This window comes from Schistocerca piceifrons, chromosome 7 (assembly GCF_021461385.2).
Source record: "Schistocerca piceifrons isolate TAMUIC-IGC-003096 chromosome 7, iqSchPice1.1, whole genome shotgun sequence".
Lineage (NCBI taxonomy): Eukaryota > Metazoa > Arthropoda > Insecta > Orthoptera > Acrididae > Schistocerca > Schistocerca piceifrons.
The window spans coordinates 115,993,329-116,065,417 of record NC_060144.1 but is presented as its reverse complement, the minus strand read 5'-3'; the positions used below and the strand labels follow the sequence as shown (position 1 = coordinate 116,065,417).

Sequence of the window (72,089 nt, the reverse complement as noted above, 5' to 3'; positions counted from 1 at the left end):
GAGATGTTGTGCCCTGCTGATTCAAGTGACGCCTATAATGTAGCCGTGAATATACAACTGCTTGCTGTAACATCCTCATATAACACCTTCTTCTGTTGTATGGCGTTCTGTGGACATGTCTGCTAAATGCATCTCTCCCATCTGCTCATTATGTTCTTTCACAATCAGTGAGCGGTTTACCCGAATACACTGATTATTCTTTTTAATACATATCTTGCACATATCCTGTGGATTTATACCCGAATATGTGGAAATTTACTGCACAGCTTTATTGTCGTACTACCTTACTGATGTGATGTTGATGGAGTCACCAATGGCCAAATCCAGCATTCCTCTTCCTGTTTTTTGCAGCTCCTTTTCTTCTGCTGGAGGGCAGTGTGACATTCTGCCTGAACGAATAGTCCCAGCACATAAAATCCTTTTCTGTTTCAGGACGTAGTCTGCAAGTTCTGAAGAGCTGAACCAATTATCAGAAAATATCTTGTATTTCTTGCCTTCTGATAAATATTCACACAGCATCAGAACAATATCTCCTGATAACCATTCTCTTCACAAGTGCCTTTAGACATGTAATTTTCAAAGTCATATATTAGGAATGATATACCAGATCGAATAAATATCTTACATCTCCATTCATAAGGTTTGTTCTTGCGACATTGAATTAAAGAACATCTTCCCTTCTAAAGGATCATATGTTCATCAGTACTCCGTTTCTCCTCTGGAAAGAGTTGCAACATATGGTTATGCAAAGAATCTATCAAGGGCCTCACTATGAGTAGCTGGCCATGCTCAGGATCACCTTTCGGTTTCTGGAAATACTTCATTACAGTTTTAAATCTATTCCTGTTCATAGCATCTGCAGTTGGAGGAAAACGACACTATTGTGGCCAGTACATTTTATATTGTGGCATTGGAATTGCATCCATAAAAATTAAAATACCAATATACTGTTTTATTTCGTTAGAACAAACTTCAATGACAACCCAATCTTTGACGTCTGTGTAATTATATGTTTCAATGCGAATGGATTCGCATATTTCGTTAACAATGGACGTCTGATAATATTTCATTTCAGTTAGGTCTTCCTCAGATGGTAGTGGAGATATGTCACCTCCCCATGTTGTATGTGGTGGAATGAAATCATTTTTCTTCCATGTGCAGTTTTTCTTCCTCTTTCTGCAGGCTGAGTTGCTTTCTGTAACATTATGAATGCATAAACAATTTGGTAAGTGCATTTTTGAGTTAACAATATGGAATGATTTTTCAAACTGAAAAGTTTTAAAACTTACGTTACTGGAGAAAAGTTGAACACTATTAATTTCTATGTTTGATGTTTGTGGTTTAAAGACATCTTTATATTCAGTACTATAACCCTCCCCTTGGATGTGTATTTTAATACGATTATTTTGTGGGCATCCTAAGATGGTGTTGGAGTCTTATTGAATAATGTCACTCATTATTTTCTGCAACAGATGAAAAGCTAAACTCTTAAATACCGCCATTTGGAATCTGCAGCAGATATGGCATTTCCTCATCAGTAAGACTCTTTTTGGCGAAATTGAAGTCCCAGGAAACTGTAAAACAGGAAGCAGTTTCCGAGGATACCTCAGTATAAGACATGAATCCCCGTAGTTGTCAAATAACAGTCATGTTTCAGTAAATGTTCTGAAGGTAAATTATTACATATGCGTTATTTTTTTAATAAATAAAGCACTGTCGTTTTATCAATATTATGCAAAAGTTACCTTATAAATATTCGTGGTGATAGCAGTACAAAAATACACCAACAACTGGGCCGCAACGGCTGATCAAAAACTCAAAATGGCTACTCATACGAATGATTGTTTTCAAGACTCCCTGGTGTGCATACTTCTGCCACCTGTTGTTTATTTGTTAAAACGTGTATGTGTAGGCGTAAGGCAACTGCAGGAAAAAGATTTGAGGTGAAAGCTTCCAAGAATGGCCAATAAAAAAGTAGCGTTGCCATACGGCTACAGGGACGAAAGGATTAACAGACGGACGAACGGACAGACAGTCGGACAGCAAAAGACAAAAGAAATATTTTTTTGTGTGTTATAATTATGAATTAACACCTTTCGGTTTCCTCATTTACTTTTAGTGTTAAACCGTGCAGCTCGCAAAATTTTATGATTCTAAGTCAACGGAAAGTACCCTACACGTTTTGACGAGGGAGTTTGCGAATATCAAAATTTGTGACATAAATAGCCGCATCTTTTGCCTATATTGACTTACAAGCTTGCATTTATTATGTTATGAAGGGGTTTTTGACCTTAGTATGTGATATAAATTTCAACTTGATACCTCAACCCGCTCCTGAGAAAAGTGAGCTTTAACAGTCGGACAGACAAACAGACGGTCAGACAAAGAGATGGACAACAAAGTGATCCGATCCGGGTTACATTTTTACAGATTGACGTACGCTACTCTAAAAACCAATTAATAATAAAGACAACCATGTAAGTGGCACATTGGAACCATTTGATGTTAAATAGAAATACAAGCCGCCTTATGGCTATGTATTTTTAATACCAAATAAGGTATATCAACAAATTGTACTTATACTACTGAATGAAAAGGAAAACAGTACAAAGTCGCAATTGAAACAATATAATAATTTTTGATGCAGAAAAATTATAAACAGTTCTAATGATAAAAGAACAGTGTATCTACACACATCAAAAAAGGTTGTGCATCACCCCGGTCCCCAGAACTCCTGAAGATAGGCGTTGACTGTGGATATTTTATCATAGACCCACTCCCTTTGACTGTTCAGAGATGTCACTATACCCGCCCAAAGATGTAAAGAGCCATGCACGAGCAGCGTCTATTAGACGGAGGGGGTCAGACAGCTGATTAGTTCCAGTCATTCCACCAGGAAGGAGTTACTCGGCTGGTGTTGTCTGCAGTTGAACCATGCCCATGCGGTGAATACCGAGGTTCAATCGGTTACTTTGTGGCAGGAAGAGCTCTCAGCAAGGGAAGTGTCCAGGCGTCTCGGAGTGAACAAAAGTGATGTTGTTCGGACATGGAGGAGATACAGAAAGACAGGAACTGTCGATGATATACCTCGCTCAGGCCGCCCAAGGCCTACTACTGCAGTGGATGACCGCTACCTGCGGATTATGGCTCGAAGGTATCCTAACAGCAACGCCACCATGTTGAATAATGCTCTTCGTGCAGCCACAGGACGTCGTGAAAGTCTCTTCGAGTTTGCTGCCGGATCCTAAAATCAACTTGACTCGATATTCGGCGATCTTCAGGAAAATGCTGCTTCTGCTGATGAGTCCCGCTCAGAACTAACGCCAGGCTGCAAATCGGCGTCCTACATAGGTCACCGTTCAGTACACGGCGCATGCTCCGCCCATCACGGTTTCTGCCCTCCAAGACAGGGAGGTGGCGCCGCCCTTAGTGGGACACTGCTGGCAACGATATATCGCACTCAGGGCCGCACCGAAGAACGTTCAATTTTGATGCGAGATAATACAGGATTCCACGTCTTGCTAGAGGAAACCCATTGTCTCCGTTGATTAAATTATCAGCCAACCTAATTTCAATCGCCTCTTTATAGACAGCCTGGCGTCAGTTCTCAGCGAGACTCATCAGCGGAAGCAGCATTTTCCTGAAGATGGCGACCAGTTGGATCGCCGAAATATGATGTTGATTTTTCGATCCTGCAGCAAACCCGAAGAGCCATCAAGACTTATTACGTCGGGAAAGCACACGTAATCACATCAAGTACCTCTACGGGGAGGAAATGTTGAAAGTTGGACAGAAGTTAAATAAACTTCGGAGGAAAAAAGGAAAGCTGTCGAGTACACTCGCCTTCTTGCTGAGATGCCATGACGAAGGTGTTATTCCTAATTTCGCCAGATTTGTTCATTTTATTAATAGTAAGAGAGGTAATAGGATTAAGGAACGTGCAAGACAAGCACTTATAAGAGAACGCATTCGTTTTACACGCAGACAGCTGGATATTGTTTCCAAAGTTTTATTTTACTTCCATTTGTACTTGTCATCGCAGTTTTCAAGGGATGTTTGGCAGTGGGTTGATGATTCCACATGGGCGCTATCAGATTGGGCACACAGGAGCGCCGTTACCAGACAGTCCTTGAAATTTGAACGGCTTCTTTCTCGTTCTACAGCATCAGAAGCGGACAAACGTCGGCGCACTGTGATTAATCTTTCTAACAAGGCGTTGGATGGGCCCACAGTGTCGATATTGGAGAAAGGTTTAAATTTTTCAACCCGCTCCCAAGAGACTTTCTGTCACAGAGTTCATATGCCCTGCAGAACAAGCAGTACACAGCCTACCCGAGGATCAAGCAGAGGAAATAAGGCAAGATGTGTCGCACACATTACGTCGGGCTCGACCACCGCGGGATAACATCTCTTCGGCAGAGTGAGCAGCCATTCGTTCCCTTAGGAATGATGATGAAGTAGTAGTTTTACCAGCAGACAAGGTGAATGCCACGGTTGTAATGACGCGGAATGATTATGTCCTAAAAATGGAGTTACTACTCAACGACCCGGCGTACAGAAGACTATCTAGTGACCCCACAGAAAGCATCAAGCGTAAGACACTTTCACTGTTGAAAAAGAGTTCGTTGTCGGAAGATTTACGTAAGAAACTTCATCCTGGTGCTGCCGTTCCGCCTAGGTTGTATGGTCTGCCTAAGTTGCATAAGGAAGGGGTTCCCCTACGCCCTATTGTTAGTAATTTGGGTGCACCCACTTATAACCTGGCAAAGTGTTTATCATCTGTTCTCTGTCCATTTGTTGGCAAGTGTGAACACCATATCTCCAGTTCGATGGATTTTATTCGACGATTGGGATCTTTGAAGTTGAGTCCTTCAGGTCTTAGTGAGTTTCGATGTGGTATCCCTTTTTACACGAGTTCTTCTGGAAGAGGCCCTTAGTTTGATCAGTGAAAAAGTGGGTGAAGAGCTGGTGAAGCTTTGTCGTCATGTGCTGACATCCACGTATTTTTTATTTAACGGTAACATTTTTGAACAGAATGACGGAGTGGCTATGGGTAGTCCTTTATCACCCATAGTTGCCAATTTATTTATGGAGGACTTCGAGGATATGGCACTGAGGACTTCAGCTTTGCAACCAGCGTGCTTCTGGAGATACGTGGATGATACCTTTTTCGTCTGGCCGCATGGACGTGATGCTCTTAATAGATTTTTGGACCACTTCAACTGTCTTCATCCCCGTATCAAATTTACAATGGAAGTTGAAAACGATGGATGCCTCCATTTTTAGACGTTATGGTTTATAAAAAACCAGATGGTACTTTGGGACACAGTGTTCACCGAAAGCCGACGCACCCAGATTGGTATCTGTATACTAAGAGCTGTCATCCACCACACCAACGCAGTGGCATTCTTAGGACTTTGGTACGGAGAACATATGCCATTTCCGACGCGGTTGGATTAACCCAAGAACTTGAGCATTTGATGGCTGTTTTTAAGGAAAATGGATACTCCGAGAAGCAGATTCGTCGAGCTATGAAGTTTGAACCATCTCCGGTGGTGTATGAAGAGGAACATAGACCAGTGGCCTTTCTTCCTTATGCTGGAGGCTTATCGTTTAAGACTGGACGAATTTTAAGGAATTTTAACACTAAGAGTGTGTTCCGTCCACCTTCTAGGATTAGGGCACTGCTGTGAGAATGCATCGCTACCTGGATTAGAATCTTTCGCCGACGGAAATGTCATCGCCTACAAGACATGGCACTGTGGAATCGACCCGAAGACTCAAAGTAGACCTAGTTTTGTTTATAGTAATATGCCTTTTACTCTGTATACTCGTTCTTGTAGGAAAGTTTCTAATGATGAGAAAATACATGTATGGATGAAAGGACTTGGTGTGCTTGCTGAAAATGGAACTGTTACTGGTGATATTACATTGTATTACAGTTATTAATAAAGTGTGATCTGTAGCGTCAGCCATTAACCGGGGAGCGTACATCGCGAACCGGGGGCTCAAGGATGCAACAGTTTGAAAAAATTAACAAAGCATGGTGCCGCACTGCCCGCTGGGCGCCTAGCCAGCTAAGATCAGGGCACTGCTCGGCTCTGTGAAAGATGATTTGGGGCTTAGGAAGCCCGGTGTGTACAAAATTCCGTGTCAATGTGGGAAAGCTTACGTTGGCCGTTCTATTCGCACAGTGCAAGACAGGTGTGTGGAACATCGCCGACATACGAGGCTACAACAGCCGGAAAAATCGGCGGTAGCAAAACACTGCCTAAATGAGGGCAACAAAATGAAATTTGAGGAAACTGTTGTGGTTGCCAACATTTCCGGTTTTTGGAACAGTGTGTATAGAGAGGCGATTGAAATTAGGTTGACTGATAATTTAATCAACAGAGACAATGGGTTTCCTCTTAGCAAAACGTGGAATCCTGTATTATCTCGCATCAAAACTGAACGTTCTTCGATGCGGTCTTGATTGCGATATATCGTTGCCAGCAGTGTTTCACTAAGGGCGGCGCCACCTCCCTGTTTTGGAGGTCAGAAACCGTGATGGGCGGCGCATGCGCCGTGTACTGAACAGTGGCCTATATAGGACGTCGATTTGCAACCTGGCGTCAGTTCTCAGCGGGACTCATCAGCATAAGCAGCGTTTTCCTGAAGATGGCGAACAGTTGGATTGCCGAAATATCGAGTCAAGTTGATTTTAGGATCCGGCAGCAAACCCGAAGAAACTTTCAAGACTTATTACGCCGGGAAAGCCTACGTAATTACACAAGACGACGTGTTTCGACTCAAACTGTGCGCAATAGTGCATATGCGCAACTTCACTCCCGACGTCCACGGCTAGGTCCATGTTTGCAACCATGACACCATGCAGCATGGTACAGATGGGCCCATCAACATGTCGAGTGGACTGCTCAGGATTGACATCATGTTCTCTTCACCGATGAGTGTCGCATATGCCTTCAACCAGACAATCGTCGGAGACGTGTTTGGAGGCATCCTGGTCAGGCTGAACGCCTTAGACACACTGTCCAGCGAGTACAGCAATGTGGAGATTCCCTGCTGTTTTGGAGTGGCATCATGTGGGCACGACGTACGTCGCTGGTGGGCATGGAAGGCGCCGTAACGGCTGCAAGATACGTGAATGCCATCCTCCGACCGATAGCGCAACCATATCGGCAGCATATTGGCGAGGCATTCGTCTTGACGACAATTTGCGCCCCCACAAGATGTGAACGACTTCCTTCAGAATAACGACATCGCTCGACTTGAGTGTCCAGCATTTTCTCCAGACATGAACCCTATAGAACATGCCTGGGGTGGACTGAAAAGGGCTGTTTATTGACGACGTGACCCACCAATCACTCTGAGGCATCTACGCCGTATCACCGTTGAGGAGTTGGACAATCTGGACCAACAGAGCCTTGATGAACTTGTGGATAGTATACAATGACGACTGCATCAATGCATCAATGCAAAAGGACGTGCTACTGGGTATTAGAGGTACCAGAAATCTGGAGCACCACCTCTGAAGATCTCGCTGTGTAGTGGTAAAACATGCAATGTGTGGTTTTCATGAGCAATAAAAAGGGCAGAAATGATATTTATGTTGATCTCTAGTCCAATTTTCTGTACAGGTACCGAGACTCTTGGAACCGAGGTGATGCAAAACTTTTTTTGATGTGTGTATTATACTGAATATTATGGAGAAGTAATATTGTAACCCGAGTTCTGGATTCCAAATACAGCCAGTGCTGTATGTGGCTATCACTAAAAATCAGTATATAAACTGATAAAATCTGAAATATGTACAACCGAGCCATCATATGTTACATTAAAACAGGTTATATAAATAGAAATTCATGAACATGATCATAGTACCTTATGCCTAAGTATTTTGAAGTCACTCATATTCAAAGACGAAGATCCAGAAGACGCAGAAATGAATTAGGTTGATACAAAGTTGGAAGCGTTTCTCCGTAAGTTTAATAAAAATAACCTATACAGACGTTTAAGTCTTCAGTAACACATTCTGCTTCACTATTTACAAATATCTGCCAACGCTGGCATAACTTTTGCATTCTGCGGCCCTAGAAATCGCGTGGTTTTGAGGCGAAGAACTCGTCGAGACATGTGGGAGCGCATTTTTATCCGGAAACGAAGTTCCTTGAAAGTTGATCCATATGGAGAGGCAGAACTGAAAATCTGAGGGAGTAAAATCAATCAGACAAATAAGGTGGGCGCGAAATGAATTCCCAACCCAACTTCCGTATAGTGTTTTTTGGCAGTTTAGCAGAATGCTGGAGGACGTTATCGTGGAGTGACATCACTTCATGCAGTTTTCCTGCTCATTGTTCTTGGAATCTGTCTGCAAGACGTCTCAGGTGTTGACAATAAGTGTCAGTAGTGAAGGAAGGGCACATCCCTGCGGAAAGAATTCATAGTGCACCAGAGGCATAATATTATATTTTTGTGGATGTATGCAGATCTTTGTGCGGGGAACTGCTGCTTCATTTTGGCTCAACTACGTCTTTATTTTCATTATTTAGCATAAAGACACCACTCCTCGTCACCAGAAACGATACAAGGTAGGAATGCTCGGTGTTGTTCACGAGATAATTGACGACAAGAAGCAGAAATGCGCATATGGTTACCTGCTGATTTTGGCTTAGATCATGCGGCACCCATACATCCGATTTTTGATCCTCCTCCATTGCATGCAAATGTCACACGGTGATGGAATGATCAGAATGGTCGAAGTTCATAACACCTGCCAGTTCTCGAGTAGTATGACGTGGATAATTGTGGATTTATGCATTTAAACGATCTTAACAAACCCCGACGGTCCTCGCGAACGTGGAGAGTCACTACGTCAAAACGACCCTCCTTAAAACGAGAAAACCACTTTCTTGCCGTGTTCTGTACAATGGCATTACCCCCTATACTGCGCAAATGTTTCTGGCTGCTTCCGCTGCTGTTACGCCTCCATTGAACTCATACGGAAGAGTATGTTGGAAATGTTCCGATTTCTCTACTTGGCACTCCATTTCCAGCATCCGCAGCTCCAGTCACTATCTACTAACGACAAGGTGAAAATATGTAAACTTAAATAGCAACAATGAACCGCAAATAAAAAATGACAATCGAGAAATAAAGCCATAGCAACCAGAATAGCAACATGCAAAACAAAAACGCTACGAAGCTATGTACATTCTCATACATAATCAAAAAGTAGTTTAAGGTCTACATGTTACATACATATGACATATCAATAAAGGTAACTCAAAGTTTCAATGCTTCATGTAACAAGCGAGTTGCTGAAGTCTAAGTGTCAAGTACAAACAGCAACTGTATTTGAAAGATGTTAAAAAAACCAATAAATAATACATCTAAATTCGCAAGTGGCACACTGGAACGATTAGATATTACTTACAATTACAAATAGCTTTGTATCTAGTGAATACAGAATAAAGTACAAACTGATCGTACGTGTACAGATACATACTAACACACGCTCCTGAAGTCAAGCGTATTCAACGACCAATATGCGGGAGACGCAAGAAACAGAGAACAAATGCAATCCCACTGTAGTTCAAGGTAAATGTGATACATATGTAACGAAGCATCGAGTAAAACAGTTTACAGTTTAAGTGTGTCACATAAGAGAATCTTTTCTTAAAATTAAATATGATGGACAATATGTGTGTAAAACGTAATACGATAGACGAACATACAACATATCTATACATTATAAAACATATTTAGTAATTATTTGCTGGAGATCTTAATACTAAAACTAGCAATCAAGTGTACAGTAATAATCTTTACAGAATATCAGGAACAAACAAACAATAATGATTGAGGATATTCCCTTTGTCTACGAGCATTATTGTTTTTTAGTTCCTGGTCTTCAGTAAAGGTTTTTACTATTCAATAAATTGCTGTTTGTAGCACACAGATCTCAAGCAACAGGTTCGTGAGTGTGTATAATGACGTATAGATATCTTGTACTTGTAATACCACTTATCGAATATACTTTTATATGTCTTTATTTTTGTCACGATCTAATATAGTTTCCAATATGTACATGTAATTCATCTCAACAGATCATGATGATGTGTAATGCTTGGATACATACCGATCAAAAAAATAATTTTATGTGTATCGTATAACAGAAGTTCATTTATTAAACGTATTTTGTTAGTGCTCACCTCTTATAAATAATTTTCTGTATTTAAAATCTGTAGATGGCGCGTCAGTGAACTGAAAGTAGATATCAGTAAAGATATTTTTTTCGCGATCTTGACCTAGGTCTTTTGATGCATATATTTTAATATAAAATTATTTATTCTATGAGCTAAAACGGTAAAAAGTTAACAATAGGTTGGTGCGTTCCCAAAGGAGTTTTGTAGAACTATTACTGTTCACAATGTGCAAGGTGTCACTTTAACCTGAGACGACTAGATACCTCGAAAACGACGCATCGTTCGAAAAAAAATGTTCTAAGTGAAAAGATAACATTAGTAAAGGGGACATCTGCCTGTACTACAACTGGCCATAACCTTACCATCCTCCCTGGATGGGCATGGTCAACTTCGTACTTTCAATTGAGAAAACTCAATTTTTATGGAATATTCTGGTTCCACGCCAAACAATACATACGGTTTAGTCATACCAGCGTTTCCCAGTCGTGACAGATGTCACTGTAATCGAAAAATATCTCGTGTGTCTTTTTATGCAATTAGAACCGAACGTACTTGATTCTTCATTTCATTTACGATGGAAACATAAATTTTTATTTTCAGAATGAAATTTTCGCTCTGCAACGCAGTGTTCTCTGATATGAAACTTCCTGACAGATTAAAACTGTGCGCCGGACCGAGACTCGAAGTCGGGACCTTTGCCTTTGGCGGGAAAGTGTTCTACCATTTGAGCTACCCAAGCACGCGTACGCAGGAGAGCTTCTGTGAAGTCTGAAAGGTAGGAGGCGAGGAACTGCCGGAATTAAGGCTGTGAGGGCGGGTCGGGATGGCGGGTCGAGTCTCGGTCCGGCACACAGTTTTAACCCGTCAGGAAGGGTCATAAATTTTTGTGTTCTAACGGGAGATATTTAAGTTCTAAATTTACTTTAGTGTTGCCAATTTTGTTTTACAGTACCATACGGTTAGCCATTTTAGTCTATGGTTAGAAACTACGTTTAGCCGGGGCGTAGTAGTTTTATATTCCCAGCGGGATGCTTGATATCGGTGAGTCTTCTTGCCTCTCACCATTCGAATGGTTGTTTTCGGTGCGTTCCCATGCCTCTCACGATTAGGATCCTTGATTTTGGTGAGAACCCACGTGAGATGGTGTTGTCTCTATCACTTCATTACCATTTTACGTTATTAACAATGGTTGTGATTCATATTCCAATGACAGCCGCGTAGCGGCCACTGCGCGAGTTACGGCTGATGTATGGAAACACACGCCAAAATCAGACACTTTCATGGAGGGATTCGAGAGTGGCGACCAGAATCAAGTATTCTGATGATTTGGGGACTCGCCACAATCAACCTCGTAGGGAACGGAAAACTGTGTTATCTGTTCTTTTGGACATGTCCAGAAGAACAGACATCAGTTTGTTGATCCTGCAGCCACTAAAAATCAAGACACAAAGGAATTAAAGACATCGCCGGCCGCGGTGGTGTCGCGGTTCTAGGCGCGCAGTCCGGAACCGCGCGACTGCTACGGTCACAGGTTCGAATCCTGCCTCGGGCATGGATGTGTGTGATGTCCACAGCTGTTAAGTCCCATAGTGCTCAGAGCCATTTTTTTGAATTAAAGACATTAACTGCCACTGGGCATTGATTTATGTCAATGGGGACAGTTTAAAATTTGTGCTCGTCTGAATGACGTAGTGGTCAACGCGTATCCTAAAAAGCAGGAGACCCGTGTTTGAACCCTGGTCAGCCACAGATTTTCAACTTGCCACACAGGTACAAACCAATGCCTACTACCAGAGAATGTCTTTAATTCCTTAGTGCCTTGAAACTACGTTACCACACAAGTAGCTTATTCACCTGCAATGTCGACGTCCAGAAATATTATTTGTAGTGTATTTGCAGCACTCAGATAACGTTTGAACACCATCAACCTGTTAGTGCAAAAAGACTTAAGTTACATCGTAAGTGAAATTTAGAATCGAACGCTTCGATTCTTAAGGGCAAACACAGGCGCACTTGATGTCTGTCGATTACTACTAGAGTGTGAAACAATTGTCTGCGTAAACCGGATGTATTTTTTGGCGTAGCGTCTGGGCACCCCATTTTAAAATAAAAGTTGTCCCCGCCCATGCAAGAGGGGTTGTCAGGAGGTGGCCAGCTGTAGGGCAGAAAAATATGTCCGTCGCTAATGTGAACTTTTCGTCTGCAACATTTTTTTCTTGCGTCGTTTTCGAGCTATTTAGTTGTATCAGGTTAAAACAAACACCTTGTACAGAAATAGCCTAGTGAGTACAGCTGCGTGAGGCCGTTCGTGGATGCCACTGTTGCATACACAGAAATCACAGTACTAGAGAACTGAAGCGGAATATAGAAAGGCATGCGCCAACGGCCTTGCCGCAGTGGTAACACCTGTTTGCGTCAGATCACAGAAGTTAAGCACTGTCGGGCTGGGCTAGTACTTGGATTGGTGACCGTCCGGTCTGCCGAGCGATGTCGGCAAGCGGGGTCCACTCAGGCCGTGAGGAGCTACTTGACTAACGAGTAGCGGCTGTGGTCACGAAAACTGACAACGGCCGGGAGAGATGTGTGCTGACCACATACCCCTCCGTATCCGCATCCAGTGACTCCCTTGGGCTGAGAGGATGCCACGGCCACCGGTCGGTACCGTTGGGCCTTCCAAGGCCTGTTCGGACGGAGAGAGAATAGAAAGGCATGCAGAGGATCGACGGCTGTTGCGGGACTTGCAATATAAAGTGCTGCACAAAAACAGACCGAAGCATCCAGTTACTGCTCGATTAGGAGATTGGCGAACAGTCACTGGGAATCGTCACATCCATTAAATGTCTGGAGTATGCATAGGCGCGCCTAATAGTGCGATAACCACATTAAACCAATCGCAAGGAAGGCAGGTGTCTGAGTGAAAGTCCATGGAAGAATCTTCAGGAAGTGTAGTCCACGCACCCATGAGTTAGCTCATAAAACCGCCGTTCGGTATACACCTAAGTATTGCTCCTCAGTGTGAGACGCCGGGTAGGACATAGAGGAAATAGAGAAGCTCCAACAGAGAACAGTGCGTTTTGTCACTGTTTTGTGTAGTGACCGCGAAGGGGTAACGGAATTGCTCATCCAATACCTGTGTGTCCCTTTCTCTTCGAGGAACATCGGCACTCCACGGCTTTGGTGGCTTTGGATGCGCCCTTTAACAGTAGTTTATATTCGAGTGTAAACACAGATGTGTTTACTATAGGAAGATCAGTAAATGAAATGTTCCACTTTATGATTGCTCTAGTAAATGGATACACTGCGAAAGAAGCGATGTTCCTCATGCAAGTAGGAAGCTCTGAGTTGAGAGTGGACACAAACTCTACATACAAAATTTCGGGACTGTTCAGGGATACCCCAAAGTACTCTACAAAAAATCTCCTTGGAGTTTGGCTCACCCTGTATTCGCTGCAATACGAGTATAATTTATCGCATTATAGCCTCATGAATTTACTAAAAGAGCCATATAACTTCGACATCTGACAACTGCCCGTTGTAGCAGTTACTATAATAATAATGGTTTCGTGTGACTCATTTGCCTGGTGCAAGTTTTTGCACTGGACGCCACTTGCGTGTCCCTAATCTACCCCACTTATCCAACTGGGGAAAAGGTTCTTCCAGTTTAATGTGGAAGCTGAACCACGTGTCTTGTCTGGAGAGTTCTTGTCGTTGAGAGACATAGGTTAGGCTAGTATGAAGAAAGAAAAATCAGAGGTTCGACTGGGATTCGATTCAGCGACCCTTCGATTTCCAGGCACGTGCTTTTCAACCTTTTTTGTCTTCTTTCTTTCGATTCGTTCTTAGACGTTTGTCCGAAAGTAATTCTGTGCGAATGTCGCATGCCATTTTTCAAATTTAGTTGATCAGAATAATTTCATTCAGCGTTGTAATTACAGAGGTCAGCCAGTCCCCTGACCGAACAACGTGACCTACCGTGCCGGCTATCGCTGGACTACCAGGCCCCGGTTACCAATTACACTGGATCGCTCTTGCTAATGATAAACCAGGCCGCCAAGTCATGCTTTTGACTGATGTTATTGTCTACAGTCACTGTTGTGCTTGATGGTTCTGGTAGGCTGACGTCAGAAGTATTAGGTTCAACTGGATAAGTGCGCACAATGCATGGTTCAGATGTCAGCTATAGTGCACACCTACATCTTCCTTTCAGCATAGTACGAGACTATTTTTGCCTGTACTGTCATGTGGATAAGATTTTAAACTAACATTTCGTGATGCTATGCCTCATGCACAGTTCGTCTGGTCTTTCCGCCCATGTCTCCACAAACAAGTCACCACAACACGGTACAATTTTCACCACACTGGCCTGTTGCTTATTTCAGCTCTTTGACTTGGACGTGAAGACTTCCTAGCGTTGCACCAGTATATATATTTTTGTTATGAAAGGTTTGCCGTTGGCAACAAATTTACAACGTTCTCGTCTCCAAACCAGAACTATATGATCAAGCCTAACAGAACCAAATTGAAACAAATGAGCCCTCGGTCACAATTTTTTAGTCTTATTAACCAGGTTTCAACACTCCTAAGAGTGCTTTAATCAGAATTTAGACATTTAGAGTGGTGTATAACATAATTTCATGTTTATGGGAAAACATTTTTTTATAAAAAAAGTGTAAGTACTGATTAACAATGCAAGACTGAGACAGTGCATACATCTCACGTATAAAATAAATAACAGGCCAGAAGGGCTTTAGTCACAAAATATTTAAAAGGAATGTGTGGAGGCGAGCCTCTAAGGGCTGCTCATACCTGTACAGCCACAGGTTTTGAGTTGAATGTTTCATATTAACAACGCGATTGGATCGCATTTTAGGAATTTCTGCCTCACAGTATATCCGGAAATACGCTATGAAATCTCTTTATTTCATATAAACATGATGGATATCAGTTGTTGCTACTAGGTCATGATATCAACGTGAAATTGTTAATACTACATTTCCCGAAGCATATATGTTCAGAGTAGATATTTTGAGGAATCGCAATGGTCAGGGTAGGCAATCCTTAAATTCATGTAAGGGATAGTATCGTCTCACGAGCATAATGTGCCTGGGAACACATGCTATTTCCTTGGTCGGTGCTTCAGTGTAGTCACAGATTTTAGGATCACGAGACGGATTGTGAACTAGTATTCGTCATACGCAGTTTCCACTTCCGACTGTTCTTATTGTTGTGAGACATGACGTTGTGTTTTGTACAGAACTTGTAAATATTTCGACATCTAAACGCTTAAGTGCTGTTGTTTAATATATTAAGAGCATTTGTAAGATGTTAATTCTTCAGTTAATTAATTTTATGGCGAGTAAAATGCTACATATTTTTAAAACTAGTTACGTATCAAGTGGTCAGTCAAGGAATGTTTCGTCGGTAACGCACCATCTTGGCCTTTGAAACGGTAGGTCCTCTACCATGGAACATACGACATTTGCAACTTAAGTGACTTTCCTTAATGTCTTAGCAATTTTGCCTGTCTTCAAAATGAAAATTTGTGTTGAGTTTTCAATAGCTTCCGCGAGAGTCGTTTCAACAGTTCTGCACACTGTAAGAAAGAATTGAAGAAAATAATATTTTATAAAATACCTTAAAGGCGTTTAATACTCGTATAATCTTCATTCTTGCTTAGGACAGCTTTCCAACGTTTTGGCAGCTTCTGCATCCCTGATAGGACACCTTCATAACTGAGCACTCAGATAACTCTGGCGCCTCACTGGAAGCTTCATCAGTTGGATCAAAACGTTTTCCACAAAGTTGTTCCTTTAATTTGAGAAACAAATCGAAGTCTGATGGGCTCATATCAGGACTGCATAAATTATCATCAGTTTCATCTTTGATCGTTGGCTGCGGAATTTTTTCGGTCATGGAGAGTCGGAACTTTTCCATTGTGACGACTGAGACACTCAGCTGTGGCTCAGAATTTCGTATCCAGGTTTCATCAAGAGCAACAGTCCTTTTCAGACACTGTTCTCACTCCGTTCCATAACACCGAAGCAATTCTTGCGTGATTATTTTGCGATCTGCTTTTCGGTCTGCACGCAGATCAAGTGCAACCAGCAGTTTTTCTCATCTTTACCTTTTCAGTTACGATTCTCTGAACTGAAGTGACAGACATTCTGGTCTCATCTTCTCTCAAAATGTCATTAATGATAACCTGAGAGCTGTAGTCCACTGCGTTTTATTGCCCTCCACTTCTTGTCCTCAGCGCTAACCTGATCATCGCGGAAACGAGAAAACCATCGTTATACCGTGCTACGATCCAATACACTATTTCTGCACACCTCCCTCAAAGCGTTGTAAATTTCCTTTCGGTTCTTTCCACTTACAGATTCGATTTTCATGTAAGAACGTTGGTCGCTACATGTAATACTACCTGACTAGGTTTCAGTGTTTCAGCTTCCATTTTAAAACTGAATTACTCTCGGCACAGCTACGTGAACAAGCAATCACACGTACGTCACGGCTACAGTCGCACTCACAATTATTAACATGAATTTCAACTCGATCACGCCACATTAACGGTCACGCATGCGCACTGCTTAGGACTTCTAGAATGACCCGCGTATTTTAGAAATGTATTTACCTTGTAACGGGGTTTTCATAATATATCTACTTAATTTTATGTCACTAACTGATTATTGTCGTGTAGTAGAGTAGTAGTGTAACAGATAGACTATTAAACACAGGAGTGACAAGAGTTTCTCGATCGTAACGCTTTCAAATATTAATAGAATAATTGTATCTAGGTACATGACGGTGTTGTACCTGGAACATTTTATTACGTTTCGAGAAAATTTACATTTTTCGGAGTCATTTTTGTAATTTCGGAAAAAGACTGCAGAACAGTGAAAGTGGATGCTATCATTTAAAAAGGGAATTAGAAAATATAGGATTACTGAATGATATCATTTAAAATTGGAATAAGAAAATATGCTAAATGTCTAAGACAAAGTTGGCTAGAGGGGGAATTTTGAAAAGTGTTTCAAGCTATAATGCTCTCCCCTACTGTGTGTCCAACAAATGTTGCACCATTGAAGTGAATAGACGACACTTTATCAAAGGTACGTCACGACAGAGTATGATATCAGAATCATTCTGATGTACACTTTGAGTCCTTTCTGCCAGAGGTTACCAGAAAAAATCTTGCTGTTCTTCACATACTAATCCCCGTAAAAAAGACCCAAATATTATTTAAAAATATGAATATGTTTCTTCTCCCCAGGTGTTCATTTCAAACTGTACTGTGGACTGTGATGGATTCTACTCGCCGAAATTGCAGTCAGCTCAAGATGGATAATCAACAGTGACTGAGAATTGTTGGGTTTTAGTACAGATGGTTGTTTCTACACGGGACAGTGAACTACAAGCAGTGGCTTTAACCCAATAGTCGCGAATGGAAACAGTAGGGGCGGAAGGGTGCTCGTAAAGAAAACTAGAAAACCTTTCTTTCCATGTTGTACAATTCAAACGAGAACTTCAAAAATATCATTTAACAAGGAGAGCTGAAGTACAATAAGCAAAGAGTAAGCTTCCAATTTATCAATTGTCAATCGCTGTTCCTGCTGCTGTCTGCAGGTTTTGAGCACACTAATGTCGCCGTACGCCGGAGTGCGGCTCGGCAAGATGAGTCCGCAGCCCAACTTGGAGCCGCTGCGCGCGATCATGTTCGTAGGGTCGCCAATCGACCGCCCTACCCTACTGGAGCTGGAGACCAAGTTCCGGCTGAGGGCGGTGCAGGTTTACGGCATGACGGAAGTCCTGATGACGCTGAGCGACACCAGAAACAACCCCGCGCCGCTGGGTTCCGTGGGTCGCCCGCAGCCTACCGTGGAGATCAAGGTGAGTCGATCAACACTGTAGGAGGTCTCACACAAAATGTTTTCCAGGATACACTAAGGTGCCATACGTCACGGGGTACTGCCTAATATTGTGTCGGATCTCATTTTGCCCTGTGTAGATCACCAAGTCGACGTGACATGGACCCAAAAAGATCTTGGAAGATCCCTTCAGAAATACTGAACCATAACTGCGGAAGTGTTGCCGGTACATTATGTTGAGCAGGAACTGACCTCTCGACTGTGTTCCGTCACTGTTCAGTAGAATTCGTGTCGGGTGATCTGGGTGGCCAAATAATTCACTTGAACTGTCCAGAACGTTCTTCAAACCAATCTCGAACAATAGTGTCCCAGTGACATGGCTTACTGTCAATCATAAAAATTGTACCATTGCTTAGGAACATGAAAACCACGAGTGGCTGCAAATGGTCTTCCGGTAGACGAACATAACCATTTCCAGTCAACTATAGGTTCAGTTGGATCAGAGGACTCAACTCTCACAAACTGAAATTGGGATCCGTCTCACGAGGCCTCGATTTTCCAGTCTTCTAGGATCCAATCAACGTGGTCACGATCCCAGGACAGGCGCAGCAGGCGATGTCGTGCTGTTAGGAAAGACACTTCCGTCGGTCGTCTGCTGCCATAACCCCACGACGCCATATTTCACCGCACTGTCCTAACGGATACGTTCGTCGTACGTCCCACATTTATTTCTGCGTTTATTTCATGTAATGTTGCTTGTCTCTTAGCACTGACAGCTCTAAACAGACTCCGCTGCTCTCGGTCTTTAAGTGAAGGCGTGAGACAGTGCGTTTTCGATAGTGACAGGTAATTACTAAAATTTGGTATCCTCGGTACGCTCTTGATACTGTGGATCTCGGAATGTCGAATTCCCTACCGAGATCTGAAATGGAATACCCCATGCAACTAGCTTCAACTACCATTCTGCGGTCAAAGTATGTTAATCCCCGTCGCGGAACCACAATCACGTTGGACACCTTTTCACACAAATCACCTGAGTACAAATGTCAACTACGACATTGCACTACCCTTCTATAGCTTATGTAGACGACCTGTATGTGCTAATATCGCTGTCCCTTGACTTTGTCACCTCAGTGTACATTCCTACAACTTAACTCCGAGAGACGTAATCTACTGAGGTGTCTGAGTGTTGGCAGAGGTATGGCACTCCATTCTTCCTGAAGAGTGGAAAACAGAGAAGGTTAGATTCTGGGGTCTGGAATGACGTCGATATTACAATTCATCCCAAGTCTTTCACTGACTTGTGGTCCAAGCAGGCCAGTTCATTGCAGGAATGTTATTGTCCACAAACCATTTCCTCATAAATGGTAATTATCGGATGGGATGCACTGCAATGCCGGTACACTCTGTTTGTATACTGTACACAGTACACTGTGATGTGAAATGTGCTCATATACTTCCGCGATTACCGGATTATTAAGCGCAATAAGGGTCCAAACTCTAACCACGGAACATGCCCTTATACAAAACATCACCTGTGTTGACGCTACACTATGACAGGCAACGTTTTTCAGACGTCTGTTAAACCCAACCCCTTCCATACGTAAAAGGAACAGAAACGATGGTGGAAAGAAGAAAAGACAGCACCAGAAGGACCGAGAAAGAGTTAAAATGTAGGTAGGGCGAAGACCTGATAGGGAAGTCCAGACACCCACCCTTAGATTGGGTGATAAAAAACCCCTCTCGAATAAAACTAAAATCCAGCTCATGTGTAGTTGTTACATAACAGTATAGGTAGAGAGTGAGGAAGGTTGAAAGTCCACCGTCAAGCTTCAAGCACACCATACTGAGGTGCGTCCTCGCAGCATAGGAGGTGGCCGTAAGTTAACCAAGTATGGTTGATGTGAAGCTGGCAAAGGACAGTAGAGTCCTTGCTACAGGCTCGCATGGAGGACCTCCACAATGATACATTGTGGGGCCCGCCTACGATCCGTAATGGCCGCAGTGATTTACAAGGACGACCAAGGCACTGTATTCCATTAGGGGCAACCTGAGGAACATGGAATTGCCGCTTCAGCTGCAGAAACAATGGTTGTAGTAACATCCTGGATCGCTATATTGATGTTACTGAGCAATGGAAATCCAACGGTGGTAGCAGAGGCGAAAGTGTCCCAATCAGCCAGCGTCCTTATGAGTGACGCTGGGAGAGGGACAGGAAGAGCGGAAAGTGGTCACTTCCACACAAATCGTCGTAAGCTCGCCAGTGGATAGACGGTAGAAGGCCAAGCAGCAAATTGAGAGATCATTGGCAGAGCATGTGCCATGTGCCACAATGAAATGAGCGAGGGCAGTGTCGTTGTAGCTACACTACAGGAAGCTTTCAAGCGAATGAGGTTCTACCTGACATATTTCTTTTTAGCCTATTAGTAAGTAAACGTGTCTCGAGTTGTACTCCATAATTTTCGTCTCCTTTTGGAGGACTGCACAGTCTGACAAACGGGGGAAGTGGTGCTCTCCACAGTTTACACAATTGCAGCACATGGAGTATTTGGGTGCAGTGGTCGTCCGCAGTCCCTACATGATAATGGAACTGCACTCGGAAGTCATGTGCCCAAATTTCCATCACTTAAAGCACGACATGGGGGGAGGGATGTATGATTTTACGTCACATTTGTATACCATCACCTTGGCATTTTCAGGTAACGAATCACCCTCAAAGGGCAACCCTGTTATCTTTAGGTCCCCTATAAACGCGTCGGACGACGTGAACACCCTGTCGTTCCAAATTAGCTCATATCTTGTCGTCAGACTGCAGTAGGACGTTTGACCAAAACGGGAATATCACCCTTCTTATCGAGGCGAGCAATGCTCATGACTGGACTGGGGGTGCTGTCTGCATCAGGGCTGACCCATTTCGCATTTTGGACAGTGGAACCATTTCCCCAAAATTGTCCTCCAGGTTTTCAACAAAAAACATATTGTTTGTAGCCAGAAAGGAGTCCCCATAGGTTCTACTGCCTAAAAAATACTGAGACGAATGTGGCACTCTTTTTTCTGTAACCCTACGTTCCTCCCATGTAAAGCTAGGGAAGGGAACGATTTGGGTTCATGCTTCTCAGTACTGAAGTCTACCTTTCCATTCTTAGAGTCTGCTGGGGCTATTAGGTCACCAGCAGAAGATGACTTGGTCTGCTTCTGTCATCTGCCCTGATGCAACCCCCTACGTCCAGGGGCTCTTCCCACAGGTGCCACACAGCCGCAGGATAGGCCACCTGGCAGGCTACTTTACTGGTAGTCCTGATGCCCCAAAATGGGCATCTACTCCTTGCGGAGTTTCCAGCTCAGGCGTTAGCAGTGCACTCCCTGTGTTGTCAGGGGGCTACAGCCAATTGGGTACATGACGACCGCTCCACGGCAGACTGGTTACTGTACTCGATACTGGGTGCAAAGAAATCCAGTATTGTTATGGGGGCAAAACAGGACAGCAGACAATGGATGCAGATTATGCACCGCACAAGGTTACCACTCCCAAATAGCTGGATTATGGGTGGAGTTGCAGAGCCATGACAATAATTGTTGCAGGTCTTAGTGCACAACGTATGTATGGCGCACCGCGTATGGGATCCGTCCCCAAACAGCACACACTTCTGAAAAATCTGGAAAGTGTGGAGGTCACACCACATAAGTGACTGTAATATTCAAGGCTGAAAAATAGGAGACTCCATTTACAACAGACGGACAAACCTTGGGAGAAATCTAATCCCTGCCACTGCAGTAGTTACCGCGTGCAACATGTTATTACTGATGCCTTTACTATCTGCATTCCGTGTATCTGCTCATAAAAACTTTCTGATAGGCGACTGGCGAAAATGACCAAAGCCTGAAATCAGTCAGTCAATAAAATCATTAGCAGCTTTAGTCTAAATAATTAAAAATTTCAAATTAAACAGTTTGGTTCCAGAGACCTTTTCCAGATATGCAGACTAAAGAGTCGAGTGAAACGTTGTACCAAGGCTGAGATTCAAGCCCAAGTATCTTGCTCACTAAACAAATATGTTAACCACTACAGCACCCTGCCACAGTGGCTTTTGTATAACTATATGGAGTACCTTAGCATGCCTTCCCAAAATGGTCCACACTGCTGCATAATTTTAAAAGGAGAAAGTCAAGTCCTGACGGGTGACCATAACTTATTATGCCAAAAGTAGGAGACTACTTTTAGTCGCCTGCAGGTCTATTCTAGCTCCCGAACCAAGAGGGGGTGGGGTGGGGTGGGGGTGGGAGAGCTGCAAGACTCCGTGTCTGCAAACTTCATCCAACGACGCTACAGTGCGTCGAAATTATAGGCGCTGGCGCCCGCCACTAGTCTATCCCATTGACAGCAAACGCGGCTTTGTGCGTTGACGGAACGTAGGAGGAACATCTGGCAATGTTGTTTGTTATTCAGTGATCGCGACTGATTGCCGCGATCGCCAGTGGAGAAGATGGGGCTAGCTGCTGCGTAGACAGGCTTTGTGTCCTATAAATGCAATGCTCTGTTGCCCTGGTGGCTGATGGTTTCGGAGACAGGTTTCCATATGCAGTTTATTTTTCTTCTGGAATTCTTTAACATACCTAGTGGTTTTCGGTATACAGAAAAAAATAGAATGGGGTTGGTGACAGGTGTCTGCAACTGTCACCACCATGGAAACTTTGCTGCCGAAGGGGTGGCCTAAAGGCAGAAACCTGCACCTATGATTTCGACGCTCCGTAGCATTGTTGAATAACGTTTCCGAGCGCGGGTTCCTATCGTCCGTTCGCTCTTCAAGACGCCACTACAAACCCTCCAAGTTTGTTGCAACGTTTCTGGGACACCCATAAAACTTTTTCAAAAGGCAAGGAAAATCAGCCTATATTGACATTAACGGCCATAATACCGTTTAACGGGTAGAAAAGCAATTCGATAAGGTCGATCGAATTAAGTTGAATGTATTTTTCTTCGTGTTTTAGCGAAGCTGTGAACTCAGACAAAGAAAGGATACTGCTCGCATTGAATACGTTGCAAAGTATCTCGCTTAAATAAATCTGATGTGCCACAAAATGCAATCACGCAGAGGCAGTGCAACCAAACACACGTCTCACCACAATCCAGAACGATGTCGTCACAAGTGACCATTGAATTACCACAAGACAAAGCGTCTATACGAAACAGATCACGACAACGTCATGGTTCCAGCAGGCAGAACGAGTGTGTTCGCAGCAGCAAGCGGTAGTGCAGAATGTCCCGGTTTGTCCACTAGGCATGATGGTTCAAATGGTTCAAATGACTCTGAGCACTATGGGACTTGACATCTATGGTCATCAGTCCCCTAGAACTTAGAACTACTTAAACTTAACTAACCTAAGGACATCACACACATCCATGCCCGAGGCAAGAGTCGAACCTGCGACCGTAGCAGTCGCGCGGCTCCGGACTGAGCGCCTAGAACCGCGAGACCACCGCGGCCGGCCCACTAGGCATGAGCCCACATGCTAACTGATTCTGCCTGCCAATCAAATCTACTAGCCTGCACACCCCAAAGTTTAGGCGACTTGCTGAAGACACGCCTCGCAGTTCCCACCCAAAGATAAGCTACTCTAGTAGACAAATGGCTATACGTACTTAGAGACAGACAAATGCTTGTTGATATGCACGTGAGTCCTAGTGTGAATGGTGCCCGCAAGAGATAACTTAGAATGTGCTTACGCGGGCAAAGCCGCAAGAAACGCCGGGCCGAAAGGGAAAAATATATTAAAATACACTCCTGTAACTACTACAGACGGAATGAAGCAAGCCGGCCGCGGTGGTCTCGCGGTTCTAGGTGCTCAGTCCGGAACCGCGCGACTGCTACGGTCGCAGGTTCGAATCCTGCCTCGGGCATGGATGTGTGTGATGTCCTTAGGTTACTTAGGTTTAAGTAGTTCTAAGTTCTAGGGGACTGATGACCACAGATGTTAAGTCCCATAGTGCTCAGAGCCATTTTGAACCATTTTTTTGAATGAAGCAGGCTAACATCTAATCGTGCTTTATTTGAGGACAGGTGGTGGACACGCAGACGGGGGAGGCGCTGGGACCGGGTAAGGAGGGGGAGCTGTGCTTCCGCGGTCCGATGGTGACCCGCGGCTATTACAACGACCCCGCCGCCACCGCTGCCGCCATCGACGCGGATGGCTGGTTCCACACCGGCGACGTCGGCTACTACGACGCATCTGGTCTCTTCTACGTCACAGACCGCATCAAAGACTTCATCAAGTACAAGGGGGAACACGTGAGTACTGGCAGTGGGCCGCGCGGAGTGGCCGCGCGGTTGGAGGCGCCATGTCACGGATTGCACGGCCCCTCCCACTGGTGGCTCGAGTCTTCCCTCGGGAGTGGGTGTGTGTGTTGTTCTTAGCATAAGTTAGCCTAAGTTTAAGTTGTGTGTAAGTCTATGGATCGATGACCTCAACAGTTGGGTCCCTTAGGTATTCACATACACATGAGAATTTTTTTATTGGTGGTGGGTGTGGATGCTGTTACGTAAGAGCGATTTCAGGAAGTAGATTCCGTTTTCCTAGATCGCCGAAAAGCTCTCGACACGGTGCCACATCGTCGCCACTAACCAGAATACGCTCATACGGAGTGCCTACACAGGTACGCGATTAATTTAACAACAGTGCGCAGCACGCTATATTAGACAGATAATGTTCAACATCGACTGGGCCACACGGATGGGTCGTTACACGTACGATGTTGTGCACATACAGGGTGTTTCAAAAACGACCGGTATATTTGAAACGGCAATAAACACTAAACGAGCAGCGATAGAAATACACCGTTTGTTGCAATATGCTTGGGACAACAGTACATTTTCAGGCAGACAAACTTTCGAAATTACAGTAGTTACAATTTTCAACAACAGATGGCGCTGCGGTCTGGGAAACTCTACAGTACGATATTTTCCACATATCCACCATGCGTAGCAATAATATGGCGTAGTCTCTGAATGAAATTACCCGAAACCTTTGACAACGTGTCTGGCGGAATGGCTTCACATGCAGATGAGATGTACTGCTTCAGCTGTTCAATTGTTTCTGGATTCTGGCGGTACACCTGGTCTTTCAAGTGTCCCCACAGAAAGAAGTCACAGGGGTTCATGTCTGGCGAATAGGGAGGCCAATCCACGCCGCCTCCTGTATGTTTCGGATAGCCCAAAGCAATCACACGATCATCGAAATATTCATTCAGGAAATTAAAGACGTCGGCCGTGCGATGTGGCTGGGCACCATCTTGCATAAACCGCGAGGTGTTCGCAGTGTCGTCTAAGGCAGTTTGTACTGCCACAAATTCACGAAGAATGTCCAGATAGCGTGATGCAGTAATCGTTTCGGATCTGAAAAATGGGCCAATGATTCCTTTGGAAGAAATGGCGGCCCAGACCAGTACTTTTTGAGGATGCAGGGACGATGGGACTGCAACATGGGGCTTTTCGGTTCCCCATATGCGCCAGTTCTGTTTATTGACGAAGCCGTCCAGGTAAAAATAAGCTTCGTCAGTAAACCAAATGCTGCCCACATGCATATCGCCGTCATCAATCCTGTGCACTATGTCGTTAGCGAATGTCTCTCGTGCAGCAATGGTAGCGGGGCTGAGGGGTTGCCGCATTTGAATTTTGTATGGATAGAGGTGTAAACTCTGGCGCATGAGACGATACGTGGACGTTGGCGTCATTTGGACCGCAGCTGCAACACGGCGAACGGAAACCCGAGGCCGCTGTTGGATCACCTGCTGCACTAGCTGCGCGTTGCCCTCTGTGGTTGCCGTACGCGGTCGCCCTACCTTTCCAGCACGTTCATCCGTCACGTTCCCAGTCCGCTGAAATGTTTCAAACAGATCCTTTATTGTATCGCTTTTCGGTCCTTTGGTTACATTAAACCTCCGTTGAAAACTTCGTCTTGTTGCAACAACACTGTGTTCTAGGCGGTGGAATTCCAACACCAGAAAAATCCTCTGTTCTAAGGAATAAACCATGTTGTCTACAGCACACTTGCACGTTGTGAACAGCACACGCTTACAGCAGAAAGACGACGTACAGAATGGCGCACCCACAGACTGCGTTGTCTTCTATATCTTTCACATCACTTGCAGCGCCATCTGTTGTTGAAAATTGTAACTACTATAATTTCGAAAGTTTGTCCGCCTGAAAATGTACTGTTGTCCCAAGCATATTGCAACAAACGGTGTATTTCTATCGCTGCTCGTTTAGTTTTTATTGCCGTTTCAAATATATACTGGTCATTTTTGAAACACTCTGTATATAACCCAATGATATCTCACTGCATGATGATCTTGATTACTTCGTATCGTGCAAATATGTAGAGGGTGTTAACTAAGAAATCACTAGCTTAGAAACACTTCTGTCGGAACACAAAAATATGCTCCACTTTAAAAGACAGAAAAGTGGGCAACCAGCTGCCTAAACCCTCATTCCGCCTTCGTCACCAAAAATCGTAGCATGCGAACGTATTCGTGCTCTTTTAACACAGGACTTTCTAAATACTTCTATCCAGCCAGTTTTTGTAGCAAAGCCTTCTTTTTCAGCAAATCCGTCTCATCTACGTCGACATGTAGGCCTACATCTATACACTTTTCGACTCTCAGTGACACGCATGACATTGAGCACACCCCAATGTGGCCGCGCGGGTTTAGCCGAGCGGTCTGTAGCGCTGCAGCCATGGACTATGCGGCTGGTCCCGGCGGAGGTTCGAGTCCTCCCTCGGGCATGGGTGTGTGTGTTTGTCCTTAGGATAATTTAGGTTAAGTAGTGTGTAAGCTTAGCAACTGATGACCTTAGCAGTTAAGTCCCGTAAGATTTCACACACACTTGAACACACATCCCACTGTACCACTTACTACGGTCTGTCTCCCTTCTACTCACGTATGGAGTATGGTAAGAATAACTGTTTAAATGTGTCTCTGCGTGCTGTGGTTAGTCTAATCTTATCCTCATGATCCCTGTGTGGGCGATAGTTAGGGGACTGTGGTATATTCCTAGTGTAATCGTATGAAGCCGGTTCCTGAATCTCTGTAATTAGGCTTTCTCGGGATGGTTTTCGTCTATCTTTGAGAGTCAACCAGTTCAGCTCCTTCAGCATCACTGTTACAAACTCTCACTGGTCAGACAAGCTTGTTACCATTCGTGCTGTCGTTCTCTGTATACGCTCAGTATCTCCAGTTAGTCATATCTGGTGCGGGTCCCACACACTTGAGCAGAATTATAGAATGAGGGCACGAGTGGTTTGTAACCGATCTCCTTTGAAGACTGATTGCACTTCCCCAGCATTCTACAATTCTGGGCCTATATGATCATTCCATTTCATGTCCTTACGAAGTCTTAATTTTAATTTTAATAATTAACAGCCTCAGTTGCACCGTTTACCTAGCATTTACCTAGGTTTTAGTCGGGATAACCCAACGTTCTTAAGAACAACAGTAACTACCGTTTGTCCACAGTGGACATCGTCAAGCTAAAACTACCTGAAAGGTCAAATATACTAATATTGAAGGTCAAATATACAAATATTGAATAATGACCATCTATTTTATATGGCCAGTATTGCCGGATGTTACAGATTAGATACAGACTTGTTCATAAGTTCAATCGTGAGCATTTGTGTGCTACGTCAATAGGATGTTCATGCGTTGTAACCACAACTAAGCAAGTGCTTAACAATTACGTCTGAAAAATTTCTAGACCTAGTCGTAATAATGACGATGTTGGCTTTATAGTATCCTTCCCACTCCTAAGTTCGTTTTATGTGATAAAACTTCGTGCTTAAGCACATAAATTTTCCTAGTTAGGCCGTACCTTGTAAGCACATGATGTCTTCCTCAAATCGTGACCAATGAATACTTCATAAATGTGAAGACAGTCGATGTAAGTACGTTCTGCACAGGGTAACATATATGCCCTTTTCCTCAGCTATACATTTTATTTCACTTCACTAGTAAATTCAAGGTCAGGAGTTTAGTTCACGTCTTGTCCCAGCAAGTAACTATCATACAGTTTGTACGCAGGCACAAGGTACTGTGTGCGCCTAGGCGGGCCTCATGACGCTACGGTCAGTTCCAGTACAGCACTCGTAGCTGCCGCATCGCGGTCGCGAAGTGGGGACGAGGCGGTTCCAGATAACTTTTACAGTCTGACGATGATTTATGGATTTGTAGTTTTAGCTAGACGAAGTCCACTAAGCACAAACAGTAGTTACTGTTATTCTGAAGAAGGTTGGGTTATCCCGACAGAAACCTAGGTAAATTCTAGGTAAACGGTGGAACTGAGGCTGTTAATTATTAAAATTAAAATTAATATTTACACAGTTGCTGACAGGGCCGCGAAATGTCGAAGATATTTAAGTCCTTACAGAGTCAGTTGAGCGATTCCAACAGTGATTCACTGATATTATAGTCACTGGACACTACGTTCTTTCGTTTTGTGAAGTGCACAGTTTCACATTTCTGAACATTTAAAGTGAGTTGCCAAACTTTGCACCACTTCGAAACTTTATCAAGAGCTTATTGTAGATTTATGTAACTTCTGCGAAAGTCCGAAGTTACTATTTGCATTTTCTGCAGGGATATTAATATACACCATGAACAGCAAGGGTTCCAACACACCACACTGAGGTAAACACTAAGTTAACCCTACGTCTGACGATGACTCTTCATCCAAGATAACATGCTGCGTCTTCTGTACCATAAAATCTTCAGTCCAGCCGCTTGATACCCAACACCATCGTGCTTCTTACAATAAGCGTAGATGTGGTACTGAGTCAAGTGCCTTGCGATAATTAAGAAATACTGCATCAAAGCTTTCAGTATTTCATGTAAAAAGAGTGTGAGTTAGGTTTTACATGATCGATGTTTTCGGAATCTGTGCAGTGCGTGCGTGCGTGTGTGTGTGTGTGTGTGTGTGTGTGTGTGTGTGTGTGTGTGTGTGTGTGTGTGCGCGCGCGCGCGCGCGTTTGGTGCTTACGGGCCCTCAACGGTGACGTTATCAGCGCCCTTATTCATATTAAAAGTAACGAATGTGGAGAAAGATAATAAAATGTGACCATACTTGTTAGACAACAGGAAAGAATAAAAGATTCTATATAGGAGATTAAAACACAAGTAAAACGACAAAGAATCTAAAGGAAGGAATAGAAAAATTTCAGTGGCTGGCCACTTACTTAATATATGGGCGAACAAATCACCCAGTGAACATATTAGAACCATAAATTCTTAATAAAAACGGTGAACAATTCACAAAACTCGAACCACTTTCGTTTGATCATTATCTAGAATAGACTGCAGATCCGTCGGCAAATCAGCTTCGTCCCGCTTGTCGGAAAATAAAATGCAGTCTAATAAAATGTGGCGCACACTGGAGCGTCCTGTCGCCGGAGCAAAAAGCCATGCGTCATAGGGCTGTGGCCCATGCGAAGGCGTGCGACGAGGACCTTGCCTCGCCAACTTGGCTGGAAGGAGGTACACCAAGGCCGAGTTGTGAGCTTTACTCCACGGATCTTGTTGTCGGTTACTTCCAGCCACTCATCCACCCACCGACGAGCTCAACAGCGAGGTCATAGCACGCAGGGGGATGGCACACTGAAATACCTGAGGATCAAGGCACGCCTCCTTTGCTGCTAGATCCGCCACTTCCTTCCCCACAATTCCCAACTGCCCTGGTGCCCAGCAGACAGACACCTCCTTCCCCAGCCGTTGTAGGCAGAAGATAGTCTGGACTACTTTATCTGTTGGGTCCAAACGTTTCAGAGAGAGAAGGACATTCAGAGAATCGGAACAGACAAGAAAAATGTGCTCCACTGCCCGCAAGATTGCATAAGGTTCTTCACCAAAAACAGTAAGGGCTAGAGGCAGTCGGACCTTGAGGACACGATCCGTGAAGCAACAGAGCAACAAATAGAATCCCCATGTTGCAACCCATTCGTAAAATCAGCGACATAGTCGTGATGCTCAGATAGAATGTCAGAAAATATCGCATTAAAAACGGAAGTTGTAGTACTATCTCTCCTGTTCTGCACCAGATCTAAAATCACTCTGGGCCTCTCCAGTAATCAGGGTGGCAGACGGTTAAAACCCTGCATTTGGGGCTGTACTGGCTCCACGCCAAGTGACCCCAGGACACTCTGCTCGCGTATCCCAGATGGCATTGTGGCTTTTGGACGGTGGGAAAAAAGGCCTACAGAGGCGGACGAGCAACAGTATGGTGTGCAGATGAAGTAGGATTTGCAAGGAACTTACAAGCGTGGTGCACCATGAGGGGCTGGCGTCAGATGCTAAGTGGCGGTTCCGCCGCCACAGCACAGAGGCTGGGACTAGGGGTGGCCTGACAAGCGCCCATGGCCAGCCGGATCCCCTCAAGGTGCACAGCGTCAATGATCTGCAAATAAGAGGGCGTCGCTCAAAAATGTTCAATTGTGTGTGAATTTCTGGGGAACCAAACTGCTTAGGTCGTCGGTCCCTAGACTTACACACTACTTAAACTAACTTATGCTAAGAGCAACACGCAATCCCACGCCCGAGGGAGGACTCGAACCTCCGGCGAGAGGGGCCGCGCAGACAGTGACATGGCAATGGCCTCGCTGACCCATACGCCGTCCACCCATAATCCAGCTGCGAGCGCACGAAGGCCGTATAAAACTGGAGGAGACGAGCCCTGTCTGCTCTCCAAGACCTGTGGCTAAGGCACTCTAAGACATTCAGTGCCTTCAGGGTTCTGGCTTTCAGGCCTCTAAGATGTGGCAGCCACGACAGTATGGAGTAAAAACTGTGGCCCATAAACCTCAAAAAAAAAAAAAAAAAATGGTTCAAATGGCTCTGAGCACAATGGGACTTAACTTCTGAGGTCATCAGTCCCCTAGAACTTAGAACTACTTAAACCTAACTAACCTAAGGACGTCACACACATCCATGCCTGAGGCAGGATTCGAACCTGCGACCACAGCGGTCGCGCGGTTCCAGACGGTACCGCCTAGAACCGCTCGGCCACTCTGGCCGGCAGCAAACCTCACTGAGTCGCTAAAATGTAGGTTGGTGTCCCCATATGCAAGACAGGTAAATTAAAAATACGACGAGAACGATTAAAGTGAACACACACACACACTTATCAGTAGGGAATCCGTGCAGGTTGCGCTGGAGGGCGTAATTTTGTTGGATACCGCTCTTTATATTTGAGCTCAGGAAACGTTCTAAGATTCTTCAAAAATCGATGTCCGGGACATTGGACTGTAGTTTTGTGGATCCTTCTTGTAAACGATTATAGCTCGCCCTTTCTTCAACTTCTGGACGCGATTTTTTGTTTGAGTGGTCTACAATAGATTATAAATAACACAGGGGCTAACTCAGTAACAAATTCAACATAAGATCTGATAGGGATTACATCGCGCCCTGGAGCTTTGTTCACTTTTAACGATTTCTGTTGTTTCTCAACTCCATTCAGACTAACACTGACTTCACTCGTCTTTTCAGTGGTACGAGGATTACATTGGGGCAATTTTTCCGGGATTTCCTTTGTTAAGGCACGCTTCAAAACGGGGTTGAGCATTTAGATTTTTACTTTTCTACCCTCAGTCTCAGTTCTTATCTCATTCGCGAGTGGCTGGACACTAACGTCAGTTACACTAACAGATTTTACTTACAACCAGAACTTCTCTGGGTTTTATGAAAGATCATTTCACAACATTCTGCTACAGTAATCAGTGAAAGCTTCATGTATTGCTTTCTTGACAGCAAATGCGTTTCATTCGGCATCTCTCTATTTGTAGTCCTGTGCTTTGTTTTTTTCTTATTATGCAGTAGTCTCTATATCTTTAGAAGTTTCTCTACGGTGACTGTTTACTTTGGAGGGTCCCTCTCATTATTAACTGTTATTCTGTGTACATACGTATCTGGTACATTGTCAAGTATTCTTCTAAACTTGAGTTATGGTTCCTCTACATGCTCCTGTCTTGTGCTGAGAGATGAAGTTCCTCTTTTAGATACGACACTAAATCTTTTTTATCTTTTTTACAGAACGTATATACGTAGCTTTCTACTTGTTTTAACTGCCCTATGGTAATCACTGTTGCCACAACTGCGTCATGGTTACTGATACCAGTTTCGATGTGATATCCTCAAAGAAGTCAGGTCTATTTGTTGTCACTAGATCCAATATATTTCCATCATGAGTGGGGTTCCGAACTATCTGTTCTAGGTAGTTTTTAGAGAAGATATTAAATAATGTTTCACAGAGTGACGCCAGCCACTAACAAAACTGTAATTTCTCAGTTTATTGTTGGATGAGAAAAGTCTTCAACAATGACTACAGTATGATTGTGGAACTTACGTACAAGCGAACTGAGGTTTCCTCTAGAGTCTCCAGTTACATCAGGAGATGGGTCTGGTGAGGGATAGAGTGCTCCAATTACCATTTTATGCCCACCCCTGAGTCTTGCCCAAACAATCTCGTATAAGCTTCATTTTCTATCTCGGTGAATTTAAGTTCCTTGTCTTCTGCGACAGGTACACCACCTCCATTTCCCATTATCTATCCTTTCGATATACACTTCCAAAAACCTCGCTGCCACTGTCTGTATATGTCTCCCTTCCACTGTCTCCTTTTTCTTGCATTGACTCTTTCTCCTCTCTCCTCCCCCCCCCCCCCACCTGTCTCTCTCTTCATCCCTTTCTTTCGCTCTTCCTTATCCCTCTTTCCTGCTCTTTCGTTCTCACTGTTATTGTCCTCGTCCTTCGCTCTTTCTTCTTGACTGCCACATTGTCTCTCTGACAATCATTGTCTCCTCTCTCTCTCTCTCTCTCTCACACACACACACACACACAATAGCTCTGTTTTCTCTCTCTTCTATCGTCGTTGTCTCTCTGTTACCCTCTTGCAGCACAAAATACCGAGAATATGGTCACATGCCACAGTTTTTGGTGACGAAGGCGAAATGAGGATTGAGGCAGCTTGTTCCCCACACTCCTGTCAGAATCTTTTAAAGAGGAGCATATTAGCCTTTTTGGGCTGCTACAGTACCATTATGCAGCTGGTTCATTTCTTTCTCCTGTTACAGCAGAGTGTGTTTCTTACATAAAACGAATTCTGTAGATCAGTAAAGCTTTAATAGTTTAGTTATGTACTTAGATGTATTTACATATTTTGCAAATATGAACAACAAATAAGTACTCATACTATGAGGTTAATAAAAAATCGATACCCATGTAAGGCAAGTTTACTTTAAATTACATTATATAAAAATGTACAACATTTTTAGGCTAACCCATAGGTACCAAAAATGCGGTGTTCAATTTGCAAGTAAAAAGAATTTCATATGACAAAATAATTTTTTGTAAGGTGTTTAGGACGCCAGGTGGCACCATTGAATAATTTCCAGATCAAGACAGCCTGTATAGGCGCGAAACACCCATCATTCAGCGGCAGCGCATCATATAGTTTTATTGGTGGTACAATGGCGACTGCGAATTAGTTTGGTGATCTTAGAGCCCTGCACTGTCCCCAGAACCCCTGCCGTGTGTTCAGTACTTCAGTTAAAACCACATTTACGGCTCAGACTGGATGGTATATGCATATTTTACCTTCGTAAGTAAGATAAATTTGGACACCTGGATCTCTGTAGCGGACAGTGATATCGGAGAACGTTTCAGCGTTCCCAGAGAAAATGGTCTTCAGAACAAATGGTAGAATTTCGATTATATGCAATGAATGGAAATTACAGAAGTAGGCATCGCTATAACTGGTGAGTTTGGCATCCAATAATCATACTGTTTCGGCTGCATCTTGATAACGAATGAATATTTTCGAAACTGGAAAATGGATCTTCTAGATAAATGTCTAAAGAATGTATAATTAAAATTTGAGCCATTGTCTGTGCTTATTTAGATAATGCGGTGTGCCCTGCAACAACGGCTGAAAACCGGTTCTCGCGATTTTCTGGATAAGTACGGCAACTTTGAACCTCGAAGTTCCTCGAGAACATCAGCCTAAAACACATGGCAAGAATTTCGACGAGTTTCCATGGATAGAAATTATAGAAGTGGCCATCCTCACAATCGGTACTTTGGTACTTTTGGTATCCAAGAATCATGTTTTTTTTTTTTTTTTGTTTTCTCAGGGACTGCCCATGAAAAATGGTGATTTTATAAGCCGCCTAAGTCGGAAAGCAACAACGGATTTGCTCAATTTGCCTGGATCAGAGGAAATGCGTAATGTTTAAATTATGAACATGCACTGTAGGATAGTGCAGCATGCCCGTTCTTGCGATATGTATACAAATGGTAACTAGGCCAAGGGGTATCCAAATCATTTGATCCCTTACCTCTGTGGTCAATAGAACCTGAGATACGACCGCCTGAGAAATCGCATTTTTGTGTTTGGCTTTTTGGAACGTACCGTCTTTATTAGGGAATGTGAATGGAAGACTTGGTTTTGATGAAAAGGTCCTAGAAAAGAGCATTGTGTCTGTGAAGAAAGTGAGATACAAGACACTGTTGTCGTTGTTGTTGCAATAGCGGAGGTCTGCACCCCGAAGGTAAGTTTGATGCAGCTCTCCAATCTAACCTCTCTCTTGCAAGCCTCTTCATCTCCGAATAACTACTACAAGCTAAATCCACTTCCACCAGTTCACTATATTTATCGGTTGGTTTCCATTTACGCTTTTAATTTCATTAGCTTGGGGATTATGTAAGTACAGGATGACGGATGTTCTATCATTCCGTCCTCTCTCGTCAGTGTTTTCCGTATGTTTGTTTCCTCGTCGATTCTACGGAGATCCTCATCATTCCTTGCTTATCAGTCCATCTAACTTTCAATATTCTTCTATAGCACCACATCTAAAAGGCTTTAATTCTGTTCCGTTTTCTCACAGTCCATGTCCCACTGCCATACGATGCTGTGTTCCAAACATACCCTCTCAGAAATTACTTCCTCAAATTAATACCTATGTTTGATACTAGCAGACTTCTCTTGGTCAGGAATGCCATTTTTGCCGGTGCTAGTCTGCTTTTTATATCCTCCTTGCTCCGTACGTCATGGGTTATTTTTCTGCCTAGGTAGCAGAATTTCTTAAGTTAACCTATTTCGTGATGCACTGTTCTGTTTCTTGTTGTTCTCATTTCTCCTACTTCTCGTAACATTATAACTTTGTCTAACGCGTAATGATCGTGGCCTTTACCTAGAAGTGAATATTTAGTGGATAATGATGTTAATTATGAACCCTTGTGCAATTATTAAGTAATTTATTGTCCTACGTTTCTCATGGCACTCCACCTTCCTACTATCTGCTACAAAATTCCACTGTAATGACTGTCTCTACTTCTATTTCACTTACACGTTTCAGAATATTATCAATTACTTCTGCTAATGACAAACAAGACCGTATTTTATGCAGGCCTCAAAGAATCTATCAGTCTCGCCACTCTACAAGATGGTAACATCTTTAGCCACCGCAGGTTTGATCATGGATCAGTTTCTCTCCCAGAACTCAATTTCTTCTTCTGCCCATTCTGCAGATTTTTTCCTTTTTCTTATGTTCAGTTTACTTTCTGGCTTCAAACTCAGCATTAATCTTAGAATATTTATATTACCTCAGTAATTCATTTAATGTTGTCTCCATCGAGGTTATGAAGTGGGTGGGATTACCGGTTTCAGATAACGTCGACATCTTACGAGACGGACTGCCATTTCCCAGTCACCTATTAGATCTGAAGGTAACAGTTGTTAGTTTCTTGCTTACATAAACACTTGATCATAAATATTTGGATGCGTTCATCAAATACTGGACAATATTCTCTTATCCTTGGGTATTGTCAGCCAATAAATCTCAGACTGGACGTAAAAAAACTATGCATACGAATTTTAGATTGTTCAGAAAATATCACACGATACTTTCTTATGGGAAGAAAGATCCATGAAGGTTTTGACGCTAGTGATGTCCAGAAGCGGTGGTCAAACTACCGCGTAATGAAGTTGTTCTGGAGATGATCCTGAATAATAATGCACAACTCGCATCTGCTTACTTATGATGTCTAATGTGCTCAAAACAACCAGATTTTTCACAAATAATGGCATCTTCAGGCAAACGGGCAACCAGTTCTTCCGGTGTGTCGTACGCCAATCAAGATTACGCGATGTCCACACTACTGGACCGTCTCTCCGAATATTCAACAACTGGGGAAAACATTGTCTAAATGTTCTGCCGCGCGGGGTAGCCGCGCGGTCTAGGCGCTTTGCCACGGTTCGTGCGGCTCCCCCCGTTAGAGGCTCGAGTCCTCCCTCGAGCATGGGTGTTTGTGTTGTCCTTAGTGTAAGTTAGTTCAAGTTAGATTAAGTATTGTGTGAGCCTAGGGACCGATGACCTCAGCAGTTTGGTCCCCCATTAACTTACCACAAATTTCCAAAATTTTCTAAATGTTCTGTGAGATCCTCGGCAAAAATGTGATGCGGCTCCGTAAGGAGTTACGAAATAATCAACCATGAATAAGACGTAAAAACTGGTAGAAAATTTAATATAAAACAATAATAATGTAATTGTTTATCCATCACGAGGACGCTGCTAGCGGCAATGAACAGTTAACATTCCCACCATAGTTGCAAATAAGAGTCCAGTGTGAACGTGCTGGATGGGAAGCTGTTCAAAACCACTGCAAACGTTGGCGTAAAGGATTTCCTGCGTCATATTATTCCAGTGCCGATAGCGGGCACACGGTGCAACTGCGACATTTTTGTCCCAGAAAGAAAGTATATGTTTTTATGTCCTTTAAACACTCAAAGATTTTGTATACGTCGTTTTTTACATAGTGTTGTCATTGTTACGACAGAATTTTTTTACTTCTGGTCAACGAATATCGACTGGCAGTCAGAAATACAATGTAACACACTGCACTGTAGTGAAGGAAAATGCCTTTGTCAATCAGACTGTAGTCACATACCGAAATTAGTTGCAGAAATAGATCTTTCATTTGCATTGGTATCCAATTAAATATATAAACGATGTGGAGAAGGTTATGAAAAATGAACCACTTACAAAAGAGATCACATCTTTCTATTGAAGTTAGAATGACAGAGGATAACTAACATTAGGCTGCAGTGCAGAACAAAATATGTAAACAACAGTTTCTGCTAAGCTACACCTGTTTGTTACGGCAGGTGCCGTCTGCGCATCTCGAGGCAACCCTGCTGAAGCACCCGGCGGTGCTGGAGGCTGCCGTCGTGGGGATTCCCAACCCTGAGACCACGGAGCTGCCCCGAGCGTACGTCGTCGTCAAGCCCGGCGTGGACGTATCTGCCGAAGAACTAGTCAGTTTCGTCAGCAGTGAGTAGCGTTATTTTCTTAAACTGTATACTTACACACGATGGCTCTCTTTTATTTACAAGTATTTTCTTAATGTGCAGTCATCTACTTCTGTTAAACAGCTACTAAGACAGTCATTTCATCTCTATTCATCACTCACAAGCGGTGGGGGCGAGTTTTGGAAACCAAATGTGCGGTGATGTGGGTTAAGATTACTGGTATCACACCCTGCAGCCATTCGACCTGGTAGGCCCTCATTTGCGAGTAATTGGTGAAAAAATTTCAGAATTTTACGTGGTGGCCAGTACCATTAAAAAAGTCGTAAGTGACACGTATTTTTTATTTCTAGTCTATTCTTAGAAAATTTTAATCACAGTATGAATTTTTTCATTTGCTTAATTTATCCTTTATATCATTCTTTTTCCAGTCGGAATTTTTGTGAATATAAATTTAATTATATCTATCTATTGTAATATTAAAATAATTAAAAATTCCGATTTGTAAATTAAAAAACAAAAGACGCAATAATCTATTTATATTGATGGTGAAATCGTGAGAAAATGTATTTTTCGTTACCAGATGTGCGATTCTTTTTCCACGGTAATCGTTTCAAACATTTAAAACACAAGCTAAATAATTATTGCACTATCGATGAAATAACGCAGATGAAGATTTCAGTGAAATAAAAGTTTATCAGTAAAACGAAATTCGAACAAAATGAGAAATAGGTTAAATGAAGGTAATAATGTGTATGAAAAAACATGGTGATGAAACAAAAGGAATTAAATCGAAATTAATACATAAAATTAATTAAAAACTCACGAACAAAGATTTCAAGTGGGAAAAGAATGGCAGGAAGAAAAATGAGAGAAAATGAAGAAGTTGATATTATGATTAAAACTATGTGACGAAGGAACGGAAATAACAAATTGAATATAAATCAATTAACTGGATAAAAGTGATCATGAAAGTCATTTAGATAAAGATGTAAGAACAAAAATAAAAAAATTGCTGGATCTTACGCGATTCGAAGCCACAATTTGCTGCAAGTGAGGGTATTATCTAATCAGTTACACCAACCAACCAAGCCATGTAACGGATCTTTTTTAATGGCTTTGAGTTTCACACAAAATTCTCAATTTTTTTCCCTCAATTACTGACAAACGAGGGCCCATCACGATGAATGGCTACGGTGTGTGATACCTGAGTTCTTAACCTAAATAACCGTACAGATGATTTAAAAAGTCAATCCCACCGCTGGGAACCTCTATTTGTCAGTCAGAAAATGTGCAAAACCCGCACCTCCATGAACTGCAATAAATTACGATGAATCTACTAATATTTCTTACGCCGGCAAACACGTCACAGGAGGACTAGAAGACACTAATCACTCAAAGACTGGGAGAGACGACATTGCCCGATCCGTGCGGTAAAGTTACTCATGTGATTCATGCTGACCTTTCCACGCCCCTGCACATGGCCCACTAACAGGACAGAGCTTCGTTAATCCAATACGATAGATACTTCTTTGGTAACATTCTGTGCGTAATAATAAGGTGAAACTACAAAACCAGTGGTCAGTAACGGATCATGCCTAACTGAAAAGGAAAAAATAATGGAAAAAACTACAACAGACATCATAATGTGACACTTTCACTAAGTCAGTAACTGAATTCTGTCGTCACTGTAATCTTTATGCTACGAATAATTTTGGTTTCTTATATTTATGGAGTACTTGATTTGACGCCTCGGTATGTAAGTCCTAAACTAAATTACTTGTACAGTGTAAGGATACAATAAATTTTATTTTACAAGACAATCTATCACACTAACATAAGCATTTTATATATATATATATATATATATATATATATATATATATATATATATATATATATATATATATATATTCTCATTTTTCTTCCTGTCAGCTATTCCATTTTCAAGTACTAGAATTACAAGTTACTTCCTTACTGCTATTACCGTCACAATTATGCAACTTCTACTAACTCCGCAAGAGCCATTATCCCTGGTGTTACTATTGTCGTTACTGTTACTGTATTATTATCATTAATATTTCACCACCAACTGAGGACTGCCCTTCCCTGTTACAAGCAGACTACTTATTTCAACCCAGATTTGATCGTTGCCACTGGACCCATCAGGAAGCAACTATCTTCTTCAGTCAACGCACGTAGGACGCCACGTCGGCAGCGTTTTTATTGCCGAGTAATTTACTGCACTCTCAGCGAAACACATTTGTGGCTCTTTTCTCGGTAGGATGACGGGGACTTTTGCAGGCCACTTCGTTTCGTGATCACTGACCTCAGCTGCTTTCTCCCCTTCTGGTGCGTGCGTTAACTAAAAGGGGGTTTCCAAACTTCGTTCTGAAATAGTGTCGCATTCCTACTCTGGTAGTTGTCTTCCACACAGTTTCACAAAGCCTTCCAATATCCCAACTCATGATTCCACAGTAAACGACCTGCAGATGTTGTCCGTTAGTGTCCATAATATCATTGTTGCATAAAACCGCTCGTCATAGTAAAGCTAGGTGCCATTTCAGCTGCCTAAACAAATTCTACTCAAATGTTTTCTCCGGGAGGGAAGACTAGTAGAGAGTTCCGTCTGCAGGACAAGGGAAGATGGGTGGGGGTCAGAGGGCATATATTGTTGTATAGTGGTTAGCGTAGCTGACTCTGGGCCGCATGGTTCCGGATTCGATTTCTGGCCATGTCGGAGATTTTCTGCTCTTGTGGACTGTCTGTTGGTGATTTTGTCATCATTTCCTCTCGTTACAAAAAACGTACAAGTCGCCCAAGTAGCGTCAAATAGATAGCTGCTGAACAACGATTGGTGGTGTTTCGTCATCCTTCTTCGAAGGACTGGGGTGTTGGCATATTTTTTACCTTCCATTTACTAATAATTGTCAACAGCCTAGCCGCAGTGGTAAGAGCGGTTTCCGTCATATCACCGAAGTTAAACGCTGTCGGGCTTAGGTATCACTTCGATGGGTGACCGTCTGATTTTGCCGAGCGCTGTTGGCAAGCGGTGTGCACTCAGCCCTTGTGAGGCCAACTGATGAGCAAATTGACTAAGAAGTAGCGTCTCCGTTCACGACAACTGGCAACAGCTGGGAGAGCAAGTTTCTGACCGCATGCACCATTCCCCCACCCCCAACCCCCATGTCCCCATCCATTGACGCTTATCATCCGAGGATGACACGGCGGTCGGTCGGTGCCGTTGGGCATTCGGAAGCCTGTTCGGACGGACTTCTTTTACTAATACTCTTTTTGACAGAGGCATTCATTTGCACAGTTGGCATAGGCCTCATTAATCAATTCAGAATTGCATCACCAGTGGAAAATTCTCATCTGGGTATTGACTCCACTGCTAGTGAAACATTGTCGCTTTGGAACTCTGTATCCCAACGGCGGTAACAGAACCTCATCAGCCTTCCTTTTCTTTTTCACAGACTTTACTCTATCGAATTCTCAATCTAGGACGACAATTGCTACTGTGATTTACCAGTATTTCTTCTTTCTTTGATGGGAAACTGTAATGTTACATTTGATTTTCAGAAAAATTTCGTCCAGTACCATGTGTCTTTTCTTTTTACTGCTGTTCATCCTATTACAGTTGATAACTTACATGAATCAGTTTTCATACAGGGTCTTCTCCTGGTGAACAGATTGTTCCAACAATGCAGCAATGTGGTCGAAATTTATCCCGCCAATAATCTTGGAAATGGTTCGCAGTAGAGTCTTTCTTGCCATCCCCTCTGCGGTATTCGGTATTTAATCTTTCGAAATACAGTGTTACATACACATTGGACAGCAGAAGTATTAAAAAGAATGGAAACATTTCACAGTAATAAGTACTTAAAGTTAAAATTAAAAAAATTATCTACAGAGAGTAATGTGTCTATTACACGTGTTACAGAGGAAGTTTCTGATCACAAAAAGCTCCGCGGAGGAGTTATCTTCTTGGACAAACTGCCAAGGACGGCCACAGGAAAAACGTTTAAGAGGATCCTGAGAGAACTGGCTACAAAGGATGTGGATGAATAATAATAATAATAATAATAATAATAATAATAAACTAACAAACTGAGAGGAGTGTGACAGAAAAACCTAATGTGAATAACATCAAAAAAATATGGTTGAATACATCATAGTCATTGTTTCTTTCAGGTCAAGTCGTAGCTTGAAAAGTGTGGTGAAAGAACAGTTTTGTAACTAAAACTTTTATGTAGGCTATTTCTCGCAAAAAATATTTCTAGTGGAAGACATAAAAGTATACCTGTCTCTGTACATACCTAAAGAATAAAGTATTTTATTTCTTTGTATTGCTACTGTTCAAATGTTTTGGGAGTACTATCGATCCCTTTTTAATACAAATAAAATATAGTGTCTGGCGAGCTTCAGCATCCACTTCATCAGAACAATGGTTCGATTTTTGAGATTCATACAGCTTAATTGTAAACTGGTATCAAAGAAACATATTAGATATGTACAATCACATTTTTCCATGCGTACTTACCATTTAATAACAGCTACTGGAAGCATTGGAAAAAATGAATGAAGCATATTATCACATTAACGGCTGTCTGTTCGATATGCACATCTTTGCAGATCTGAGAAATCAAAATCTGATTGTGAGTGACAGCGTCCCTTGCTTCCGGTCCATTCCATTCTCACCTCGCGTTGTTGCTTCCAGTGTGTCTCACAAAGTTTTGTTTGTGCACCCTGTGCCCAGTAATGCCCACACTTAGGTTCCGATTTACAACCAATACTATACAATACATAACACAAAATCATTGACATTTATGAAACATAAAATTTTAAGATGTATCCACTAGTGAGGTCATTTACCATTTACATTTATTATTGTTCTATTTGTACGATCAGCCAAGACGCTCACTTATTTGTTATTATTATTTTGATCAAAATATTATGTACAAATTTAATGTTACTAATAAAAGAACACACCTCAATGTGTAATTATTAAATATCTGTCTGCACCTGTATGCCTACAAAATATACATATTCGTTAGTTGTCCATACAACCGTAGCGTTATACTCATCATCAGACCCATTGTTAATAATTGCAAATTACTTGTTAACTATTTGTTACACTACTGTTAACTACTGGCCAGTAGGATGTTTATATAACCCTAACTACCCCACTGTTCAGAGAAAACTACTCTGTCGTTGTGTATCACAAGATCATCCGATCTCATGGCTCTTGGTTTCGTCGAGGATGTCGTCGTGAATATCAGTGAACAATAAAGTGCACGTCTGCACACACAAACATACACAAATGAATGATTAGGTGGGCCTCTTCTTCTTTTCATGCTCCGGCTTGTTTCCTGTGGACAGTTATAAACCACATAGCAAGTTTAGTATAAATTTCTTCTTTTCTAATTTCTTTAAAGAATCCAAAAAACTGGTTCGAATGTAGCAGGCTAATTATACTTCCATAATATCAATTGCCTGTGCATTTATGTAGAGTTGCTTCGACAGTTTCATCAGGGTTGGTTGCTGACTGCTCACGAACACTGTTATCTATCCCATCTGAATTCTCAATTACGAGAACCTACACTTTTTAGCAAGCACGTGAAAATCCAATAACAACAGTAATAATAATAATAATAATTTAGCCCAATCTGTGCAATAATGCTTAGCCTACAATCATATTATTACCTTCTTGATTGTTGCTTGTTTACTGTCTAGGCGAACGACTACTCTTACGTAGTACATGTTCATGTCTTGTGTTTTCTGATAAACAATCTGGTTGCCGAAAATCGTTCCTTCTTGCTTTCTCTGAAGTCATCTGTAACATTAATCTGGAACGTCTCAGTTTATGCCGTCAGCCAAAGGACAAAATGTAAGCTAGATTAGGCTGTATACAACAGACACATTGTATTGTAACCTGGTTCCTTGACTGTTACTACAACACGTTTAATATGAGCATTCAAATACAGTAATCATACTTACGGCATGACTGGATGACATTGGACAATAAACACAACACTAAATAGATAAAAAGCTTCAAACAAAACCTACTGCTTCAGACAACTCCTTTTGTCGCGCATCACAAGGACGAAAGGGTTCAGTGAAACCAACATTAACTGTGCCGTGATATACAAATCTGTTTCGTTCTGCTCGATGAAAGAAAATCGCCAAAGCAGTTGCGATGAAAAGGCCACGCAACGAACCGAAGATATGAGTGTAAAAGGATCGCAACGGCAGTTGCAACTGTATTGTACTGAAAATACACGGAGTTTGTAGCTACGATGATGGGATATCTTCTTTGTATGACGGATCAGTAAGCGGAGCCATACGGTTCAAATGGCTCTGAGCACTATGCGACTTAACTTCTGAGGTCATCAGTCGCCTAGAACTTAGAACTAATTAAACCTAACTAACCTAAGGACATCACACACATCCATGCCCGAGGCAGGATTCGAACCTGCGACCGTAGCGGTCGCTCGGTTCCAGACTGTAGCGCCTAGAACCGCACGGCCACTCCGGCCGACTAAGCGGAGCTGTTATCATTTTATTTCACAGACAGGACACTAAGCTTGGGCAACACAGTGGTATTGTATCTTCATATTCCCCGTAAAGTGTAGTTACGTACCGTCGAGCGGTGGGAGAGCAACCTGACTGTCGCTCGTCGTACGGTCCGAAAGCCTGAGGTGCCATTTCAGCTTTTACCACGACCCCTTTGAATGTTATCTGCGGAATCCTTATACAATAACTGAACATCGAAGACATTCTACGCCCGGTTTTGTCGTGAAAACCATCCCGGGCTTACGTTTCAGCAAGATAATGCATGCCAGCAAACGGCGACAGTTTCTGCTACTTGTCTTTGTCCCAGAAGCTGAAAATACCGCTACAGTATTTATCATCACACGACCGGTTTCGGGCACTTATACGCCATCTTCAGGTATCGTAACTTGGTGCTGTGACTCCCGAGCGCCACAGTGGACGCGTACAAGGCGTATTGTACTACATACGAGATCAGAGCTTCTGGTGCAATGTTCAGTTGCGGATGCTGCTTCAACAGGATAGTTTTTACTTGTCTTTGTGCTTGCTAAACACTACCTTAGCCAGATCTCTCCAAATCTCTCCCCTATTCAAACGTTTGGACCATTGTGGGCAGCATCCTCCAACTAGTTTTTGATGTTGATGATCTTACGCACCAGTTTTATACGATTTGGCACGATATCACCGAGGAGGACATCCAACAACTCCGTCAATCAATAGCGAACCGAATATCTACACTATTGGTCATTAAAATTGCTACACCAAGAAGAAATGCAGATGATAAACGAGTATTCATTGGACAAATATATTATACTAGAACTGACATGTGATTACATTTTGACGCAATTTCGGTGCATATATCCTGAGAAATCAGTACCCAGAACAACCACCAAAAAAATGGTTCAAATGGCTCTGAGCACTATGGGACTTAACATCTGTGGTCATCAGTCCCCTAGAACTTAGAACTACTTAAACCTAACTAATATAAGGACATCAAACACATCCATGCCCGAGGCAGGATTCGAACCTGCGACCGCAGCGGTCACGCGGCTCCAGACAAGCGCCTAGAACCGCACGGCCACACCGGCCGGCGAACAACCACCTCTGGCCGTAATAACGGCCTTGATACGCCTGGGCATTGATTCAAACAGAGCTTGGATGGCGTGTACAGGTACAGCTGCACATGCAGCTTCAACACGGTACCACAGTTCATCAACAGTAGTGATTGCCGGCCGGAGTGGCCGAGCGGTTAAAGGCGCTACAGTCTGGAACCACACGACCGCTACGGTCGCAGGTTCGAATCCTGCCTCGGGCATGGATGTGTGTGATGTCCTTAGGTTAGTTAGGTTTAAGTAGTTCTAAGTTCTAGGGGACTTATGACCACAGCAGTTGAGTCCCATAGTGCTCAGAGTCATTTGAATCATTTGTGATTGACGTATTGTGACGAGCCAGTTGCTCGTCCACGATTGACCAGACGTTTTCAATTGGTGAGAGATCTGGAGAATGCGCTGGCCAGGGCAGCAAACGAACATTTTCTGTATTCAGAAAGGCCCGTACAGGACCTGCAACATGCGGTCGTGCATTATCCTGCTGAAATGTAGGGTTTCGCAGGGATCGAATGAAGGGTAGAGCCACGGGTCGCAACATATCTGAAATGTATCGTCCACTGTTCAAAGTCCGTCAGTGCGAACAAGAGGTGACCGAGACGTGTAACCAACGGCACCCCATACCATCACGCCGGGTGATACGCCAGTATGGCGCTTCTAATGTGTTCTCGCCGCGATGTCGCCAAACATGGATGCGACCATCATGATGCTGTAAACAGAACCCGGATTCATCCGAGAAAATGACGTTTCGCCATTCGTGCACCCAGGTTCGTCGTTGAGTACACCATCGTAGGCGTTCCTGTCCGTGATGCAGCTTCAAGGGTGACAGCAGCCATGGTCTCCGAGCTGATAGTCCATGCTGCTGCAAACTTCGTCGAACTGTTCGTGCAGATGGTTGTTGTCTTGCAAACGTCCCCATCCGTTGACTCAGGGATCGAGACGTGGCTGCACGATCCGTTACAGCCATGCGGATAAGATGCCTATCTTCTCGACTGCTAGTGATACGAGGCCGTTGGGATCGAGCACGGCGTTCCGTATTACACTCCTGAACCTACCGATTCCATATTCTGCTAACAGTCATTGGATGTCGACCAACGCGAGCACCAATGTTGCGATACGAATCGCAATCGCGAAAGGCTACAATCCGACCTTTATCACAGTCGGAAACGTGATGGTACGCATTTCTCCTCCTTACACGAGGCATCACAACAACGTTTCATCAGGCAACGCGGGTCAACTGCTGTTTGTGTATGAGAAATCGATTGGAAGCTTTTCTCATGTCAGCACGTTGTAGGTGTCGTCACCGGCACCAACCTTCTGTCAATCCTCTGAAAAGCTAATCATTTGCATATCACAGCATCTTCTTCCTGTCGGTTAAATTTCGCTTCTGTAGCACGTCGTCTTCGTGGTGTAGCAGTTTTAATGGCCAGTAGTGTACTTGCATAATGGCGAGAGCTAATCAATGCTTTATTGACTTCCTGAATTTGTGGAACTCTTTCTCTTCAATAAATCATCTAATTTTTCTGAAATTGTGATCATCTGTTTATCTGTACATGTACATCACATCTACTGATTTCCGTCCCTTTCGGGTAACTCCTTCGTGGTGCGTTGTTTTTCTTTGTCTTAGAGTGTATTTGCAGTAATGTTTGTGGGAAACGGTTTTAGAGAGCTGACTGTTGTACGGGACCACGCAACATCCAGCGGTGTTGGGGAAGGCGAAGTGACTTGGCACGCAGTTCAGCACGAGGGCAATACACCGGTAGCCAAAGTAAGTCCCGCCGCCTCTGGTCTTGAGCTGTAAACATTTAACAAGCTATGTATATTCGATCACTTTGTATTCTTGTTTGCGATAATCCAGATTTAATTAAACTAACGCCGCATTTGAATTACTCTAAGTATTTCACTACAGCGAGGGAATTGACAGAGTATTACGTGTAAACTGTGTTTTCAGAATACATGAGCCGCTGGGTTGCAGCAGATATTTTTGACTCTGTTTTGTAGTTGGAACTTGGTCGAAGCGACAGAATATTTCAGTGTGACTCCTGATTTTGAATTTTAATAGGCTGAAAAGTTTTATTTCACATGAAAATAATCACGAACAGAGCGAAATATTTACCCCTGGAATTTTATATAAACAGTTAGACAACTGAGACTTTTGGACCACCTATGTAGAGCATAAGGTTACCAAAGGTTTTACGTAGTCAGATGCAATAATTAGTTATGACCATCATTTCAGTTAACCACTGCGCATTTGTTGGAGATGTACTTTAGGCGCCTACTGCAGGCGACTGACTTAGGCTGCACTTTCGATCTTACGATTCTTGTCGCGCCCACAACTGGAAGTGTGTGAAGAGACAGACAGTGTAAGAAAATTCAATAAATCAGATCATAATAGACAGACCATTACAAGGTATAGGAAGGAACTTGAGTACTTCTATATTCGACGTTCAAACGATTGGGTCTTCTGAGATATTTTCGCCAGTGGTTTCGTGCCGATTACAGAGCGGTCTTCTGCTCCTAAGTGGCGCAAATTGCGGTTAATGTAACCCACACTCATGCTGTTTTAAACTAATTCTTACGAGCACGATTATATAATTTAACAGACGAGTTAAATTTTACCACTGATGTGGACGCAAATTTGATAAATCTGCATCTACATTCTCATGACTAATCTGCAATTCAAACGTAAGCGCTTGACAAAGGGTTCAAAGAACCACTTTCAATCTGTTTCTCGACTGTTCCACTCTTGAATAGCACGTGGGACAAATAAGTACCTAAATCTTTCCATGCGACATCTTATTCCTCATATTTTATGTTGGCTGCCATTGGTCCATGTGCGGTTGAGAGTCATCAAAACACTGTCGCAATCGGCGTAAAAAGTTAGTGACTGAATTTTCGTGAAAATATCTCGTCGCAACGAGAAACGCCTTTGTTATAATCATTCACACACGACTTGCTTAACATATGCGGAACACTCTCACCGCTATTTCGTGACAATATGAAACGAGCTGCACATCTTTCGACCTTAGGAATGCCCTCCGTCAATCATACGTGGTAAACGTCTCTTAGCGCGCAGCAGTGTTCCAGAAGGGCACGGACGAGCGTAGTATAGGCAGCCTCTTACGTAGATTTGTCCGTTGCTGTTACTTTGATGAAAGGAAGGGGAGGAGCGTAAGCTAGACAGCAAATTGAGCAATATAACGCGGTCCCTTACATCACTACAGGCAAATGATTGAATGTCCTTCTGACCAACAGGCCTGTGTATCTCGAGCAATTACAAGCCGAGTATGTGGCCTCTTGGAAGATTTAGATTCACGTTTGCCGCAATAGCACGCTTCCATTGCTCTATTCTGCGTGCAACACTGACAATGGCGTTGGGTCGAAGGTCGAAATTAGAAAGATCACCTGCTGCTGAGCGCTGCTGGTGACCGATATGCTCCAAACAATAGGGGCTAATTTATCACCACAGAACGCTATTAACAGGGTCTTAAATGTCTGCTTCGCTCCTGCACAGAGAGTATGACCCAAATGTGCTTATCCACACAGCAGACACTTCCTGATAACACAGCTTCCGCACAGTCAAATTACGTTAATGAGCAAGGCATTCGAGGAAATAGCACTTGTTCTATGGCCACATATTGCCACTACATTATTTAACAGCACGTGTTGTAAAACACAGATATCATCACTGGGAGGAAGGAAGTACAGCGTTTAGACTTTCGTCGGCCACAAGTACGTCCTAACTTACAATGGTCATCTCATCCAAGACAGCATTCCTCTCGTCCCCACAGCAGAGCTAATCATCTCCTATGTGACACTTTCAACCTGTCCCAAACCACCTACTCCTATAAATATAAGCCTCTTCCACGAAACGGTGATCTAACCGTGTGTATCTGTACTTACAGACACACAAGTCTTCCCAGATAACTCCTTACGTCCAGCTCTCAACTCAGATGATTCAAAAAAGAAACTTTTAACATCGTCGAGGGACTCCATAAACTTCAACAAATGACACTAGCAGCTCATTCAGTATTTCACCTGAGTGCCACACTGACATAGTGCTAGCACCACCCCCAGCTGGATACCGCTGCCACCCTACTCAGCACATTTCCGGTCATAACGCTCCCAACTCTCTTACAAGTAGAACGAGATCGTGATCCATTGCCCCAATCATCTCAATGACAAATCTTTTCCCTTCAGCGCTTTTCAATCTGCAGATCCATTCTGATAATACATTTACTCCTACAGTTTACTCGGCATTAGCGACAGAGTCCGAGATACACCGCTACCAATATAACCGCAGTATTATATTAGAACAAATAAGCCCTCGGTCACAAATATTAAGCCAAAATTGACCAGGTTTCAACGCTACTATGAGTGTCGTCTTCAGAATTAAACTAACTAAAAATGGCTCTGAGCACTATGGGACTTAACAGCTGTGGTCATCAGTCCCCTAGAACTTAGAACTACTTAAACCTAACTAACCTAAGGACATCACACACATCCATGCCTGAGGCGGGATTAGAACCTGTGACCGTAGCAGTCGCGCGGTTCCGGACTGCGCGCCTAGAACCGCGAGACCACCGCAGCCGACAATTAAACTAACTGTTCAAAACATATTACGTATATAATACATTAATAAAATTAAACTTTGTACTGCCTGGAAACAGGTGCAGTACATATAAGTCACATTTAAAAAAAAATCTAAGCCGGAAAGACGACGCCAGGAATAGTTGTAAATAAGACGGCGAGCCGCTAAGGGCTGTTCGTACTTGAGTGAACAAGAGTTGCAACAAGACTGAGGTGCCCACGTCAGAAAGTGTGGGCAAGTAAACATGGTGTTGCTACGAGCGCCATCTAGTAGCCGCAGAAACAACTAGGCTACTGTACATTCAAAATTAGACACATGAAATTGTGATTCAGCTGATTCAGGCATAACGTAAGCACTAATAATAATAGGATGAAGTTACATATTTATCTGCTTTAAACAGAGGTACATTTTGTAACGTAAAAAAAAACGTCAGTTATGACATACGCCGGCAGCAGTGGTCTCGCGGTTAAGGCGCTCAGTCCGGAACCGCGCGATTGCTACGGTCGCAGGTTCGAATCCTGCCTCGGGCATGGATGTGTGTGATGTCCTTAGGTTAGTTAGGTTTAAGTAGTTCTAAGTTCTAGGGGACTGATGACCACAGAAGTTAAGTCCCATAGTGCTCAGAGCCATTTGAACCATTTTATGACATACAAGAAAACGGCAAAGAAGTAACAGGAAAACAACATTTCAATAAACTGCATGAGGAAATCTGGATCAAAGATCAAGCAATGGCTTTATACAGTCGAAAATGTTTTTATTTCGCAGCTGCAGCAGTTCGTTGAGAGTGAGGCCATCATGACGAGAGAGATGTTTGAAAATCTTCCTCTAAAACGTCTAAACTACGCCCCTTCTTTTCGTTATGCAGAATATTGCTAACGCCTATGGCTGTAGGCATGTGTCCAGTAATTAAGAGATGATCGGCAAAGGATGAATTTAGGGGACTGGTGCCGTTCTTTCTCAAAAGATGTTCTTTATATCTGATGGTGAAAGCACGTCCAGTTTGCCCTATATAATAGGAGGAGTAGGTATCACAGATGATCTTATAAACACCAGAACTTTCTGCAGGGGAGCGAATGGATTTCAAATTATGAATGAAGTTTCTCTTTAGATTATTGTTAGTAGAGAAGGCATCATTGCAGTTGTATTTCTTGCGAAGAAAGCGCTGAATCTGATAGGAAATGGGTCCTGTGAAAGGAATAGAAAAACGTTTTTTTGGGTTAATTTCAGTGCATGAGGTGTTGAGCGTGGTAGTTCTTGCAGTTTTCTTTTTTAGGATATCGTACGTTATTTTAGGCGTATATTCATTATTGACTGCTATGGTTTTAAGTAAATTAATCTCCTCATTAAACTTTTCTGTTAAAAGTGGTATAGAGGTGGCTCGATGGACGGCAGAGTGAAAAAAGGCCATTTTTTGAGACTGGATGAAAAGAGGAAGCAGGCACGATTTGGGCAGTATACGTGTCTTCTATTGTAAGCGTCAAGTCTAAATAATGCAATTGGCGGTTTTCGATTTCGTGTTTAATAGTGAAAGAAATTTTTTCATGGAAGTCTTTAAAAAAAAAAAAAAAACCACAGTAGCTTAAAATGTTCATCACCTCCATCACACTGTTCATTATCGTATTAAGATCGCCAATTTGAGTTAGTTAAATTTACATCTTTTCGTGTTTTAATATTTCTACTTTCCACTTTTATAGTGAAATTTGTAAATCAGTAGCTGAATAATTATAATAATAAAAGAAACGATGCCATTAGACACGTAGTGCGAAAGGTATTGCACCAGAACAAGAAAGAAGTCAGCAGTACTGTTTTCTACGGAAGTCGATGAAGAGGGACCATGGAAAACCGTAATATGGATTTTCAATCGAGGATGTCAGTATCACTACATTCGAGTCATACCTGGACCATTCCCAAAACTTAGGGGATGAGTGCCTTAAGCCAGAAATTGTTAATATTTTACAGATAATTACATCAGAATGTGCGTGCTTATCACCCGAAATTAATTATACTAATAAAAATGAGTGTTGTACTAGCGCTGCGAAAAAATTTCAAAAAGTGATGTACACATATTACGATAAGCCAAGTAATTTTTACTGAAAGCTGCACTACGCGTCGAAGTGACACACAAACATTCCACTGTTTACTTGTAGTTCAGGCACAGACCATTTATTAATATCGATATCAGACGGTCGTTGCCAGTGATACTGAGGCTGATTAGAATAGTTTGACACAACGCAATCCGGTCTTCGGGCTTTAATTTTGATTCAACACCTACATAGTTCAACTTGTTACGTAAGGGTTACTCACTTTCTAATGTAAGTGGTACGTTTCGTTGCTTAGAGTTCCTCGTGCAGTTACTGTGCTGATAAAGCAGGATGTATCTTTGGACTCTGCCCCTTTGCCGTCATGTTTATCTCCACATTGCCCCTTATACCTGTAGGTAAAAACACATCTTTGTCATCAGGCGATGGCTCACAGATCACACTGATAGCATAATCCGAATAAAACGGCGCGGGTAAATCATTTAGATAACTCCTGTTGTATCTTTAGGTGGATGGCTATCCTTTCCTAAATTTAATTCGCATCTTCCTACTATATTGTACCTCGGACATGTGTCACCTAATTGGCTCTTTGGCATTTTAGCTATCTCACAACAAAATGTGCCGCTACAGGATCATACAAGCACTACATAAAGAGGGAATATATTTAAGTAATACTGGAAGATGACGTCAGAGAAACCGAACACACGCCTACACACATCGATAATACTTTTGAATCACATCTTTATTTCTCAATTCATGGCACAGAAAACAAAAACTAGCTCTGAGTCTTGCGTATAATTCATTTGCAATGTGAACAGATTCAGTTGAAAAAACCTCTTGTGTAACGACAAAATGCTCTATTTAACAAGGGACTTTTTCACAGCACTCCTGAGCATCGCTTATATGTGCGCGGATGCAGACGTGAAACCGTCGTGGCACACCATCGATGAGATCACTGAGCCAGCCCTTGTCCAGATTATCACAATTTTCAATTGCTATTCTGCGTAAGTCGTGCAGAGTAGGTGATCCTTGTCGACGTCCTATAACAGCTCGTGTCAATCGACGACACACATGTTCGATGGAATTTGTCCGGGGAGCAGGGAGGCCACTCCACTCTGATGATCCACCGTAATGAGAGAACGTGTTCACGGGAACAGCACGATGGGTATGAGAATTACCGTTCATATTTACCTACACGAAACTGTCATAAAAATGTTGACGATACCGGCCCACTACTGATTCCAGCATCTAGTAACGGTACCGCAGAACAGCGAAATTGCCCCCAACAACCATGATATGGTAAGGTGGCATCATGCAATTCCACCTCTGGACATCACTCCATCAGCATCTTTTGCACATGTACCACACAGTGTTGGAGGCGTTTGATATTACCAGATTCTTTCTCCAAACACCTTGTCTGCGATAATCGGGGTATTAATGGTGCGAATTTCGTCTGCCAATCCTGGTGGCGTCCATTAAGCGTTACATCTTGCCTATCAGTAACGGAGTCTGCACGACGTGGAGCTCGCCGCGGTTGTCGGAAAAGGAAAGTCGCATCATTCAATCGTCTACCAACAGTTTGATGCGGTAAATTACTTCCAGTAGCCTCTTGGAACGCCGAATTAAGTTCTGGAGCAGTCAGTCCACGGGTCGTTGGCTGAAAAGTCGTAGACATCGATCGTCCAGTGCCCTTATCGAAATGATGACTTGTGCGGTAAGACCTTAAAACACTACCCGTCAATTTGAACCGATTTCCTGTCCACACCACGTCACTTTAGACTCTGGTCCTCACGACGAGCAACTTCCTTAGTTCACAAAAATGGTTCAAATGGTTCAAATGGCTCTGTGCACTATGGGACTTAACTTCTGAGGTCATCAGTTCCCTAGAACTTCTTAAACCTAACTAACCTAAGGACATCACACACATCCATGCCTGAGGCAGGATTCGAACCTGCGATCGTAGCGTTCGCGCGTTTCCAGACTAAAGCGCCTAGAACCGCTCGGTCACAGCGGCAGGCCCCTAGTTCACAAGCCTTCAATGCGTAATGCGATGACGTGAAGCCGATCACTGGTCGCGATTGTCATTCGAGACGTGCTAGGTGTACACTCTACTGTTCCACAGACGTCCCTAATGAGTTTCTAGTGGTGCTTTACTGTCGACTGAAATACTACATTCTACTGCGACGTTCTATCCATAGGTAGCGCACATGGTAACTGTGTGTGTTTATAAGCAACATCATTGGTGACCTTCCGATCGTTACAGGAACCGTCACAATAGCAACATCTGCACGACATAGAAGGGTGATGCAACACGTTTGTAAATGTTTGCAGTTCTGTGCAGTTGTGAAACGTAGAACTTAACACTCGTCGAAGGATAGGACGGCTACTAAGACTGGTTACGATGCCCCAATTAAGCTTTAAGTATGAAGTTGAATACTACTAAATGCCCGTGCTGTGTAAAGGCCACAACTGCAGGAATTTTCCTCATTAAACATGTATTTGGAGGTATGAACTGATAGTCGCACTGGACGATGCTGTATCGAATATGAGGGAAAACCAACAGCTGTTCTAGCAACATGACACTGTGGCTCGCTGTAACATGTAACAAGGAAACATCTCAACTTATTCGAAAAAAATACAAGAATTAAACCATCAAACAGAGACGCAGGATAGACACTCGGAACAATGAGCAGAACGCAGATTATGATTTAACGGAATAATCGTAAGGAACCACAATTCACTCTCGCAGGGAACGCTTGCGAAACAATCGTGCGATAAACTTTTGAGCAGTGTTCGTCGATGTGGGAAGCACACTAAGTTAGAGTAATGGAATAGGTGGAGAAGACCGATAGGAGATCTTGGTGCTTCATCACGATGTATTTCTACTCAGTGTGGGAGTGTCACAACAGTACTCAGTAAACTGTAGTGGGAAGCTTTACACTCAACATTAGGAGAGCTCGCGTTCTAATACACATGAAGGAACTTATTATATCATAAATCTCACACAGTTATCACGAGGAAAAAACTACAGAAATTTCGGAGTGTACGGATGGTTACCGACAATATTCATTCCGGCGCATAGCTCAAATGGCTCTGAGCACTATGGGACTCAACTGCTGAGGTCATTAGTCCCCTAGAACTTAGAACTATTTAAACCTAACGAACCTAAGGACATCACAAACATCCATGCCCGAGGCAGGATTCGAACCTTCGACCGTAGCGGTCTCGCGGTTCCAGACTGCAGCGCCTTTAACCGCACGGCCACTTCGGCCGGCCGGCGCATAGCCCACGAAAGTACGCGCAAGGGGGAAAGTGATTATGATAAAGCAGTTGGTGTTCCTTTTCTATTCTTCAACTCTGATTATTAAAAAAGATCAGTCTGTGAATCTGGACTCCGTGAAAGTAAACATGACAAATAGAGGAAACAAGATTAGCATTTAACGTCCCGTCCCGTCGAGGTAACGTCAACAGAGATGAAGCACAAACTCGGATAGGGAAATCTGGGGAACGAAATCGCCTGTGTGATCCCCACAGGAGTAATCCCGGCGTGTGACTTATGTGATTTACGAGAAACTAAGCCTCGACGGCCGGACGCAGATTTAAACCGCCTTGTTACCGAAAGCGAATACAACGTCATAATACTATCCCAGCTCACTTGGCGGGAGACGTAACAGGATAAAATGAATTGTACTAAACGAAATGTTTCCGTTTCCTTGTAATTAGCATTTGAATATCACAGCAAGTGCTGCGAGTTAAGAATAAAAGCCGCACGCACTCGACATCAACTATGAGCAAAAGTTTACTACTTATTCCTGCAAGACAATCCTGAAATTTTTGTTCAAATGGTGATAGGAAGATTATTATTTTCTTATTTTCCGGGGTATCTATTTTATCCTGTGTACTGGCATCGTGTGGGTCATGGACATTAATTACTGCAGTAACCCTGATGTTTTATGATAGTCCATTAAAATGAAACTATACATACGAGGGTACAAGAAAATAAGTTAATGCATCGTCAGTGTTGTTCTAATTTAGTGTACCAGCAACAAAAGTCCACTTGTCGTCAGCACAGCTAAGTCACAGCACCGTCGGTGCAGTTCATTTCCAGCAGTTGGTACTTAAGTCATAATCAAGACAGAACGGTGTCTCACATATTCCATGCGATCTATGTCCACAGCAGACAGACTGAAAACTTAAATCAGTTCTCATGGTATACGATTATTCCAAGGTACAGAAAGATTTTAGGGCTCACGGATAATCGCTTAAAACATATTGAACACCTTTGTTCATAAATAAGATGTGGTTCGATGTAGCTATCAAGGTGACATCTAATTGTGTCCTACAAATAATGTCATAAAACTAGGACAATGAAGATGACATATGTCTAATACGTTTCTCCATTCCATTTCCGACCTGGTTCTTAAATAGCAATGCAATTTTCACAATAAGAGGCAGTCTTTGTTGCAGGTATTTATTTTAATTTTAAGCGTTTCGCTTCTAGTGGCGCTTATTCAGAATTTCTTAAACAGCGTAAAACGCACTAATAAGTTAAGAAATAAAAGTTTTAATCAACGTCACGTATTTTCTTGGCGCAGTTAGCTAAAGAAGAAATTATTTATTTTGTCAGTGGTCAACTTTTTGGTGACGCATCATGAAACCGCTTCCATCTTGAATACCGTCACATTACCTGCATGGTACATAGAAAAACGAAACGTCTTGACCATTCGAAATTCGTCGTGTAAATTCCTTAAACTGGGCAGATCGACCAGCCAACGTAATATGATTTCAACTTTTTCTCTAAATGTGTTATATTGTTCGATATACTCTCTCGTCCCACACACAAAGTAGAGAGAGTGTTTGTTTTCTCGAATAGCTGACAACGAATCTCACCCCACACATTCGACGTGTGCAGTCAAAAGGAAAACAGGAGGATCAATTACGTGTTGGTTGCCGGCCTCCTCCGAAGACGGGGATCCAGCTAACTGCGAAGTTAGCCTGAGTCCTTTATGGTCCTAGGTAACAAATGACGCACTATACACTGCCAATGTCAACACTGCGGCGTGCCAGAACTGGAAAGTGGCGTTACAAACCGTTTCTGGGGACGCAGTAATTTAACCCAAATATGGAATAAAACAGATATGTAGACATATGCGAAACCTAATCCGCTGTTTGAACGATACGTAAAGTTGCTCTACCGAGTTTATCTTAACCAGCTATACTGGGTGGCTTCTGTTTCTCATGGACTCTAGACGTGGATCGCACTGAACACACAGGCGACGCCGGCACGCAGACAGCTTGTATCAATCTATGAGCGGTCTTCGCTATTTGTCGTCATCTGTTGAGCAGTATTGAATCGGTACAGTTGCTTATGTTTCTTTATGTATGGAAAGGCATCAGCAGCAGATGAGATACATTTAAGATTCTACAAAGTTTATGCGCAATAAATAGGTGAACTTCTAGCAGCAGTTTATCATAGGTCATAGATCGCTGGAGCAACGAAGGGTACATAGCGACTGGAAAAAAGCTGAGGTTATTCACATTTTCCAGTAGTGTCATAGCACTGCGGCACATCATTACAAGCCTATACTGTTCCCGTGGGAACGGCGTTGCCGCAATGGATACACCTGTTCCCGTGAGTTCACCGAAGTTAAGCGCTGTCGGGCGTGGTTGGCACTTGGATGGGTGACCATCCAGGCCGCCATGCGCCGTTGCCATTTTTCGGGGTGCACTCAGCCTCGTGATGCCAACTGAGGAGCTACTCGACCGAATAGTAGCGGCTTCGGTCAAGAATACCATCATAACGACCGGGAGTGCGGTGTGCTGACCCCACGCCCCTCCTAACCGCATCCTCCACTGAGGATGACACGGCGGTCGGATGGTCCCGGTAGGCCACTCGTGGCCTGAAGACGGAGTGATTTTTTTTTTTTTTTTTTTTTTTTTTTACTGTTGCCGTCAGTTTGTTGCAAAATTTTGTAACACGGATTATGCTCAAGAATTATGAGGTGCTGGAGAACGACAATTTCCTCAATAAAAGCCAGTCTGAATTTCGCAAAGAGAGATCATGCGAAACTCAGTTCGCTCTGTTCCTCCATCAAATACACAGGGCGGTAGACATCGGCGCTCAGTTTGATGTCGTGTTCCTTGACTACAAGAAGACATTTGGCACAGTACCTCACTGCCGTTTAATGAAAGAAATACAAACTTGCTGAGCGTCAGACAGATCTGGACTCAAGGGTTTCTTGCAGATCTCAACACGTCGCTGTTAATGGAACGAAATCGACACGTGTGAACATAATTTCCGTAGTACCCCGAGGAATAGTGACAGGACCGTTACTATTTACAGTTCATATAAAAGACCCAGCAGAAAGCATCGGAAGTTCTTTAAGTCTTTTCGCAGATGGTGCGATTGTGTATAAGAAAGTAGCAACGCCAGAAGGCAGTATCGATCTGCAGAATGACCTGCAGCGGGTTGATGAATGCTGCAGGCTCTGGCAGTTGATCCCGAACGTAAATAAATGTATCAATCGACGCTTGCATAGGAGAAGAAATCTACTACTGTAAAACTTCACTACTAATAACAAATTCCTTGAAACAGTAGGGTACTGTAAAATATGCAGGAATAGCCATCAAGAGCGACCTTAACTAGCGTGGCGACATAAAACAAAGAGAAGGAAAAGCAGAAGCCACACTGAGATTCATAGGGAGAATTTTAAGGAAGCATGACGCGGCCACAAAGGAAGTGGCTTACAAGGCGTATGATGGACCGATTCTTGAGTATTTTCATCAGTCTTGGATTATTACCGAGTAGGACCGATAGAACAGATCGAGAAGATCCAACGAAGAACGGCGCGTTTCGGCACTGGGTAGTTTAGTTGGTACGGGAGCGTCACAGAGATGCTTAACGAATTCCTGTGGTAGATGTTACAAGAGAGGCGTTGCGCATCACGGAGAAGTTTTCTATTGAAATTTCAAGAGAACACTTTCCGGGAAGAGTCGGACAACATAGGACTTCCTTCCTCATACATCACGTGAAATGACGACGACAAAAAGTATTCGAGAAATTAGAGCTAATACAGAGACTTACCGGCAATCATTCTCCCCACGCACCATTCGCGAGTGGAACAAGGAAGAGGGGATTAGTGGGTAGTACCAGACGTACCCTCCGCCACACACCGTTAGATGGTTTGCGGACTCTGTTCCTACGTTCTTTGAAATTCATGCCACGACGAATCGACGCCTTGGTGCAAGATAACAGCACACGCCATTATATCCATCTGTTAATGTTGAACCGTGTAGATTTACCTGTATACATGGAAATGTGATATTGTGAACTTATTGACGAAACATGCAGAAAATGTAACGGGCCAGAGTATCTGAAAGCAGCATGCTATTTCTCTGTACTCCATCCCACTGATCTGTATAATAAGTGTTTTCTGTTTAGCGATTGTCACGAGAAAGGCGAATCCACTGTCAGTTGTGTACTGCGTTAGCGGGAATCTTGTTAGTTATCTTTAAAAAGCAGATATAAACACAACTGGCGACAGTGGATGTAACATCTCGTATAGTTTCAGTATCTATGATACAGGGAAAAGTATTTTGGCTCCATCTGATAAACATCAGAAAGCGAGCAAAGTTGAAAAGTCAAAGTACGAGTGATCCACGTAAGTGCGATGACAAGAGCAAAGTGCATCAGCGAAATTATTGCTACCGCACGCCTTCAATAACGACCTGAGTTCAAAGATCATCTTACTCTGCCTCGAGTGTAATGCAGTGTAAGTACTTAATTTCTCCATAGTAAGATTGCAGATTATATCTCCGCGAGTTTATCGATGTTTAGTATTTCACGAAATGCGAGATAAAATAATTCACTCTTCAATAAAAATAAGTTTCTCAACTGTATCAGAAGCCTTCTGATTGTAAGTTGCTAAGATGCACACTTCTTTTCCAGAGTCACTGACTAGTTTTAGTCATAAAACTTTAAAGATCCACTCATGCTTGGAAGCTGAGCATCCCTCAGCTTACTTTGTTACAGTCATATAAGTGCACATCGTTGAAATAATTTAAGTTCAACGAAGTATAAAAGAGTAAGAGTGTTAATTTTTATATTTAAGTAAAGCAGCCATCTGAACACGTCAGTGATTTAATCCACAGTGATACTAATTTCTGCTTCTGCCCAATGAACCACGTTGAGTACCAATTAGCCTACATGGCGACCAACAGTTTAATGTGAAATCCACAAAAGTGTGACTTTCAGCATTTCATATAATTGTTGACCGAATTTAAAAATTTTAAATTCTGTCACAATAATTTTATTGGCAAGTATAGTCTTACGTTTACACAATAAGACAAATATTACAGTTAGGACCTGTGTATATGTCTTGTGATAGCGTAACTAATGGTGCACCAATTACCCAAACCATATTTATCTACAGAATGAATTTTCCACTCTGCAGCTGCGTGTATGCCGATAGGAAACTTCCTGACACATTACAATATCTCCCAGGCTGTGGCTAAACCACGTCTCCACAACATCCTTTCATCCGGGACCGCCAGTCTCGTACGTTTCGCAGGAGGTGAGGTAGTGGCGGAAGTAAAATTATGAGGAGAGCAGTCGTGAGACGTGCTCGTGTGGCTCAGTTGCTGGAGCACTTAACCACGAAAGGCAAGGCTCTCGTGCCACACACTATTAAACTACCAGTAAGTTTTATATACATAACTGGACATTAAAACTGCTACACCAAGAAGAAATGCAAATGATAAACGGGTATTCATTGGAGAAATATATTAGAATTGACAAGTGATTACATTTTCACGCAATTTGGGTGCATACATCCTGAGAAATCAGTACCCAGAACAACCACCTCTGGCCGTAATAACAGCCTTGATACGCCAGGGCATTGAGTCAAACAGAGCTCGGATGGCGTGTTCAGGTACAGCTGCCCATGCAGCTTCAACACGGTACCACAGTTCATCAAGAGTAGTGACTGGCGTACTGTGACGAGCCAGTTGATCGGTCACCATTGACCAGACTTTTCAATTGGTGAGAGATCTGGAGAATGTGCTGGCCAGGGCAGAAAGGCCCGTAAGGAAATGTAGGGTTTCGCAGGGATCGAATGAAGGGTAGATCCGCGGGTCGTAACACATCTGAAATGTAACGTCCACTGTTGAAAGTGCCGTCAGTGCGAACAAGACGTGACGGAGACGTGTAACCAATGACACCCCATGCCATCACGCCGGGTGATGCGCCGATGACGAATACACGCTTCCAATGTGAGTTCACCGCGATGTCGCCAAACACGGATGCGACCATCATGATGCTGTAAACAGAACCTGGGTTCATCCGAAAAAATGACGTTTTGCGATTCGTGCATCCAGATTCGTCGTTGAGTACACCATCGCAGGCGCTCCTGTCTGTGATGCAGCGTCAAGGGTAACCGCAGCCATGGTCTCCGAGCTAATAGTCCATGCTGCTACAAACGTTGTCGTTGTCTTGCAAACGTCCCCATCTGTTGACTCAGGGATCAAGACGTGGCTGCACGATCCGTTACAGCCATTCGTATAAGATGCCCGTCATTTCGACTGCTAGTGATACGAGGCCGTTGGGATCCAGCACGGCGTTCCGTATTACCCTCCTGAACCCACCGATTACACATTCTGCTAACAGTCATTGGAACTCGACCAACGCGATACGATAAACCGCAATCGTGATAGACTACAATCCGACCTTTATCAAAGTCGGACTTGTGAAGGAACGCATTTCACCTCCTTACACGACGCATCACAACAACGTTTCCCCAGGCAACGCCGATCAGCTGCTGTTTGTGTATGAGAAATCGGTTGGAACCTTTCCTCATGTAAGCACGTTGTAAGCGTCGCCACCGGCGCCAACCTCGTTTGAATGCTTTGAAAAGCTAATCATTTGCATATCACAGCATCTTCTTCCTGTCGGTTAAATTTCGCGTCTGTAGGACGTCATCTTCGTGGTGTAGCAATTTGAATGGCCAGTAGTGTATCTTTATTATTTGGAATGAGAACACTTAGTAACTTGCAGCAAACTTTACACATAAATTCGAAATTTTTCGAAATTTTTTGACTCGTACAACCCTCACAAATAATTAAAGTAAAAAAGGTTGTCGTTTACTATATTTTCCCCGTTCATGCAGTTAAACATTACAGTCAGCCATGATGTTTTAATGTATCACTTGTTTACTACTACCATTATTCGCAACACATTTCGCTGAGGGAATTCACACAAACGACCGAATGTACCTCTAAAATTACGTCATTAGGCAAAACGCAATTCAGCAGGGTTGAGATGTGTGAAAAACTAGCTTTTCATAAAACGCACTTTATCTAGGCTATGTTCATCCACTGTTCGATAATAAGAGCACGTAGTAACTTTCAAGATATTTTTCAAAAAATTTCAAACGTATTCTAAACTTTTTTCGCGTAGAGATGCACAAACTAATTTGTGAATAATCTGAACATAATGAAACAATAATAATTAGGGATTTTGCGCCTTCACGCATAAAGTTTTTCTGTGCTTAATATCAAATATTTGACGCATGGAGTGGGAAATTACTGGTTTATTACGAGAAAATTTACTTGTCCAGAGGTAAATGTAATTTCAAGTGTCGGCAAAAGTTCCAGTGACATTCTGGAAAATGAACTGGAAACATCTTGATTGATGGCCTGGCTGCCTTAGCACGGACCATGAAATCGCTGATTACCACACAGAAAAGTATCATGTTCAGCGTGAAGCCCCCCGATAGCTTGATGATTACGAGTCAGCTGTAAGAGACACCAGCATAGTGGAGAAGAATGATTTATTTTGAATGCAGTTTGTGACGGACTTTGATTCACTTCAACATATCAACATAGCGGTTGGCAAGTATTAAATACGTGATGAATGGCTATAAATGTATGTACGAAAAATGGCTCTGAGCACTATGGGACTCAACTGCTGAGGTCATTAGTCCCCTAGAACTTAGAACTAGTTAAACCTAACCTAAGAACATCACAAACATCCATGCCCGAGGCAGGATTCGAACCTGTGACCGTAGCGGTCTTGCGGTTCCAGGCTGCAGCGCCTTTAACCGCACGGCGACTTCGGCCGGCTAAATGTATGTACGTTCTGCGCTAAAGTCTCTATGTGCGCAAATGTAGAAAAGCGAGCTTTCGACCGCGCTTGACAGAACGAGCAAGTTGCGGCAAAGAGTCCTCTCGCGCCGGCACTAGGAGACGTCAACAGCTATCCGAGTCAGAAATGGCTCTGAGCACTATAGGACTTCTGACGTCATCAGTCCCCTAGAACTTAGAACTACTTAAATCTAACTACCCTAAGGACATCACACACAGACATGCCCGAGGCAGGATTCGAACCTGCGACCATAGCGGTCGCGCGGTTCCAGACTGTAGCCCCTAGAACCGCTCGGCCACTCCGGCCGGCCTATCCGAGTCAGAAATATCATTATATCGAACTAGCTGCTACTCAACGAGACGAAGGCCGCCGAAGAACTTACATTTAATAGTTAAAAGCAATGGAATTTTGAACTGGTTGTCTAAATTGATCCCTCTATGGTTTTTGGGATTTAGTTCAGTTCTGATCTGAGTCTCGCTATTGAAGGCTACATTTAGAACTGGTAGGTGCAAGCTGTAATTAATTAGAATGTCTAACAGTCACCGGGAAAGAAAACAGATAGCGGATCTAGGTTGGATCGCGACTAAAATTGTGTGAAAATATTAAATTTTTGAGTTGATGTTTGGTCAGTGTTGTCGATCAGAACGTAGTGTGACCAAGTTGTTAGACGTGTTTAGCAGTGTATCTGCTTCAATTTATATTGTACGTTACACTAATTGTTTCGAGTTTATTTTGGAGAGATTTTTGCTACCATCAAATATGTGGAGGAACTGGTTAATAGAGGCTGAAGTTGAGTGGATAAAGTTTATTAGTGTTCACGTGGTGTACGAAGAAACGGGCTAGCATGCTGTTGCAAAGTTAAGCGCTAATTTTCGTAAACTGTGTTCCATATTTGGAGAAGTTGATGTTTGAAGGTGTTAGTCATTGGAATGGACTTAAGAGTGCAATTCGTGGTATTCCTGGCGCGCAAAAGACGCTAGAAGTCGTTGGGTTTAAGTTGGTTGATATATTCATGCACGCTCTAAGGTAACTGAGCGGTTGCGGCATTTGTGTGATTTAGGACGCCCACTCTAGCGTAGCTGAGTGATGAGCGGTTTATGTTGGTGTATATTTTGAGTACGCACTACAGGGTTACTGATGTGTTAATTGTGATTTTGTATACCATTGAGTTTAAGTCTCAATTGGTGTTTTATAAAGTCAGGAACCAGGATCAACTCGACTTACGTAAAAGAGGACACAGTTATCGTAAAATTTGTGACACTAATCTTTCAAATTAGACTTCGTATCCTAGCTGAACAAATTAATATTATTTGACGATATTCAATTCCATTGCTTGGTAGGATTACGAATGGTCAGGTAGACTCAAAGAATCAATGTCATATTGAAACTTTACTACGATCTAGAAATCAGTAACTAGAGAAAAAAGACTTAATTAGATATCATTAAAGAAATGGCAACTATGATAACGTCTTCACTCAAAAGAAATAAGGAAAAGGAGGAACAAGAAATAACGTTTACAGAACTTCAGAGAATTAATAGTAGGCTATCGCAAGGATCGCTATCGCTATACCTCTGGTTTGCAATGAAATTATAACTTTGGTTGCTACGTTCGGAATTATTGCAATAACAAACGGTTTCTTAAATTTAACTGAACAAGGATGTATTGAGATTTACCGTAAGTAAATGAAACGTTGGTCACGGTAAATATTTATTACGCGTTTTTAGATGGTTCTGTTTTATAGTAGTGAGTGAAATATCTTTGTTAAGTAAACTGTACCGAATAGTGCAAATAACAAGCGATAGATACATTTATTTCGGAATCTTTGTTTGATGTAGGTAAGAGACCTTAGTAATTTAAATAATTGGGGCAATTTTACTGAGTATTGTTTTAGTGTTGTCGTCGATAGCAAAACGCGTTACGGCTTATTGAACGAGCGTATTTAGGTTTCAGATAACGTGCAGTGTGCACAAGATTTAATTAAATCCTAATTAGCGTAACTCAAAAATGGTTCAAATGGCTCTGAGCACTATGGGACTTTACTTCTCAGGTCATCAGTCCCCTAGAACTTAGAACTACTTAAACTAACCTAAGGACATCACACACATCCATGACTGAGGCAGGATTCGAACCTGCGACTGTAGCAGTCGCGCGGCTCCAAACTTTAACGCAATATCCACAGCCGCCTTTCTCCTCGTATGAACCAAAAGCTCCAGTTCTTTAGCCGTATTGTGAAAAGAGGTGGAGAAAATATAAGAGACAATAATCACTGAGGAAAAGACAGAGTGCACGTAACCGAGGGGGGTGGGGGGATGGGGGAGGGGGGGGGTAACAGCGAGTAGGTGGATCGTTCGAATCAAAAAGACCTCTAATGTACCTATTCAGCACATTCTGAGAGGAGTTGGTAACCGCCCGCGATGGGAAAGCTTGGTTCATGGGGTCACGACACTCAGCAATGATCACAACGACTTATGACTGATGATGACTTCCAGCTAGAGTGTTGGCACATCGATAGCTGATGTCAGGACGTCGTGATTTCAAATTCCTCTACCTATGTTTTATGGATAATTAAAAGTGTTTAAAGAAATTGAGGATTGAGTTTATTTTGTGGAATAATTACAGGATAATATAACAATGAAGGTAAGAATAACAGAAATCATTCTCATTCAGGCTGTATCTCATCGTTAAGTAATTTCACATAGGCTCGTTTACATGAATGTACACCAAGTTTCTTTTTCAGTGATTTTTATGGAAAAATAAATGTGCAAGCGACAAAACTTCTTTTAATCAATATGTATTGTGGAGAATATTTATGTGTTAAAAGTGACATTTATGACCCGATGCGCTGTCAATACGAAGCTCAGGAACAGACTGTGTGAACGATAATACTACACGCCCCTGTTTCCTTCTTATACCCCCTGGTTGCATCGCATTGTGCTTGTGTGGCACATAGGATAGGAATGGAAAGGGAACGTGACCAGGTTTCAGTCCTGACCAGACATACGCATTTAACTTAGATATAATTTGAGGATCAGCATCTATATGAAACATCTTTCCAACTTATTTGCTGAACGCAAGTTTCGTGGCATCAACTGCAAAGGGTATAGATGTATTACCCAACTGAGACATAAGAAAATTTGTACTGGATGCGGGTTCAAACCCAGGCATTCAGGTTGATGCGTGCGATCGCCTTAACCATTTCGACTATCCTTGCATGCCCAACAGTCCGATCAAAACCTCCATATGTTCGCTGCTCACGTCCTTATATCGTCGTATTATTTACGTCTGTCTTTACGTTCGCAACATTATTTGATTCCCGCTATAGGAGAACGCGGCCGCCGCAAGGAATTGAGACCATTTTTATCGTCCTATGACCCGTCTCGGCTTATGGTAGATGCAATGTGAAGATCAGCAACTGTATGAAATATTATTCCAAATGATTCAGCTGCGGTGGGTAGGCCACAGACATGACATATGGAGGTTTGAATCGGGCCGGGGAGCTTTCACGGATAGCTGAAATGGTTATCGTAGTTGATCCCAATAGGCGGGAAGACCGGGTTCCAGTCCCATTTCGACAGAAATTTTCATATGTCACATGGGTAAAACAGCTATACCCACTGGAGGTGACGTCACGAAATTCGCAGCGAGTAATTTGGAACAACATGTATTTCAATCGTCACGGACGTTAACGGCGGCGTATACATGGCTATCACTAATGTCGATAGTAGTATATTTTGAGTGGTATCTCTTTATCAAAACGGGAAAACGATGGTTATTTCGATGCTGAAACAGTGACCAAATGATAAGGGTCCGATCACATGTGACAGCAGATATAAGATGACAATGGGCATGCGTGTATAAGGTAATTTCACACACCGTAATGCAAAGCGCTTTGTAATCGCGTAACATAAGAGGTACGTTAAGCCAAGTTTACTGTGTCCTGTTAAAACAGTCGTCTCTCTTATGAGGGGGAAGCTGAATTACCATTCCTCAAAACACCGGAGTTCTTCCGCGACATCTGGTTGCACATTAATTGAAACTGCTCGAACAGGAATTTGTATTTAAACATTTTTACACAGACTCATCTGCATTTCTAACCACAACTGTGACGGCGTGTAATTGTATTGGTCTTGGTTTATACTCAACAGCGCTTGCTGTCTCGGAGGAGCAGCAAATAACTGACGTGTTTCGTGTACATGCGTCAGTATTGTCACATACGTACAGCAAAAATTAAAGAAACGAGTAACGTTTGGAACGTTTTAAATATTATGCGATCCAAGTAGAGAAGGAGTTATCTAACGGAAGACAGTCAAGGAAAGGATGATGGCACTTTCGTGATGTTCTCGGTAGATGTGATCATTCAGAAACGTTAATATTAAGTTCACTACTCAACCGAAGTTATATCAGACAGGGCAGTGGATGAAGAAAGAGACTTTATAGATGATAACAGGATTAATAGTGGCCAAGATTGTAGTGCTAGTGGCAGTGGCGGCAACACTTCGCCTCAATAAGAAGCTAACAGATCTTCGCCAGAAAAGAAATCCGATGCTGTTAGCACTTTAACAAAATTTTCTAAATAACGTCTTGAACATATTTTTGATGATTATCATACAGTTCCACTTAAATCTGCGACCTGCAGCTCGTTGTTGTAGACACATCCGTCTGCAAAAAGCACATTCAACATCAAAACAATAGTTGATTATGTGGAGAAAAAGTACGGAATCGAACTGGATATAAGACAACACATTCTATTCCATTTTGCCATGGCAAGAAATGAAAGAAATTATGCCCATTACCGGCACTTGAAATTTTGGGCAATGCAAAAAATAAGCAAATTTGCGTACACAAGTTTAAATGTTTTTCAGGTTTGAAAGCACATCTCAATGTAGACAATTTAGCAGGTCAGCAACTGGAAGCAGTTAATACTATAATTTATCTGGGAGTAGGCATTAGGGGTGATTTAGAATGGAATGACCATATAAAATTAATCGTCGGTAAAGCAGATGCCAGACAGATTCATTGGAAGAATCTTAAGGAAATGCAGTCCGAAAACAAAGGAAGTAGGTTACAGTACACTTGTTCGCCCACTGCTTGAATACTGCTCACCAGTATGGGATCCGTGCTACATAGGATTGATAGAAGAGATAGAGAAGATTCAACGAAGAGCAGCGCGCTTCGTTACAAGAACATTTAGTAATCGCGAAAGCGTTACGGACATGATAGATAAACTCCAGTGGAAGACTCTGCAAGAGAGACGCTCATTAGCTGGGTACGGGCTTTTTTTGAAATTTCGAGAACATACCTTCACCGAGGAGTCAAGCAGTATATTTCTCCCTCCTACGTATATCTCGCGAAGAGACCGTGAGGATAAAATCAGAGAGATTAGAGCCCACACAGAGGCATATCGACAATCTTTCTTTCCACGAACAATACGAGACTGGAATAGAAGGAAGAACCGATAGAGGTACTCAAGGTACCCTCCGCCACACACCGTCAGGTGGCTTGCGGAGTATGAATGTAGATGTAGATGTAGAGTATGCCGTAGATACATCACTGCTTTCATGATAGCCAGAGACGTAGAGGAAGACCAAGTTATTCACCATTTTGGGTTCCGTCTTGTCGAAGAAATAAACCGGAAAACTTAGTTTCCAGATACAACCACAATGAATTTGGAACACTGGTCAAAGAATATTTAAATATGAACTGACATCTAATCAGATACTATCTAAAAAAAGGGGAAACATCAACAGTGGCCTTTGTCCAGTGTGCACACAAAACAACTCATACTTATGAAACAGAAGTTGAATTTTCAGTGAGTGGACACCTAGCAAAGAAACTGTAAATTTGTCTTCAGAAAAATACTTTCGGACCTAAAGTTAAAAAGGCTATTGAAACCACTCTTCCGCTAAACATACATTTCAATGCTGGCACAAGTGGGAAAATGGAAAAAGATCGTTTAAAATCCTTTTTCGTGAATGCTGTTAATGGTAATGTTGCAAATAAATTGAGGTATACTACTTTGTGATTCTTGGAGTGGTCACAAGCATGTAACAAAAGTAAATGATTCATTTGCGGGTAAGGGCATTGAATGAGTGATCATTCAGCCAATAACAACAAAATACGTACAGTCGTCTGATGTATATTTCCTCCGACAACATAATATACATGCATGAATGGTAACAGACGCCATAAGGAGTGTCTTCAGTGACTTCGACACTAAATTAGGAAATAGAATTTTCACAATGAAAGTGCGTTCCATTGTTCTATACCAGTTGTCTGCTCCAGTGTTTCAGCCTATGCTTTTATATCACTGGCAAGCGCCTGGGTACAATACTCCCGCCCGCATCTCGTGGTCGTGCGGTAACGTTCTCGCTTCCCACGCCCGGGTTCCCGGGTTCGATTCCCGGCGGGGTCAGGGATTTTCTCTGCCTCGTGATGGCTGGGTGTTGTGTGCTGTCCTTAGGTTAGTTAGGTTTAAGTAGTTCTAAGTTCTAGGGGACTGGTGACCATAGCTGTTAAGTCCCATAGCGCTCAGAGCCATTTTTGAACAATACTCCCGCACATGTTGCTGAATTCGAGAATATGAATTAAATGGCGCTTGATTTGACAGCTCAAGAATATTTTGCTGAGGACTGTCCAAATATTGCTTTCACCAAACATGCCTATCATGATTCTGCATTCTGTTGAGGAACCTCAAGTACATTTTTTAAGCCAGGTAGCGTGGGAACCAAGAGTAACTCGATCTAAAGCTTTCACCATCCTAATGACAGTGATATGCAATGCTTGTAGTTCGAGCCGAGGTGTGTAAACACGGATGACGTGCGTCGGTATCTGAACTTTACCCCGCCAGGCCGAGTAAGAAGGACTCAACAATCTCTGCCCCGTCACCTTTGCTCTGTTTATAATCACTATCTCGCAACTCTGCATGAAAAGAAGGTGCAGCATATGGTGCGATCTCTTATCTCCGTGTTATCAATGGCGCATGATGTAATAGGGAGAGTAACGCACTCGCTGATACGCGGCCAGACACATTAAGCGCTTGTTTCTAGCTATCGACAACGTCGATCCATTCACGCGAAAATCCAAAGGTCACTGGACTACATCAAGATATCACTATATCACGGGCTGCAGCCACCGTGCACTTGTTATAAAAGCCTTACTCAAGGAAAACCATCGCAGTTAGTTAGTAGCTCCATACACATACGTAGTGAGACCAAGGTTTACTCTTCGTTTCTTCCTATCACTCGCCGAATACGATCCAGCTATGGTCCTATCGAAAGACGACAAAATTCAACGCGGTCCAAAGAGCAACGCACCGCTTCCCGACAGTTTGGCTCGATACACTCTGGAGAAATTGCGCCAGCACGGAGACGCAGTTGCTCTGGTAAGTACTGGCTCTCTCTCTAAAACTTCATTGAACAACTATTCCACAGAACAGCTGTGACGATTTAGTACATCAGCAACAATGTGGAGTTAGAGAAAGACGCTCTCCGAATCCAGAGCGGACACCCTGGCAGATGGTATCATTGGTACACAAATAGTGATAACAGTACAGCTCACAGCCTGTGATATGGCCGTGACTTTCTTTCTCCTTCTCCTCCCCTGTTTCCTAGGGGAGACTTCGTGGAAATACGTCGCGAGAATGAAAAGAAAAAATTGGGCCCGCCAGAGGAGGACCAAGCAGATAAAATACATGCGTTCAGTTAAGCTGCCGCTGGTTCTAACCGCTATACACGGATGTAGTGAATATCGGATGGAGTGTCATACGTCAGTCACAATGAATATTTACCTGTTTGTCTGTCATCAGTATTTCCGCTGGTTAAACCACGCCTTGATTTCTTTGCACACAGCCCTTCATATCATACTAGTTTTTCCAGTTATCTGCGTTCTGCGTTGCTTACTCCACACTTTACCGGTCTTCACAACATCTCCTCACCCCTTCCTTTATTTTCAAATCAGCTTTCACGGCCGCTTTCTCGCATGTATTGTGTTTCATCAGTAACTGTTCTTTTAAATTTTTTTTCTTGGTTTTGTCAAGCTCCACATTTAGATGCATACAGATCTGCACTCCGAACTTTGTATTATTTCCACCACCGGAAACTTTGCAACATTGGCATGTGAGTTAGAGACGATTTTGGAATAAGGTTATGCCTTCTGCGTCGTCAAAAATTTGAGAAGACGAGGTCTTTGGATCAAATAATCTAACGGGATACCAAAAATGGTGTTCTTGGCTAAGCAATTGCTGTTGTAAAATGAAATTAAATGTGAAAATGAGAATAGACGTCAGGAAAAGCGACTTCCACTGGGTTAACTAACTCGGACGACATGCGTCGCTGTCTGAACTTCACCCCGCTAGGCCGAGTAAGAAGGACTCAACAAATCTATGCCCCGTCACCTTTGCTCTGTTTATAATCACTATCTCGCATCTCTGTATTCAAAGAAGGTGCAGCATACGGTGCGATCTCTTAGCTCCGCGTTATCAGTGGCGGGTTGTAAGTAGGCTGTTTAGGTTTTCTTATTGGTAACGCCAAGTAGCGCTCTGTATGAAAATCACTGGCTGTGCTGTGTGCAGTCTGTGGCTAGTTTGCATTGTTGTCTGCCATTGTAGTGTTGGGCAGTTGGCTGTTAAAAAACAGCGCGTAGCGTTGTGCAGTTGGAGGTGAGCCGTCAGCAGTGATGGATGTGGGGAGTGAGATGGCGGAGTTTTGAGAGAGGATGATCTGGACAGAGACAGTAAATTTGTAAGACTGGATGTCATGAACTGCTATATACATTATGACTTTTGAACACTATTAAGGTAAATACATTGTTAGTCCTCTATCAAAATCTTTCATTTGCTAACTATGCCTATCAGTAGTTAGTGCCTTCAGTAGTTTGAATCTTTTATTTAGCTGGCAGTAGTGGCGCTCGCTGTACTGCAGTAGTTCGAGTAACGAAGAGTTTTGTGAGGTAAGTGATTTGTGAAAGGTATAGGTTAATGTTACTCAGGGCCATTATTTGTAGGGATTATTGAAAGTTAGACTGCGTTGCGCTAAAAATATTGTGTGTCAGTTTAGTGTTGATCAGAACAGGTAAAGAGCGAAATGTCTGAGTACGTTCAGTTCTGCTCAGCTGTTTGAAAATCAAATAATGTAAGAGATTTATCAGCACAGTAATTCAATAATTTCTCTAAGGGGACGCGTCAGGGTGTCTGTGAATATATACCATCATATTACACAATGTTTTACAGCTGCGTCGATTTGACATT

At 42.8% G+C, this 72,089-nt stretch overlaps 1 protein-coding gene across 1 annotated transcript; it reads left to right on the top strand.

Moving 5' to 3' along the window:
* Positions 1-17,846: 17,846 nt before the first annotated feature.
* Positions 17,847-41,487, top strand: LOC124805490 (luciferin 4-monooxygenase-like). The gene is made up of 4 exons (XM_047266054.1): positions 17,847-18,095; positions 24,133-24,360; positions 37,276-37,441; positions 41,360-41,487. The coding sequence occupies exons 1-4, from the start codon at positions 17,847-17,849 to the stop codon at positions 41,485-41,487; spliced, it is 771 nt and encodes a 256-aa protein (XP_047122010.1).
* Positions 41,488-72,089: the final 30,602 nt, after the last annotated feature.

What these genes read in the sequence shown, in the direction of transcription:
- LOC124805490 (XM_047266054.1), top strand. Translation starts at nt 17,847, where the DNA reads ATGTCGCCGTACGCCGGAGTGCGGCTCGGCAAGATGAGTCCGCAGCCC. An exon ending in TCAAGTACAAGGGGGAACAC is followed by an intron (nt 24,361 to 37,275) that starts GTGAGTACTGGC and finishes TTGTTACGGCAG; the next exon opens with GTGCCGTCTGCGCATCTCGA. An exon ending in ACTAGTCAGTTTCGTCAGCA is followed by an intron (nt 37,442 to 41,359) that starts GTGAGTAGCGTT and finishes CACGTGTTACAG; the next exon opens with AGGAAGTTTCTGATCACAAA.